Raw genomic sequence first — 72,089 nt, 5'->3', positions numbered from 1 at the left:
TTCTGAGCACCCGGCCTAGGGGAGAACAATGCCCCTCTGTTCCCCCAGCCATTCGTGTGGACTTTTATCTCAGCCTAAAATAACACCGCACTAGAGGGTATTTTCTTAACACCACCAAACCCTGTGGAAAACGTAGCAGGCTGTGGCTGCTTGGGGTCCCCCCGGCTGATAACGATGTCATGATGTCTAGGTGAACTCTGCTCCTCCAGGGTCGGGGTGACCCTGGGATTAGGGCCGCACTTATCTCCCAAGACATCTCGGAGCATCTGGGATTCCATTTCACCTCGGAGGCCCTGGGGGCTGAAGTTATGTTCTGTGCCTTATGAACAAAGTGGCCTATTCCCAGGCAGGGCTGGAGCGGATTAGGGCTGATCACCCGGCCTAAACCGGGGACATCTGAGAATGTTGAAGAAAGGAAGGGGATTCCACAAACCCAAACAAACACGGACTTCAAGCGAAGACGTGAGCAACTCCACTTCTTTAAAGGCTGCCGGAGAGAACACGGGTCCCGGGAGGCCTGGGCTCCCAGAGTCAGAACCTTGGTCACAGCCTGGCCAGCCTGCTGGGAAGGGCTCTCAGCACTAGCTCCCCGCAGCCCCATAAATCATACTCCGGCAGCTTTCTGCCAAAAGGTGCTATTAAAAAAAAATTAAAAATTGACTTGTCCAAAGGACCTTAAAAAAAAAAAAAAAAAGTCCCCAACCCCACCACTTTCTTTATTAAAGTTCACAGAAAATAAATATCAGATTTCTTTCGACCGGAATTTTCTCTCCAAGTACAATCGCAGAAACTAGAGATGAAGGGGACCAATGTGGCGGGGGCGGGGGGTGGCAGGGAGGACCCTACTGGGTAATTTTTTCCATAATCTGGCTAGTGATATTGTTGCCGCGGACTCCGCAAATCAGCCTTCCCATCTGCTGTCCAGAAAACTCACCCAGAACCCCATAAACCGATTCTGGAGAGCAACCCCGGGTGCTAGATATTTCTAAAAATATCACAGGGGGAAAAAAATTGTTTTTAAGCTTCCCTTTAATTACAGAAGAGCTTTCCCCCTTCTATTTAGTTCAGCTCGGTCCTGAAATGGAATTGAACTTCCTTTCTGATTCATTCTTCCAAACCTCAACGTGGATTTTATCAGAAACAGATCTGACACTCTTGACGCCGTGCCTCCCGGGTCAGCCTCCACCCCAGACCCGCGTCCTCATTAAAGCGCTCTCTGTTTGGTTTGCTTAAGGAGAAATCATAACAGAGAGGGTTCGATTTCTTCTGTGCTCACGAAGAGAAAAATGTACTGACCTTTCCCTCGCCTTATTAGGGTAACTGGAGGTGACGAAAGTCACAGAACACAGTATTTTCCTAAGAGGGCCTCAGACCCGCAGCGGAAACTCATGGCCCTGAAACCTCTCTGTTTTCTGGATCACAGAGCCCTGGCCCCTGACCGATGAGGCTGACTACCACCAAAGTTTGCTCCTTGCCATTGGGAGACACTCGGGCGGCGGCTGATGTCCCCAAGAGTCGATGCAAACAATTCAGCTCCCTTCTCTCTACCCCAGGAGCCTAGGCAGGGTCGTCATCTTTTCTTACTAACCTTAACGAAGCCACTTAAAAAGAAAATGGGGGGGGGGGACCCGGGGAGATCTTTACAGATCGCAGTCCAAACCTGACCACAAATGGTTCCAATTTGCTGCAGTGATTAAATCTATGTGAGTTTAAGGGTTTTCATTGGGGTCATTTGCTACTTTGGAATTCTGCTTGCTGTCTTGCTGGGAAAATGAACTCGGGAGTCGCCAGCAAGCGTGAAGAAGAAAGAGGGTTCCTAAGCAAACTCCCAGCAGCACCAAAGGGACACAGAGAGACAGACTCCGAATTCTAAACATGGCTGGGAGAGGAAAGGAGGGGAACATAGCAAGGATTAGGTCTGTCATTGTGCCTGCTGAGGCAGCCTTTCAGAACTGGCTGACGGGGATCAAAGTCACAGCCACCAGTTTGTCAAATATGCTAAGCTGGGTGTTTACACAAAAGTGTCAACACCAGCTTTGCACCACAAAGGGGCTCATACAGTTGAAGATTAATTACTTCCAAAACAGAGATTATGGGTAAATACTGGTTTCTTGGGGGTATTTGCTTCAAGGGGGTATCTGCTTGGCCCTAGGCTAAGATGCCCTGCCAGAGGCAGAGAGTGGGGGACCAGCAGAAGCTAAGGTCCATCCTGACCCCAGGCCTCTCATTTTAGCACACACGGTTTCTTGGTACTTCACCCTTCTGTGTGACATTCCTCTCCTCTTCGTCTGTTGATCTTTTCTTTCTCCTATACTTCTTCATTGCGAGGCAAATTTTCTGAGTTGCTCCCTTCCTGCTCCTTCCCCAGCTCTCTCACCAGCAGAAGTCTAGGATAAATTGGTGGATACAAAGTCCATAGCGAAACGATCCTAACCTCAGAACTCAGCGTCCTCCTGTGTTGAACAGGGAAACATGTCTACTGCACAACCCTGTTGGAAGATGTAAAGGACAGGAAAGCCGTCATGACTGAAAGTGATAAGGTGAGTCAAAGATGGCAGATTTATAGACCAGGGTTCTGATAGAATCTTGTTTGTCACATTGAAAATCTGCCTGAATATAGACTGGATGTGTGTGTGTGTGCGCACACACACACACACACACACACACACACACACATTCTCACACCAAAAAACCAAGCCAGAATAATGTCCTTAGAGTAGGGTCCTCAGACCAAGTACGGTTAAAGCCACTTGGAATACTTGTTCTAAAGGCAGGTGCCTATCCCTCCCCAGCTTATACCAAATCCCCAGCTTTGTGTTGGCTAAATGACACACACTTCTATCGCAGTTGGTACAAGGTCAGCATTGAGGGGGCAGCAAGGACTGACCTTGTTAACGTCTTTCTGTGCATTTTAAAGAATATTAGAACAAATGGTGGCAGCAGCAAACAGGTGACTTCCACAACAGGTGTGTGCAAAACTAGGCATGTCAGAAACCATGAGCTGTTTTTTTAAAATTAATTTAGATTGGGGGAGGGCAAACACCATAAAAGGGATCCATGGGTGTTTGGGTCAAAGAGCGCCCTCTCTGGAGGAAAGAGAATCTGTCTGCCTCAAAGTTCTCCAGGTTGACACAGCTGCGGGCTCTAGAAGCAGGTGGTTTCCTGCTTATTCCTTCATTTGTTCAAAGGAAAGACGGCTGGGCTGAGGGTGGGGTGTGGCAGGGAATTCTTCAGCGTGCCTAATCTTGCCGGGTCTCCCAGGGCTACCCCCAGGGTTCTGGGATTTCCTGGCACTCGGGAGAAACTGCATAGAAGGGATTCTTGAAGGAGAGGTGGGGCAGGTTCAGGAGAAATCTTTGCCAAGCCTCCCTGGGATCCTTACAGCTCGGCCCTTCTCCCTGATGACAGCGGACATTGAGGAGGTTCCTCCCTTCAAGAAGCACCCCTAGGGGTCAGGGGGGACATACAGTAACTTGGCGGCCAAACATATAATCCAGGAAATGGGAAAGGATGTCAAGTATGGAGGAACGGGTGTGTGGTGTGGGGAAAGTGGGGTAGCAGCACAGATGAGGAGACAAGGGAGATGCTGTTTTTTGTCGTCTGGCTTAGAACTTGTGATCCTCTTGCCTCAGCCTCTCAAGTAGCTGGGATCATAGGTGTGCACCCCTGTGCCTGGCTCGCCAAGTCCTTCCTCTGGACCTCTTAAGGATTGGACTCTATTTCCTGGAGGGATTCTGACCAGTAGACTAATCATATCAATTAAAAGTTCAAAAAATAGCCATGCACATTAAATATAATACATATATGAACATATAGAGACGTATACACACATGTATGCACATTATTTTACACCTACTCCCCAACCTCTTCCTCCTAGTATTTGGAAATACTACCCCGGCTGAACTTGAGCCATGACTCTGAAGAGTCCATCTCCTTACCTGCAGCCCACCCTACAGCGTGCCCCCTCCCACCTCCCACCCACACTGCAGCCCCTAAGACTCTGTGGAAGGGCTGGCTGACCTCAGTTCGTGAAGAACACCCATATGCAGCACCTTGCAGAGTTTTCTGGAGACATCCACAGCCTGGTGTCCCCCATCCACAGCCGCAACTGTCCCCACACCCAGGGATCAAACCATTCAGTTCCCCGTTTACAGACGGCAACTTGTCCTTAGACCTGGGAAGAGAGGGAAAGCGAACTTGTGGAAGGAACTGTCAGCCCCTGCGGGGGGAATGGGAGGGCTAGGATGTGTCCGTTCCTCTGGGTTCATTCAATCAGCATTTGTCACAAGCCAAGAATTTGCTAGGCTCTGGGGACCCAGAGCTGAGTTGAACAGACACATGGAGTGTGGCTTTGAGAAGCTCTGTTGGGGAGAGAGAGAGACGGGCAAAAGCAAAATGCAAACCAGTTGGCCAGGCCCACGTTCGTTGGCAGGAAGAGAAATTGCTAGAAGGGGAACAGCAAGTTCTCTTCACTGCGGGATGTGCAAGTTCCATCCGTGGGAAGTTCTGCAACCTGGGGAAGGGCGGGGGATGGTCTCTAAGCCAGGACAGCTTCATCACCCCATGGGTTGCTCCTGCAGGGCTTTGTTCCTGAGGGGTCCGAGGAGCACACAGAGGACCCTCGAACGCTGTTAGCGCGGTTAATTACAGGAGGGCTGGCCAGACGGCACGTGGAGATTCACCACGTCCAACGAGAAGAATGGGTTGCCCGGCCTCGCTGGTGTCCAGAGAGCTGGTTCAAGGTTGCTCCACACTTCTTCTTGCCTTGTCCTGTTCATGTCCACAATTGCAAAACAGAGAAGGTATTATCAGCCTCATCTGCCCGTGGCACCTGATCACAGATAAAATGGAACAGATCGGTCGGCTGAGGGCAGCCCAGGGCCTGGAAGCTCACTTCTGGGTACAAGATGCCCAGTATCAGGGCGTCGCCCAAAAGACTCATCAGGGCAGTGATGGGGAAAGAAGATAAGAGGCTTGGATCTGTAGTCACAGTCTGTTCAGAAACTCCTGGGTGGTCACAGATTTCCGGAAAATTCTCACCCTCCCACATCAGTCAGGTCAATGCCTCCAGGCAGAGCTAGGGAGGAAAACTTTGAAATAAAAATTTAAAATGTGAAACAGGTACGGAGGTAGCCCGCCGGCAGCACCATGAGCTACGGGCTAAGCCGCGAGAAGAGAGGGACGCAGTGTTGGGCAGGAGCAAGCACCCTGGCCCGGGCGATGGCTCTCCTGCACTCTCCTGGCCTCTGCCATTGAATTCCGTGTGCAGAGGAAATTTAAAAGTTCACAAAGAGGGTCTGTCAGGTAGGTTCGGTGAAGCTGCTGGCTTTTTAAGCCAAGAGGCAGAAAGAGAGGAAGCAGAATGACACTGACCTAGACACCAAAGGCTGTCAGTCAACGCAGCCGGGGTAAATAAGGAAACCCAGAAAGAGTCACTCCACACCCAATGGTGGGCATCCCCAGGACTGCAATGGGGACAATAGGAGGCACATAACCTACTGAAAGAAACTGTCCCTTTCATACTCCATCTTAGGATATTTTAGCCTGGCACGAAGAGGGGAATGGAGACCATGGTTGAACTTCCCACCCCAAAATCAAATGCAAATTTTGTGCACACATCTGATTTTTGCAAGAGTCCATGACCCTCCTCACTAAGGTCCCCAAGATCCAGGCTTCAAGGGCCTTTTAAACATGAGCCATCCAGAACCAGGGAAAAGAGGCATTTTGGTCCGTGAAGGCTAGCAGTGTGTCGACCATGCAGCACAGAGCCTTGTTCAGAGGAGGGGCTCCCTGGATATGAGACGGAAAAGTGAACAGACAGACACTCACCCTGGCCTCGCTGTCCCCAGCAGCATCAAACAACATTTCTTAGGCACCTCCTGGGGACCAAACTCTTCACATTGACCTGTCCCACCCTCCCTGCAATGCTGCGAAGCAGGTCCTGGAGCGCCCACTCTCCAGATGAGGACACTGACCTGCCACAAGGCTTAATGACTAGCCCAGCCACCCCCCCTCCCTCCGGGTTAGGAGCAGCAGCAGGATTTGACCCAGAGCCACCTGCCCAAAAGATTATAATTATACACAGCAGAGGGTGGAGGCTAGTGTTGGGTCATTCTTGTAGTGGACCCACGAGACCAGGCTTCCAAGCACTCAGGGGCTGAGGCCCAGCCTGTTGGTCAGGTGGGTGACCAGGCGCCAAGCCTTGGAGGAGAGGCCCATTCTTTCTCCATCTGACCTGCGGCTTTCAGAAGAAGACTAAGCCCGTTCCAACGTGAGCTGAAGGTTAAGGAATTGGAATGGACCCCAGGTTTTCCCAAAGAGTGCCCAGTTCTCCCCCAAGCTGTCCCAAGGCTATTGTGGCCGTGTAGATAAGGTTGTAACTTCTAATTGAAACCACAAAACAAGCTGTAAATCTCTCTGCCTGGTGCTGAAGGCCACGCTCTCCACGCCCTGTGGGAGGCTTGGAAGCCGACCTTGAACTTGCTCTTGGCTGACTTGATGAAGAAGCAAGCCCTCTGCAGCAAACGGGACAAGGTGCTTCATGGATAGTCAGATGACAGCAAAGTGGCCCCGACAGAACTGATCCACTGTGCATCCCAAACCCCGGGCAGCGACCCCCTGGCACCTGCAGGGTTCTCTCCTGCCAGCCTCCTACCCAACAGGGTCACATCAAATCCTGCAGGGGCTTGGAGGTGGCACCTGGGTTTAAACATGACATTGAAGGTGTCAGGAGGAGGTGGTCTCAGTGGTCTCCACCATCCAGGGGAAGGAACGTGTTAGAGCTGGAGGGGTCAGGGTGCCCTCATTGAAGCTCCTGGCCCAGTCGTGCCTAAGTGAGTGTCCACAAAAGGTTTGCAGAAAGAACCAGGTGGCAGGTGGCACCCAGACAGATAGGTACTTTTACATACGTGTGAGTGTGTAAAAGTCTATATATATAATATATACATATATTACATACACACACATATATGCATATATACACACATACACATATATATGTATGATCAAATAACATATATGTATTATTTGGTATTTATTGATATGACTATAGGAAAATGTTCACATGAGCCCATGTTGACCTATTATTGACAGGCAGCCTGCGACAGGGACTGCAGCCAGACAGCCTGGGTTCCCATCAGGGTGACTCAGGGTAGGTGACGCGAGCTCTCTGTACCTCAGTTGCCTCCGGTGTCAAATGGGGAGAAATCGCAGCGTGAGACCACCCTCAAGGAGTTGGTTTTGACTTGGTGGATACACTGTAAATGCCTTCCATGGTGCCTGCCGGGTCCTACCTATTCCTCACCATTGCTTACTACATTACAGGTGTAGGATTGCTCATTAAGAAAGCTTAATTTAGGGGCTGGGGGTGGGGGTGGCTCCGTGGCAGAGTGCTGGCCAAGCATGCATGAGGCACTGGGTTCGATCCTCGGCACCGCGTAAAAACAAACTAATGTATCCACCTAAAAATCTAAAAGATACATAGATAAATAAATATTTTTTTAAAAGAAAGCTTAATTTATATGGAAAATGTGGTTTGAGTGCACATGCATGCTCAGATGTGTGCGTGTATGTAAAAAGTAGAAACCGAGGAGACAGGGAACATGCAAAGTGACAAATGAATGATGTGACTTGGGAAACGCTGACAGCCACCCTCCTGGGACTCTCTGCCCATAATCCCAGGGCGCTTCTCTTTGAACGGCAGGTCCCCCTATGACACACTGACCCCAAGGGCCTCTGCCAAACTGCCAGGTTCCCCAGGTGGCCTCCCTGTGACTTGGTGGCCTGCAGGGGCGGGGGAGGAAGCTGCCATGGCTCTCTAACAGGTGCCCAGCTTATCTCAGCTCCATCTGGGTCCACCTTATCTCTCCTGCTCCTACCAGAAACCTAGGGGGAGCTAGGTGACATGACTCATGTGACATCGGATGGCAAGAGCTTTGTGGAAACCTCAGCCCTTCCCGCCGGCCCACACCTCTGGCCCTGAGAGACAGCCTCAGACCCCAGGGGATTCCAGGCCCCTCGCTCAGCAGAGCATGGTCAGGCCACAGACCTGCCCACCAGCCTGCCCTGCTGATGCCTGCCATGTTCCCTCGGTGCCATGTCACAACCTTCTAGGGTGTGGGCAGATGTGGCTGCAGCCATGCCGCAGGCACCTTGTGTGATAAGACGGAGGGACTCTCCTCTACTGCCCTGGGGGGCTGGGGCAGGGGCTCCTGCTGAACCGAAGGAACAAACTTGGAGAGGATTCTGTTTTGTATGTCAGTACTAAATGTCCCTGGAGGGGGACCAAGATGAACTTGCCTTATCTTGAATCCTGCCTCACAGTCAACTGGGTGATGGCAAAGTTCCACGGCAGGCATAGAAGCTCAGACCGTCCAGAGCACCCCAGCTCCCACCAAAGCCTTTGGCAGAGAGGGCAGCCAAGGGACCTCCAAAAGCCCCAGCGAGGCCGCTGGAGGTGGGGTCTGCACCAGCTGCCCCCAGGCTGAGACACCTGCCTTCCCAGCTCCTGGCCCCTCCCACCCCTGACAAGGAGCCCCAGGGAGCTGACTGCCTGCAGGCTGCAGGACCTAGCTACAGAGCAACCTGGTGGAGCCGGCACAGGGCAGATGCGGGGGCCAGAGGAAAGGCCCCGTGCAGGACGGATCTATGTGTGGAGTGCAGCTGGGGACAGGGGGTTGGGGGACAGGGGGTTGGGGGACAGAGTTTCAGTTTTACAAGATATAAAGCTTCTGGAGATGGGGGGTGGAGATGGCTGCCTGCCCACCAAGGTGAACCAACTTAATGCCACCGAACTGTGCCCTGGAGAATGACAGCGATGGTGAATGTCAGGGTGTATGTATTTTACTACATATTAAAAATAATTGGAAAGACCTATTTTTTAAAAAATATATCAGTATTAGAGAATGATATGGTAATTTTCATAGTCTTCGGGTGGGGAATAGTTCTTCCTGGTTTTAAGCAAGGTAGGCAGTACAGAATCCACAGGAGAAAAAGTTGGTGGCGTCAAAGTCGCAGTTGCATTAAGAGGCAGAGCGTGTCCTGGAGTCTCTGCCGCTCAGGAGGCTGAGGCAGGAGGATCCCAAGAGGATCCCTTGAGCTGCAGAGATTCCGGCCAGCCTGGGCAACACAGCCCGCCTCACATCAAATAGGTTTGCTAAGAAAGACAAGAACAAGAGAATGAGGACAGGTGCCCGGCAGGGTGTTGTGGGTCTCCAGTCAAGCACTATGGACTCCATTCCATGGTTATTTCCTTGTTACCATCCCAGATTTTTGGCCTTGAATTCAACACCTATTTTATTTTTATATTTTCTGTTTAAATTCTTTAATCAACTTATTTGAGCTATACTTTACATGCAGGAAAATGTCACAAGTTTTTTTTTTTTTTAGGTACCAGGGATTAGACCCAGGATTGTTTAATCACTGAGCCACATCCCCACCCCTATTTGGTATTTTATTTAGAGACAGGGTCTCACTGAGTTGCTCAGAGCCTCGCTAAGTTGCTGAGGCTGGCTTGGAACTCGAGATCCTCCTGCCTCAGCCTCCCCAGTTGCTGACAGGGGAGCCACATGCCTTAAGTGTGCATGCCCAATCTTAAGTGTGCCTGCCCCTGAGTTTAGAGAAACCTATGCCATCAAGATACACGTCTTTCCTGTCATCCCCCAGAGGGCTTTGGGCTTTCTGCCACAATCCTCCGGCCTTGTCTCAGGTTCTAGCAACCTGTTTGCCATTGCTCCAATTTGCCTTTTTCAGGAAAGCCCCCTCAGTCGAATCACGGAGCCCACAGTCATTGGCTTCTGACTTCTCTCAATGGACCTGTGCTTTTGAAATTCATCTCTATCCTTGTGCATCTTATTTTCTGGTTTTCGTTCTCTAATAATTCTCCACCGTGTGACGGCCACCCTTTCTTTATCCAGCTGTGGATGGACCTTCAGGGAGGTTCCAACGCAGGGGTCTTGTAAGTAACCCTTCTGTGACCACGGGCATGTAAGTCTCCCTGGGGTCCTAGGTTTCCACTCAGTAGGCACCTAGGAGGGGCGTGGCCGGATCATGGGACACCTGTGTGTTTTGAACTAATTTTTCATTTAAAGAGATTTATTTGGAAAGAAAACATCATGGCCCTTGGAAGGCACTACCATTTGCCGTGAATAAAAATTCACCATCATAATGAAAACCATGGCTACTTAAATACCCACGAGGGCTCGGGTTCTGCCAGCCGGTGCTGTGGGCGTGGAGACCTGGGGTGAAGCAACCTTCTTACATGCCTGAGATGCTCCTGCCTGCCAGAGGCCTTGGGCCTTAGGTGAGTTCCAGGAACTCTGTCTCTCTGCTAAAAGGGGAGATAAGCAGGTGTCAGGGAGGTGTTAACAACTGGGTCCAACTCTTTGATGCAGAAGGAAACCTCTGAGTCAGTGTTACTCAATGTCAGCCCAGGTGCCACCTCTAATCAGCGAATCGATCCTCCTGGAGAGAGCAGGAAGAAAGGCCGACTCAAAGAAAGGTCCAGCTCAGCCACCTCCTTTCTTCTCTCTCAAGGAGAAAGCCCTTCCAGCCGAGATGAACTATGGAACCAAACAAAACAGAAAGATCATGGAGTCCTTGCCAGGAGCCAGTAAGCACCTTCCAAATATTAGCTCACCTATTAATAGAGAGGGCAGAGCCACTTTTTAGGAGAGGTGAGAGGCTGTAAAAAGCACTCTTGCTTGTTCCAAATGAGGACGAGGTTTACAAGCCGATGAAGCCCTATTCCAAGTTGGGTGCCCAGGAGAGAAGACAGCGCAGTGGGGGGTGAGTCCCGCCTGAGGCCGCCACCTGAGTGGACCCCCAGAGGCTCAGGTGCGGAGCCTCCTCCTAGCCAGAGGCCGGTGCTGCCCAGTCGTGGATCTGGCATCAGACCTGGCAGGTGTTCAGGCCCCACCACATTCCAGGTGTCCCTGTGGGCAAGCAGCTGGGCCTCCCAGGGTCTCAGCGTGACGGGCTGTCCAGTGGTGTCCCCCCCCAAAGTCTTGTGTCGAGGTCCTCACCCCTCAATGTGCTGGACCGAGGAGACGGAGCTTTGGGGGGGAGATGAGGCCGAGAAGGTGGAGGCCTTTGAATGGGATGAGGGCCCCCTTTGAAAGAGACCCCAGAGTCGTTTCCACTTGAAGGTGCTCTTTCTTGCCACATAGGACAATTCTTGTCTGTGTTAGCTTTTTGGTATTTTTGACCGAAATACTAGATGAGAAATGCTTAGAGGAGGAAAGACTCATTTGGAATCATGGTTTCTGAGACTTGAGTCGATGGTCATCCAGCTCCATTGCTTTGGGCCTGAGGTGAGCCCAACATGGCGGAAGGATGCGGGGAAGAAAAGCCGCTGGGGTCATGGCAGCCAGGAGGGAGGGCGGGGCAGTGAGGAGGTCAAACCCTTCCAGGGCACACACACGCTCAGGGGATCTACTTCCTCCCACTAAGTGCCTCCTCCCAGCAGTCCATTCAGCTACCAACAGAAGAATCCATGCTGTGGTCAGAGCCCGCCTGTGCCAGTCACGTGCTAAAGCCTCTCTCCTCTGGACACTGCTGCATTAGGGACCAGGTGTTCAACATTGGTGCTTCTGAGGACATTCCAGTTCCAAACCACCACATTGTCTATCAAAACAATAACTGCAGCTGGATGCAGTGGTGCAGGCCTGTCATCCCAGCATCTCAGGAGGCTGAGGCAGGAGGATCTCCAGTTTAAGGCCAGACTCAGTAACTTAGAGAAGCCCTAAGCAACTTTGACCCTGACTCAAAATAAAAAAACCAAAAAGGGCTGAAGATATAGTTCAGTGATAAAGCATCCCTGGGTTGAAATCCCCAGAACCCCAACCCCCACACACAAAAAAATTAAAAGTGCTACTACTAATAATAATTGTGATAAATTAGGACTCATTAAAAAGAGAGGGAGACTCCAGTGAGCTCCCTTCAACCACATGAGGACGCAGGGAGAAAACAGCCCTCTATGGACCAGGAGGCTGCTCTCCATAGCCAGCCAATCCCCTGCTACGTGGATCTTGAGCGTTGCAGCCCCCAGAACTGTAAGAAACCAACGTTTCTGGTTTACCCAGTGTGGGGTCACTTGTTACAGCAGCTTCCATGGGCTGAGACACTCAGTTTCCTCACCCATGTAATAGGAATAGAGTACCTGCCCATAGGCTCCACGGTTGGCTGGAAGAATTACCTGTGGCATTGAAGGAAAAGCACTTAGCAAGCTCCCGACAAGGAGTCCTCCGAGAAGGCCACGTGCTGCCCCCATGGCGATCACAACAAAGACTTACAGTGCAAGGACCCAGGATGCTTTGTGGACAGAGGAGCTAAGGAGTCGGCTGTCAACAAGTGGCTATTGTCAGAAAGCCCCTGTGTGCCTGGCCCCCGGGCTCCCAATGCCTGGTGGTGAAGAAGGCCTGGCCTTCCCCTCGGGAGGCTTGGACTCAGTGGGAGAGACACACAGGAGCATGAAAACAAGATGACCTCGGGTTTCAACAAGGTCGACAAGATGATTAAGCAGAATGATTTCATGCAAAGAAATCGGGTGTCCCAGGCTGGTCAGCGAGGGTGTCCCTGAGGTTTATGAAGAAGAGGTATAAATGATCACGAAAGGTCCTTGAAAAGAGGGGGTCAAGGGAAGGAGGACGGTATGACACTGAACTTTCCAAGGTAGAAAGATGAGCATGTGCAAAGGCCCAGGGCTGGTGGATACGAGGGGCAGAATAGGCCGGGGTGAGACGTACGTGAAGGCCTGAAAGCTACCCAGGAAGTCGGTTTTTATTCTGGTTGGAGTGGAAATATTTTCCTGAACTTGCTTGAAGCCAGAGTGCAATCGTTTAGCTCTAGAATTTTCCCCAAAGGCTCATGGGTTTTAAGGCTTGGTTCCAGCTGGTGGCGCTATTGGGAGGCGATGGGAACTCTAGGAGGTGTGGCCTGGTTGGAGGAAGTCAGTCCCAGGGGATGTGTCCTTGAAGGTCCCCTTTCCTTCCCTTTTCTCCACCCCCCCACCCCCCACCCCCCCCCACCCCCCCCCCCCGTCTCTCACCCTCTTTTCTAACTGCCATAGAGTGAGCAGCTTTTCATTGCCAGGTCCCTCTGCAGGGTGTTGTGCCTCATCACACGTCAGAACGACAGAGCCCAGAGGAATCTCTCCTCCTTCAGTTCATTTTCTCAGGCATTTTGTCACAGCAAGGGAAAGCTGGCGGTTAGGGTTTGAAGATGAGGCGTTCCCTAAAGGCTGCTGGTTCCTGCAGGGGTAGTCAGAGGTGAAATGATCACGTGGCGAGAGCTGTAACTAATCAAGCCATCCTAGTTTGAATGGAGGAATGGATGGTGACTGTAGGCCAAGGCTGGAGGAGGTGGGTCACTGGGGGCTGAGCCCTAAAGGATTCCTCTTCCCCGCAGCCCCTCCCCTCTCCCCTTCCCTCTCTCTGCTTCCTGGCCACCATGAACAGAGCCCACTCCCCCACCGTGTCCTACCACCATGATGTTCTGCCTCACCCTGGGCCCAGAGCAAGGAGTCGGCCAACCATGGACTGAACCTCTGACCCTGTGACCCCAAATAAACTTTCCCTCCTCTAAGTTGTTCTTGTCAGGTGTTTCAGTCACAGTGACGAAAAAGCTAACAGACTGACAAACACACAGAGAAAGATCCAGAAAGATCACCCCGGCTGCCACGCAGAGGCCGGGCGCAGTTGGGGGGGTGTCTCAGGGTCCAGGTCAGAGGCGCGTGGCTTACGGCGGGCTGAACAGCACAGATGGTGAGAGGCGGCTGATTGCAGGCAGAGAAGACAGACGCACGGACGGGTGGAAGACGGAGTAGAGGGGGTTAGACTAGGGGCATGGGGAAGTCAAGATGAGCGTTAGGTTTTTAATCCCAGCAACTGGAAAAGTCCTCCCCCTTCTCATCCTGGATCATGAGGGAAGAGGAGCAGGTGGGTGTGAAGCCTATTTGGTTTGAGATGTCTGCTAGAGGGTTGTAAAGAGAGGGGAGCACCCGGTGCCCAGGAGAGAATTCCAGGCTGGAAATTAAATTTGGGGATAAAAAAATGTCATGTCTGCCTAAGCAGTGACAGCAGATGACGCCGCCCAGAACAGGGGTAGGTAGTTAAATAAGAGGAGTCCTGTCCTCAACACTGGGGTCCAGCCGCGCCATGAATCTGAGGAACGTGCACATCACGATCCCCTGCTGGAGATTCTGGGCGTACAACAGCAGGTTAAATGCTCTGATAAGTCCTGCAGCCTGTTTAAAAAAAAACAAAATGATGAAGTTGGTTTCAATCAGGATTTCCCAAAGCTAATTGATCACAGAAACCCTTACATAGAACACTGATTAACACGGCATCGAGCGACAGGAACTCAAGTGGGACCTTCAAGAACGAGCAGAATCAGTGTAGCCCACGAGTGTGGAAGAACGTCTAGAACAGGGGTCGGCACACTCCCCCCTTAGAGAGTACGTCGTCAAGACTCTGGGACGCTGCGACAGGGTCTCTGCTACAGCTTTGCCGTTGTGGTATCAGAGCAGCTACTGAGGACGTGTGAATGAGCTGGCCAGGTGTGACCCGCAGGCCATAGCTCAGTGACATCATTTTCTTCCCAAAACAAGGGGTGGGCCAGATGTGACCCGTGGACTGTCGTGTGTTGGTGTCGTTCTCTGACGTCGTAGGATAAGGATATCTTCAAAAGGAACCCTTGCCTGACATACGAAGGTCCTGGGCTCCATCCCCAGCACTGAAAGAAAAAAAAAAGTTAAAAAAAAAAAAAGAAAAAAACCCCAAAGTCAGGGAAATCTGTGATGCAGAGAAAGGGCAGAAGGGGAAAGAGCAGCGCATGCCGGGGGCCATGGGGAGCCAGCCGGGTGGAAGGCCAGTGCTTGCTGGGTCATCTCAGTCACCCAGGAGGGAGGAAGGAAAGTTCTAGATCCTGCTTTACAGCGAGAGAAGCGGAGACTTAGAGGTTAGGCGACTTCCCCAACTAGGCCCCCAGCCCATGTCACCTGATGCTGAGCCCCGCCCTGTCACCTGCCGCGTGGGAGGAACGAGGGCACAGCCTCCCTCTGGCGGAGGGGACTCTACCCAGAGGCCACCTCCACCCTCTGTCCCTGGCGCAGCCTGGAGATGGATCACAGGCTGGCCCAGCCTCGCCCCTGCACCTGCCTCTCCTGACCTGTTAGATGAAAGGGGACGCGTCCCACCAAACAGGGCACATCCTGCAGGAACAATGCCAGCGCCTCCGGGGTGTGCCCAGGATCGCTAAGAGACATCCAAGGAAACACCGATATTTGTTTATCTCCTGTTTTCTCTCAGATCTAGCAATGTGACAATAACACGTGTCACCGTCAGCCCAGGCCCTGCTGGCAACACCTTGAAAACTACGCCGAGGTTCAGAAAATCAACAGCAGTCGCTCTGATTCCGGTGATAAAATACCAGTGTAAGAAGAGCCTCCTGGGATCCATAATCTGGAATTGTCAGGGGATAAGAATTGTCTGTCTTTTTGATAAAAGATGTCAGCTACCCTTCTGGCTTTTAAACAGAGAGAAACACTTCTGATTACGAGACGGTCGTGGATCACGGAGTCTGCTGAAAGAATCCACGAGGGCAGTGAATGTGCTTCTCTTGCCCATCAGTGTCCTTAAGATTTCTTTATCAGAATGAAATTCGGCTGAATCCGAGTCCCCAACAGTCCACAAATCCAGAGTGCCTTGTTATTCTCGGACAGCAGACTTGGCGAAAGGCTCAAGTTTCCTGATTGCTATTCAGTTCCAAAAGCCTGCAAAGACCCTTCCAGAATTGGCAATTATTATTATTTTCCTTAAGGCTCAGGGCTAATGAGCCTCCTGAAAGATCGTTTCGTTGTTTGTGGTCTGCGGTTGCTATATGATTTGTTTTGCCTTGAAAAATGCTGCAAGTGCTGTTTTCTTTCTCAATTGAAATTCAACAAGGGGAAAAAAAAATGGCCCAATTAGGAATCATCAGCAGACGCCTCACACATCATAAGTCCCGAATAAATAAATATTTATTGAATGAGTGAATGAGGATTTAACAGTTGCCCAGACTGGGACAGACTATATAAAGATCCAAAATAAGAACTGAAGTAGCCGTCAATAGCTGTTGGCCAAGGCAAGCTAGAGGACGAGTCCACCTCACAGGGATCAATCTCAATTGACCTCCATCGTGAAAGGTCATTCGTTCACTCAACAAACATTCATGGTGCGTCTACTAGGTTCCGGGCTTCCTGCTAAGTGCTGAGAGCACAGCAGGAAGCAGGATGCCGTGGCTCCTGACCATCCGGGTACCCATAATCCAAGGACAGGGGAGGTGACAAAATAGAAGGACATGAACTAAGGAAAGAATCTAGGTTTAACTAAGTGCAGCATTTGAGGTTCACAGGAGTTGACCTACGGCTAGGGGATCCTGGAGCCACTTCGAGGAGGGGTCGTTCAGTCTGAGACATCAAGAACAAGAAGGCAGCAGCCATGTGAGACCGTGGGCATCTGCAGAATGCGAAATAAACGTTGCTCACAACAGAGTCACTCTCTGTGACCTGACACACATGGATTCTTCCTCCGTGTGGGAAGCCAGAGTCTAAAGCTCGTACCACGAGGCTGCGATAAAGGTCGCACTTGCTGGAGGCTTTAGCTGGTGGCCGCCAGCCCGCCTCGGCTGGTGACCACATCATGCCAGACGCTGACCTCCGTTCGCCTCTCTTTCTCCTCCGCCTGCGTGTCTCCCCTCCTCCGAGCCTGCCCCAGAAGCACCCTGAATGTCATTATTCCTGCCACCAATCTGTTTAAGTCAACGTGGGCTTTGTCTTTCCTGGGCCTCAAGGTTCTCCCAGCCCTGCCCATTCCTCGTGTCCAAAGCCACCACGGCACACTTAGGTCTTGAACCCAAGAGCGCCCCACTTCCCCTGGCCAGGTAAAAAGCTCTCGAGTTGATGGAGACCATGTTCCTAGTACAGTCGGCCCTGCTGTCCGCATGCCCAGGGGCCGTGTCATCACGAATCGTGCTTTAGGAACCATGCGATGTGACATCCCTTGACCACCGATGGCGTTCTCGACTCCAGCCGTTTGGGAATACCCGTGCCATGTGTCCGGTCGTTCAGGGTCACCTAAAACTGATAACGTTCAGTGTCATCGTACCTTCTCTGGCCCTGGTCATTGGCATGAGCTTCTCCTGGTTAACAAAGCCCAACCCAAGGCGACTGGGGACCCCTCAGTAAGTGCCACCAGCCTGCTGGAGTTTGTGAGAAACGCTGAGCTCTCTCAAAACGGCTTGGATGACTGACCGTTTCTCCACTGGGATTTCCTTGCAGGCTCCCTGCCAGCCCGTAGCACTGAGTCTCATTCCCCAGGAGCCTGCATGCCGGAAGCATCCGGGCCTTGCTCAAGGTTTTACCATGAACAGATGAGGCTGGGCGGCCGTGATCTTTGCCAAACACAAATGGAATGTCACTGTCCCCCGCTCCCCCTGCCGTGTTCCCCCCCCCCACACACACACTCATACATGTCTACCCCCAGCCTGTCTGCATGCTGAATTAATTCATGGTTTCTCATGGCTTTGGGGATGATGCCTTGGCGAAGGACCTTCGAAAGATCTCAATTGCCACGGTACACGAAGCCCACCCAGAACATAGCGTTTATCTACGGCGAAAGAACGGAAGTCACCTTTCTTGGAGAAACTTCTTCATTTACAGGAAAAAAAATCAGGCCTCACCTCCTCTCTAGACCAGTCTTCCATACCCTGCACAACTAGCCCAGCCTGGGCAGGCCAGGCCTGTCACTCTGCAAGGAAATTGTCTGACTTTTGCCCACCGGTGGTCGGTCGACGTTGACATGCTATAAATAACAACTTCCTTTGAGCATCAGAATGGTGAATTAATTAATTAAGGCATAAGGTGAATTAATTAATCCAGTCTTCTGAGTCGGTGGGGACAATCGGTGCTCATACAAATTTTCAAGTAATGTGCGATTGCTATAAAGTAGTGTACAACCTGGATGTAATGGGTCATCATCTTTGGTATGTCTCAGGCTGTTTCAGACCCTAGGAGGCTCAGGGTTACCTTTAAGGGGCCTTAGAGTCCCGGGTAAGGTTAACATCGCAGGTTCTGGGACCAGGCTTTCCTGGGTTTAAATCCTTGTGTTACCATTTGCTAACTCCTCTGCACTCTTTCGTGGTCCCTTCTCTGTCTTCATCAGGAAAATGGGAATCCTGGCCCCTTTGTCATAGGGCCACAAGGATTTAATAAGATAATTGACTTAAAAGCCTTAGGTCGACCTCCCAGCACAAAAGCACATGATAAATGTCTGTTCTTAATAATGGACAGGAATCAGCCCTGGCAGCAGATCCTCGGTGGCTAAAGAGAGACAAGGTTGGATCTTAGAGGATTTTCAAACTAAAACCCTGATGCTCCCTGGTTTTCTTGCTAGGCGTCTTGCTCATCAAAACCAAGAACCAGAAAGCCTCAGGTGAGAAAAATCAGTCCCCCTGCCTGGACTCTGTGTGAACAGGAGTCGACCAAATTGGAACAAGTCCACACTCCAGGCCTGGGACCAAATGGCAGCCCTGCCTTGCCACTGTGAGGGGTTCGTCCTGGGTTTGGAACAGGGGGATGGTTTCCTGTGCCTCTGGACTTGCGTCTGATTCCGGGCAGAGTGTGTACCAGATGCCCCGCTCCGGACGGGGCCCAGCAGCCATCTATCTTGATGAGAAGCAATTTCATAAATTCAAACGGGGCACGTTTCCTAACGCCATTTATTTGGCTTAACAAGTTAATCAGAGTGCACGAGCCCAATTTGTCACTGGGCTGTTTTCTTTCGGTGGCTGCTTTAATTGTATAAATATGCCCAGAGGTTGGATGGGACTTTGAACACATCAAACAATACGTGGCCCACTTACCGCGGCGATTTTGAAGCAGCGCATTTCTCCACCCCTCTCTGGAAGCTGCCGGTTCCTGCTTCTCCAACAGCCTGGTGGCATTTGGTTGCTGATCTTTTGGATATACCTCCCCCCGCCCCCAAAACCTAGGGCCTGAGCCGCGGTGAACGGGATAGGTGAAGGGCAGAAAGGAGGAAGGATGCTATCAAATGCAGCTGTCACTGGCTTCTGGTGGAATTCCAGAAAGTGCCAGATCACATCTTCCCTTCTCTCTTGGGGATGATGCAGGATGGCAAATGGCCCCACTTGAGAGCTCGCTCCCTCTGCCACAGGGTCTCCTCTGCCAAGTTCTCATCTTGAATGGCTTTCAGCACCTGATTGATTGAGGGCGGGCCACGGGACCGTGAGGCCGTGAGGCTGGTCCCTGGAAACTGATAATAAATCTGAGGCACGTCGCACAGGTGGTGGGGTCCTTTGAGCTGGATGGGGGTGGGGGTGGGGGTGGGGGAGGGTAATAAACCGAAACGAATGCGCCTGCATTTGTTCTGGAAGTGTGACTTTTCGGGATTTCCTTTTTTTATTTGTTTTGAATTTCCTCCCCTCGGATTTAAACCTTCTGTCTCCTCTGTGTGCATGTTCACGTTTCAACCTATAAATTTCATTTTAATAAAGGAAATGTCTAGCCAGGAGATAAAAATGGGCTTTTTTTTAAAAAAAAAAAAAAAAAGAAAGAAAGAAACTTTCTGTCCCCACCCCGCCCCCATCTTTCACACATTTGGCCTCGCAGCCAGCCCCAGATGTTTCCTCTGCCTTATCGATGTGCAGGGAAGAAATGCAATCCGCCCAGGCTTTCAAATTTTCCGCCACAGGAACAAAAGACAACCAGGAGGACAGGAGGGAGGCCTTGCTGAACTTGGAGGCTCAGCCGGACATGGAAGAGGCCAGGGCTGCGGAGGAGCCCGGAGAGCTAAGACCACCAACCTGGGCTGCCCCGCTCACCCCTCTCGCCCCGTGAACCAGCCCAGTCACAATGCTCCCCCCACCTGTCGGGGTGAGGCTGCAGGAGTGGCCCGGATGTCACGTTCCTGATGATCTTCCGGGGCTCAGGCTCGGGTTACAGGCTCTGCCTGGATCTCGCACATGGCCCAGGGCACAGCGGCCTCCTTGGCCTCACTCGATGGGAATTTCCATTTCCCCGTGATGGTGACCCAGGCTTCCTCCTCTAGAGCCATCTGTTGGACCCAGGCCCTTCCTAGCACGCCCAGGAGTCCAGTGACCAAGTCCTCTGCCCCCAAACCACCCACCCTCCCAGAAGGAACTCACCCCTCAAAGCACAGAATTTGGGACTTTAACTTCAGTGCACACAAATGTCCTCCCCCAAGTGTGCAAAGGGTGTCACAAATCGCAGGGACCTCATTGTGCCCCAGTGGGCCCTCACCACGTGCCGAGTCAGGGCTGCAGCATGCTCTCTCCTGATATGGCCACAACCCCCCCATCTGGACCTCCTCTGCACCCCCAGGTATCTCTTAGGCACATGTCGATATTTTAACATAGATTTTTATTTTAATAGATAATAGAAATAAATCACTTTTTCTTCTAAAATAGTGGCATAAAGCTATCTTTTCAAACAAATGTATCTGCATACAGAGGTGAGTCCCTTTATATCTTAGGAAGGTCAATATAAAAGCCGGCTGATGGTGAGCAGTGAGGGCCAAGGAGAGTCTGGCATGGAGCCATGGTTGAGGGCACACATCTGAGTCTGAAACCCGGCTCTGGACTCTGCTAGCTGTGTGACCTTGGGTGAGTACCTTAACCTCTCTGTCCCTCCCAGGATTGCAGGGAGTGAATGCTTAAACAGCACAAGGTGAGTCAGGTGCAGTGTCGCTGCGCCACCATCGGGGAGCTCCAGACTCTTGTCCTGGGCTGCTCCTTGCAGCCTGGAGCGATGTTTCTAGAAACTGAATCAGATCTTGTCGTGTCCCTGCTGACAACTCTGCCTGTTGCCTACAGGATGAAATCTGAACCTCTCCCAGTGGCCCCCAAGGGCTTCTGGGAGCTGTCTCCACTCTGTTGCTACAACTTCCTTCCCAGCCATTTGCGGTCTGTGCTAGATGATACTGTAATGCCACACCGTTCCTGCCGCCCTCGCGCACCTCCCCGGTTCATACCTCTATGCATTTGCCCACCGTGTGCCCTCGGCCACAAGGGCCTCTCTCTCACCTTGTCCTGTGGGCAAATCACATTTCAAAGCTTGTTCAAATATCAGACCCTCAGAAGAACTTCCTGGATTCTTTGTCCAGCCCGGGCAGGGTGAGGCCCTCTGAGACCCCAGAAGATAGATCATTAGAAGTGACTCCGTTGAAGCACACAAAGCTAGATCATACAAAATTCAAGGATGCTTTTAAAGACCATGAACAAAAGCTCATGAGAATAGAGCAAAAGTGTTGATTTATATTTTTATATAGAAGTAAAATTATCTTAAAATACATTTATCTGATGTTTAACGACATGGAAGCTCTCACTCCCACTATGCACTTGTTTTAAGGAACAAGGGACAATTTCTGCTCTGAGCATTTAATTCCTATAAGGTGATGGGATGGATAAAACAGTATTCCCTCCGTATTTGACTTCAGCAGAAGGGTTATTTCGAAAGGCCATTTTGTGTACAAATCAGAGAGTTTCATTCATTTTCTCCAGAAAATCTCAATACCTTGATATTCAACTTACTTTTGGTGGAGCATGCACCATGCCATTTCCCCACTTGATGTCCCTTTTCTTGGCGACCAGCTCCAGGTAGGGCCTCTTTGAATACCAGCCTCGAGAGCTCTTGCAGGTGGTTCTCCAAACTCACTTTCATCAGCATCATGAAAGCGTGCATCTTTTGCAAAGCTGCAGATTTCAGTTTGTAATTGATTTGGGTTGTACAACCCTCGTGAGTTAAGACGCTTACTACACGGGACAGTCACAAACAGGCTGAAGACAAAGAGACCTGGAGCAGTGTTCTGAGCTACCCAACTCCAAAAATCAGGGACTTGACAGGAAGGGCTCTTGGTATCTACCAAGGACCCCTGTCTCTCTTGTACCTCCACCTACTGGGTTATGACTGGACATTGTACCTTAAGCTTGCACCCAAAATATGCCTTTAAGTCCTGAATTCCCCTTTGTGCATATTTCCTCTGGTTTTTTGCTTTGTTTTGTTTTTTGGTACCAGAAATTGAACTCAGGGACACTCACCCACTGAGACACATCCCAGCCCTATGTTGTATTTTATTTAGAGACAGGGTCCCACTGAACTGCTTAGCGCCCCGCTTTTGCTGAGGCTGGCTTTGAACTTGCGATCCTCCTGCCTCAGCCTCCTGAGCCGCTGGGATCGCAGGCGTGCACCACTGCCCCCAGCTGCTCCTCTCCTCTTTCTTCTAAGCTCACCCACCAGCCGCCAGTACACACAGTCAGCTACACACACCCTTCTTCCGTTTCCATTTGCAAACCCCAAATGTTGAGAAAGGTGGATTTCATCCCACAGGAAACGCAAACATATTTATATTACCATGCTAAACCTTGGCAATGAACACAGGAGACAAGACCAAGTAAGAGACCAAGTAAGGTCCCTGTGGGAAAGACCAGCACAGTGCACTCACATCCGCCCGAGCCCACGTGGAGAGCGGAAGAGAACAGGGAGTGGGATTCCTGGCCACAGTGGACGGTCGGCCCATGGGTCCCCCCAGGAGCCCTGCCTGTCAGGTCCCTTTCTCGGCCTGCTCGTCCTCTAGAAGTCATCCACGGGCCTGTTCTGATACCAGGATAAGGGCCAGCTTGGGCCCCTCTAAAGGAGCCTCACATTGCCAAAGTTTCCTGCTTTGTCAGAAATACCTACCACCCCAACACTCACCTCTCCCGACCCCAGGAAGAGTGTGAGCCTCACTTCCTGCTAAACCCACGTAGGTCACGGCCCCCCTAGAGCCTCCAGATACACCAGAAATGGGTCACCAAGGGACAAGTTCCCGCTCCCTTCCAGGGGACCAGCCCATCTGTCCCCTCACTCATTCCTTCCTTCCTTCATTCATGGAATAAGACCCTCAGTCAACACTTCCCATGATGCAAGGGGCCAAAGCCGGTCATGGTCAGAGTCCACCTGGGGCAGAAGTGGGCAACTCCTGTGGGTCTCCCGGAAGGAACAGGATCTCTGTGCACCCGCCGATCAATTTTACAGAGTTCAATAATATTTTAGTTCTTTAGTTCTTTTTATTTTGGAGACCGGTTTAATTTAGACAGATACACAAGTTGACCAAATAGAATACACCTCCAGATACCCTTCACCCAGTCCCACTGATAAGTTGACTTATTTCACAAAGAGCCCATCAACATTTTCATTTGTAAAATTATTTCCCAACACTGACATGAAGCTTGAGATCTCCTACAGCCACCTCCCCCAACTTCACGTCCCTTGCCCCAGCCAACTTTTATAGTTAATTTAGCGAGTTCCTTTCCTGTAGATAACCAGGCTCCTGTAGAAATACATGGAAAACAATTCTCTGTGTACCTTTGTGTTGAGAGCCACAACCAAGTCAAGATGGCACCTGGCATTTTGCCAGAAGGAGTGGTTGAGAAGTAACGCCAGCGAGCCATTAAGATGATGATGATTAAGTTAAGCTGTGTATAATTATTAAGATAATGACTGATTGCTGTAACTGGATGATGCTAAACTGAAACAAGCTGGGTATTCAGTTGTGTATAGAAACCTCTGCTGTCTGGCAATAAGGCGGCTCCTGCTACCTCGGGTGCCCGCTACTTTTGAGTTCTCACGGAGTTCCCGTTGAGTTCCCGGTGGTTCTCTCGGAGTTTTAGAGAGTTCCCGTTGGGTTCAGGCAGTAAAGTAGTTCCTGTTTGAACCTACAAGTGGCTCGTGACCTCCCGGTTATTTTGTGCCCAGCCAGACGGCGGCACCTATGGAAACATAAATTGTTTTGTTCTGGGTTTGTTCTAGAGTTTTATCTGCTTTTTAAAAAAAAAAAATTAAATATACCTTATTTTACACTGAGTCTGCCCACACATGGCTTTTTTTTTAACAAAGAGTTTTCCAAGCCTGTCCATTGAGGTCTACCCCTATTTGAGAATTCCTGCTGACCAGAAGGGACCAGGGACACAAAGTAAATCCTAGGGAGGTGACTGCTACCATAGCAAGCTGCACTACTTAGAGGTCTCTCTCTCTCTCTCTCTTTTATTTTTTTTTTATTCAGTAACCTTCTAAACAATGCTCTAATGAACATCTTTGTGCAAGGTGTCCTTGGTTCATGTACAAGTACCTTCCAGTGTGGATCTCTACAGGTGGATTGCTAGATCAAAGGACATGCCCACACTCATTTTTAATCTCAGCAACCTTGCCAAAGTTTCTTAACCAAGTTACTCTCCCATTTAAAAAAAAAATAAAGTCCAGAGCCTGGGGATGTAGCTCAGTGGTAGACATTGACCAGCATGGCAAAGTCCACAGTTCAATCCCCAGCACCACCAACAGGAAGGAAGGAAGGAAAGAAGGAAGGAAGCCAGGAATCCATTTTCCCACAATATACAATACTGAAATTATTAAACTTTAGAATCATTTGCAATCTGAAGGGTGAACAATTGCATGTACTATTTATTTGTTGCGTTGTCCTGATAACTGGTAGATCTGAGCTATCTTTTCTTTCTCATTTGACCGTCTCATGTTATGGAATGAAGACAAAGTTGTTTGAAGCAAAAAAAAAAAAAAAAAAAGTGACCTATGATAGCCATTGCTTTCTCGGGATGGATCCCATGTCCTTGTCCCCTTGGGTCACTGTAAATGCTCAGTGATGCTACGGTCCCATTTCTTGAGCGTCCAGAGTTCTGTGGCTGGGGGTGATGGTTCACAAGAATAATGGGCACGGAGCCTGACTCCCAGGATCTAAGGTGATTTCAAGAAAACTAAGGCTTCTCCCGTATCTGAAATCAGAAAAGGCTTTGAGGGCAAGAGTTGGGCTCCTGTGACAGGGCAGAGGGCTAGACTATTCTAGGAAGAGCAGCAGGTGGAGAGGTCTTGGCAGCCAAGGGTAGGTTTCCAGCTCTGGCCTCTTGCCACGTCTCCGAGGCCTTGCGCTGAGCTCTTGGGCCTGCTGACAGCCCACCCCATCAGGGCTGGGCTCCTGAGGACCCAGTGACCCCCGGAGAACTGGCACCAGCCCCAGAGAGGGCACAGCTGTGAGGAAGGCTAGTGTTACAGGTAATTTTGGCAATTAAGAGTCATGTTCAATTAAAGGGATTTGTATCGTGTTACTTAGGAAGCCTGACAGTCTAGGGTGGGTCTCCAGTCAAATTGAGCCCAGAGAACTTCAAGTTCCAATTCCTCCACTCTTCCCCTTCCAAAAATGTCTCTCCACTCCCCACCCAAGAGCTGGCAGCAAGAAACACTCACGGGGGGCCTCTCTGCCTCTTCCACCAGCCCTCTGCTTGGGGCCTGACAAACAGCACTGCCTGTCACCCCCTGTGCCTCTTTCCGGCCACCCTCCCATTTTAGAGATGAGCAAACTGAGTCCAAGAGCTGAAAACCTGACTCAAGTTGCATGATTCAAAAAATAACTCAAAGCCAAAGACTCCCAGGTAAGAGCAGCAGAGCTTCCCCTCTCATCTACAGGACAGTTTGTAAGAGTGTGTTTTGCTTTGCCCGTTTGCCAGTTGCACCTTTGTTGAGGTACACTTTTCTCTAAGTCGACTCACTTGCAAAAACTGACATTCCTTCCTCTAGCAGGAACACTCAGGAAATCATGGGATTGGTGTGCAAACTGCATATGTTTACTTATAAACCCACAGAAGGCATTCTTAGTACATTTTGTGTATCACCCCAAAGTGGCTTTTTATGTGGCCAGGATAAGAGAGATACAGATACTTTTGTATCCCACCTTGGAAACAGTACACACACACCCCTCCCCACCCTAGGCTGCCCTCCTTCTCCGGCCAGCTCAAGAGGGTTGGAGGGGAGATTGGGGGGATTTGCAAGCTCTGATATCACAGGACCCGTATTAAAATCCTGGCCTTGACACTTGTCAGCTCCTGCCTTGAACTTCAGTTTCCAGGTCTATAAAATGGTGTTCATGAGAGCACCCTCCCGGGTGGACTGCTGAGGTGACACAGAAGATAAACCCAGAGATGAACTTGGCCTGGAAAAGGTCAGAGTGGGGTTCAAGTGCCTGCAGGTCTGCAAGAGCTACTGTTCACACCTCTGGGCTGCTGGTCCCTCAAAGCTAAGGAAGACCTCCATCCATGCTGAGCTTCTGCCTCAGGTTCAAGTCTCTGCTTGGCTGAATCTCTGAGCTCATTACTTTAATGATCCAGATCAGTAGGTCAGCCCCTCCCACACTACCCCAATCCCTACCCAGCAACACGGGACAGGCAAGGCTGGGAAATGTGAGCCAGAGGGGCCTACGGTGCTCCTTCCTGCTAGACACCCTCTTAGACAATCCAGGGCACATCGTCTGGCTTTGGTGCTCAGCTACACCTGGGATCCTAGGAAGACGGCGTCTTCGTCTACACTGGGAGTGGGAAGTGTAGACAGGCCACATGATGGTGTTGTTGGTGGACTTTCAACACCTTTGATTTTGTGGGCCTCTTCCTTCGTTAAAAAATGATAATAATAATAATAATTAAAACCGTTTACAGGGCTGGAGTTGTGGCTCAGTGGTAGAGCTCTTGCCTAGCATGCATGTGTGAGGCACTGGGTTCCAACCTCAGCACCACAAATAAATAAATAAAATAAAGCTACATGTGTCCATCCATCTACAACTAAAAAAAAAATTTTTAAAGCAGTTTACAACAGTATGGGTATAAAGACAGATAGAATCCAGACTAGATTTCTTATTCCACAGGTACTGTTTTATATTCATTTATTCTTCTGATATGAAAAGAAATTAACATGAAGACCTCTGCACGGGCCTCTAGAAGTACCCCAGACCTAGACCCTGCGGCTACTGTGTCTAAAGGTGTTTCCTCCCTGCAGGGACTTCAGCTGACAGCACCCACTATCCCACGGGTGATCCCCAAGAGAGATCCCCAAGGAAAAAGTGTCAGTGGAGAAGATGGTCCCCCAAATTCTCAGGGATCCAGGATGAGCCTAAATTTCCAAAGCAGCCTGGAAGGAAAGACATTTTGTCACCCGGAGAGTGGGACCAGACCAGAGATTGGAGCAACTCCCCGCATCCCAGGCTGTGGGTGCAGACCTCAGACTCCAGCCATAGCCCGAATGTCCAGGGTGCGGGCGAAACCAAGCAAGGCGAGGAGTTCGGTGAATGCATGGCCACACCCGCCTAGGGATGAATCCCCCCACCACGGTCAGAACGACCGCCGACAGACTCCCACCCAAGAAGTCTGCATTTCCCCAAAATCCATGCACCTGATTCAACTTTCTAGTAGGATGGACCTTCAGTTCTGGCTGGTTCTGAGAAGAGCAGGACTTCGTGGCTTGAGGCAGAGCTCTTGAAGAAAAGGGTCAGGTCCAACTCCAAGGCTTGCATTAAAAGGAGGAATTTATCACAAGGTTTCCGTGTCTCAGAGAAGCCAAAGGAAGGGAGATGTTTTTTCTTGGGGAAACACTGGAACCAGGAAGTAGAGAACCTTCCGGAATAGCTCTCTCTGTTCTCCCTGCCTGTGCATCTCTGTACATCCCCCTGTTCTTCCCTCTGGGCAAGCTAGCCTCCTCGGAAATCTGCCCCCGGGGGGCAAACCATGGCTTCCAAGTCTATGAGTTACCCTAGTTACCAGGGGCACCAAACACACCTCTGTGCCATCTCTCCATCTTGAAATTCTCTCCTCCAGAACAGAGAAGTTGATTAGCCCAGCGTGGCTCAAAGGTCCCCCCAGGAAAACAGGGACACCCAACACCTCCCTCCAGCACTTCTGGGCACCTTTGCCCTGTGGGTGGAAGGGCAGTTCCCAAGGAAAGTTGGGGTGGGTAGTCACGAGGAGCTGGGAGGCCACCTGAAAGACAGTTTCCAGGATGACGGAGTCCATCCGAAGCAGAAGGAGCGGAAGCTGAGTGGGTGGGGATATCATCATTCTGCTGGTTGAGTCTAACCCTGAGGGTAGTGGGCAGCCATCACGGCCCAGCTGCCTTCATTGATGGTGGGCACAGTCCCTCAACCAGAGGGTGATATTTACCCAACCGCTGCCCCGAGGGCCCTGGTCACAAACACACAAGCAGGACCAGGCCGCACACAGCACTGGGGCCGAGGGGCTGCGACGGGGGCCTGGACTCCGCACAGTCCCTGAGCTGCGGGTGCCTGTCTTACAAACACCCCTTCTCTGTGTGCGCCCCCGGGCAAGGGTGGCAAGAGGAAAGCAGATCAGGACCGAGTGGGCCTCTGTGGCAGGCAGAGGGGATGGCGATTCCTGTCCAATAGCTCAGCGCCGGGCAGGGGCTGAGCCTTCAAGCCAAGAAAAGTTGCAGCCAACATACCAGCAACCCAGACGCCGAGCAGATGACGCGGCTCCTCTGCCCTCTCTCCCGGGGAGCCTGCCAAGTCCCCAGGCCCAGCTAGGGCTGACATTTAAAGCAAAGTGTGTGTCAACCATATTAAACAATATACCAAGCTGTGGGTTATTAAGTGCAGGGTAAATTGACCACAGCAATTAAACAGAGATTAGGGAGTGATAAAGCCGGAGTCCCAAGCTGCGAACATTGTAGCATACGGGCCCAACTCTCACCAAAGTCTCCACGCCACATCACCAAAGTCTCCACGCCACATCACCGGGCCCAGGGCCCCCAGCCTGCCCGCCGCACCCTGGTTTAACTTTCCTTCTTTTGACATTTGGACTTTGTCAAGGAGACTCCTCTCAAAAGTGGCACCTAGGAATTATTGGAGACGGGGGCAGGGCCCGGGGACATGCCCTCCAGGAAGTGGCTGATCCGTTGTGGCTGGATGGTCTCTGCCTCCGCTCAGCTACTTCCCAGTTTGGGAGGGTGTCACCCAGAGGTCTAGAGACAGGAAGAGCAGCTGCCAGGAGCCCCGTGGACACCCAGGGTAACAGCTAGAGGTTGTGCAGATAGAAAGCAGACGGGGAGATCCCAGCTAAGGATGACCTCGTCCCCACAGCAATATGGCAGGGGCCTTGCCATCGGCCTGTCTGTCCCCCAGGACTTGGGCAGGCCCTGGAGGTTCAGATGTGACTTGGTGCGTGGGTCGGGGGAAGGGGCATCCTGAGGCGGCTGCCTTTTCCGTCCCAGGATTCCCCAGGCCCAGGGTCTGGCTTAGCTCAAGAGCCCATTGTTCCAGGAGCCTAGAGGGTGGGGGCGAGGAGTTGAGCACACAGGATGTGCAGTCGGACTGATTGCATTCTGATTGCGGTCTTACCTCTTGCTCACTCCAGGACCTTGGGCAAGTCAGTTACCTTTCCTCCGTCTCCACTTCCTCACCTGTAAAATGATTGCCGAGAACACCCCCAAGAGCGCGTTTGCACACGCGCATGTTCCTAGCTGTAAAGGACTCGACAGAGAGAGAGGGAGGCACTCCCTGGTGGGGGTGAATGGGTCACTGCCGTCCATCGTTCTTATTCCAGGAGAACTGGCATGGGACAACTGCAGATCTCAGATTCCCACAAAAGCTGGCTTCTCAGCGGAGCTGGTGACGAGGGGCCCAGTGGGAAACTGGAGGATGAAGCAAGGAAGCAGCCATGACGTCTCTCTTAGCCTCTCCGTGGTTTCCAGAAGACATCGCTTCTCTGTGGCCCAGAATTCCCTGGGGCACCTAGCTGCAGCTTCCAACTGGGGACCCTGGTCCCTGGGCTCGGGAGACTCAGCCTCCACTCTTTATCATCCAGCTCCAGGGAGGAGAGTGGCTGCTGCGTGCAGCTGCTGCTAACCCCTGGGCTACTTCACACCCCCTGCCTGCAGTCTCAGCTCCTCGCCTACCTGCAGGCAATTCCTGTGTCAAGGTCCCTCCGTGGGAATAGCTGAAACCTTTGTGTGCTCCTGCCTGGACTCACCCACTTCCTCCCTCCCCAAAGCCCCTGCACTGAGAAGGGGTCCCCCCCCCCAAGCAGAGCATCTCAGCATTCAATGATGAAATGCAAACACACCCAGGGACTCCAGGAGCAAGGACCTGGGACAGCTTGCTTTTAATTTTAACCCTTGTATACCCAAAGCCCAGATGAGCAGGCATCCAACAAATGTGCACCAAATAAATAATCGTGATCACTGTGGAGTTGACGGAGGGAACGACTCTACCCCTTTATCCCAGCCGTGTCTTCATTAGTAATAATAATGATGATGATGTTGTCTGAAGGTTGGTTAAAGAAGCAGATCTCAGGGGTTGGGAGGGGGATCTTGGGAGGATTAGACCAGCTCTAGACAGGGCAAAGGGGGTGGGAGGGGAAAGGAGGGGCATGGGAGTAGAAAAGATGGTGGATCGAGATGGACATCAGTACCCTGAGTCCACGTATGACGACTCGAATGGTGTGAATAGACTTTTGTGTACAACCAGCGATAGGAAAAGTTGTGCTCCATAGGGGTGATATGGAGTGTGATGCATTCTGTTGTCATATATGACAAATCAGAACCAAAAAAATAGATTTTTTTAAAAAAGAAGCAGATTTCATCTGTGCTTCCAGAAAGGCCAAAGTGGACACTGAGATCAAGTAAGAGGCAGCCAGCCACATGAATCGACCCACTATGGTTCTCAGCCTTGGTCCTGGCTGAGCTGACCACGCCACCCCCATTTCTTCTCCTCTACTCCTTAACGCGGGCACTGGGCGAGGTCGAGACCATCTTGCTTCATTTAACACATATTCTTAGGAACCGCCCCCAAGCCCTTTCCGGTTGGAAGCGGATCTGAAGGAGTGCCTGCAATAACAACATGACCCAGAGATGTGGTGGGTTGGGGAAATGGCTTAACCCAGTGTATTGGGTCCGTTTGCAAATCGGCCTCTGAGGTTTGAGCTTCCACCAACCAAAATTTTGAAGCATTTTTTGGTTCTGAGTGGTCAGGAAGGATGAGCAATTTCTGCCCCAAACTGAGGACATTCCAACCTGTAGAAGCCCTGGCTGGACTGTAAGAGGTATGGATTTGGTGTCCCAGGGAAACGGGGATGGGGACACCCTGAGGCTGCCTTGTAGTTTCTCAGTTTTTCTACCCTCGCCCACCCTGGGGTTGATTCAGAAGGGCTCCGGGTTCTACCTCTCCACTAGGAAACCATTTGTCTGCTCCTGGAGCTCCCTAGCAGGACCCTGCTCTTAGCTAGCTGGTACCCACGAGGTCTTCTTACGAATTAATTCATACTAAAGAGTAAAGGGCCCTCTAGGGGCTTCATGTGTTTGCATGTCAATGAGAAAGATGACTTCATCCAAGTTCTTTGGAAAGAATTCTAGACGCCAACAATGGACTCTACTCAGAGATTTCTTGGAAGGAGGCCTTCCCACCTGAGTTCCTCTTCAAGGAGCCTTTCTTTTCTATAATTGAGCCACAGTGGGGACTTGAGAAAGCTACAGTCACTGCCTGAGCCCCTGATACTTGAGTAGGTTGAATGAAATGGCCTCTTAGGTCTCTTCAATTCAGATGCCAAACCCTTGAATCCAAATCTTTTAGCTCAATATTCAAGTCTTTCCATCACGGGAACCTAAACTCAAACCATTATCCATTTCTCCCCTTCAGAAACCGCATAGACCAGATTCACAAGGCCACAGTAACAGGAATGAAATCTCCAGGGTTTCTTGAGCACCTATTATGTGACAGGAGCCTCACCACATCCTTAACAATATCATTTCCACTTTATAGATGAGGAAACCAGGGCGCAAGTCACTTGTTCTTCCGCAGCACGTAAAGGCTGGAGCCAGGGTTCAGAGACAACGTGCCCATGCCCCAAATCACAGGTGGCACCATGATGGGTAGACCTGTCTTCCGGACAAGCCACGGGTGCCTTCTCACTGTAGAGATGTGGAAACCAGGCTCAGAGGGGGCAGGTAAGCTGCTCGGGGTCCTGCAAGCAGTAATGGACCTTCAAGCAGGGCTCTGCGCAGTTCCCACTGGACGTCAAGACCCTGGAGTTTCCTTACAAGTCTCTCTGCCTCTGGGTCCGTCGCGGACACCTCCCTCCCATCATGTGCTCAAAACAAAACAAAACAGAACAACGAAAATCAGCAGAAATCTTGGACAAGGAAGGGAGAAGGGATCTGGAGATTCAGCCGAAGCAGCAGCAAGTTGTCTCTCAGGCATGAAAATAAAAGTCAAGAAAGCCAAAGTCTTTCAAAGTGACCCCCCAAAATAAACTTCCTTTCTTCTGGGCTGGGGCCCGTAGACGCCAAGTTCCACCTCAGGTCTTTAAAAAACAAAATCAAACCAAACACTACTAAGCCTCCATGATTCCGTCTGTAATAAAAACACGCACTTCCCCTCTCCCCTGGTGGGTGAGCGGCCGCGGTGGAAGAGTCTGTTTTCATAGTCGGTTAATTATGCCCTGAAAGGAGGCCTGATGGTCCAACTTCCCGCCCTGGGCTTGGCTCCAGAGAACCAAATGGCAAAGAACCTGACCCTGGAGAGGTAAGGAAGGGCAGGAGGGAAGCTCTGTGGACCCTCCACCTCCCAGAGCCTCAGCCAAGAGCCCTGGGGTGGGAACATCTGGCCCCACACCTGCCCTTGCCAGCCCCTGGCCACGTGAGTCATTTTGCTTTCCCCAGGGCTCGGTTTGCTCACCTGTAAAATGGGGATGCCAAGGGCACGAGGAGGAAAACGCACGGAGAGCGCAGGCCCTGGCTTTGAAATGGCTGAGTGACTCACCTCTCATCCCCCTCTTCCTTCCCTTCCTGGATGACTCAACACTGAAGAGCCTGCCGAGGCAGTTGCCAGTTCCAGAATGTTCTTCCCCACTAACAGCCCTGATCACCATAGTGAGCACACAGCAGGCACTCTTTACTGTTATTGGATCCTAAGAACAACCCTCCAAGGCGAGTCTTATTATTTTGTCCATCTGATAGAAAAAGGTCATCAGGGCTCAGAAAATTGGCTCCATCTAGAAAGTACTGGGACTCAAAACTCAGTCCCTGTGCCATGGTGTGGATGTGCTGAAGTCGTGAGCTACATGCACTTTCCTTGTTTGTACACGTTATTTATTTTCCCTTCCTGGAATAAATTATGGTCATGCTTTTATCTGTTTGCTTTTGATTTTGTTTTGGTTTTTCGTTTTGGTTTTGGTACCAGGGATTGAACTCAGGGAAACTCGAACCACTGAGCCACATCCCCAGGGTCTTAGAGTCAGGGTCTCACTGAGTTGCTTAGAGTCTTGTTGTGGCTGAGGCTGGCTCTGAACGAGGGATCCTCCTGCTCAGCCTCCCAAGTTTCTGGGATCACATGCATGCACCACTGTGCCCAGCTACTATTGTGGGTTTCATCGGCTTTATCTTCTACACCCAATGCAAACTGGTCCTTCCTCCCCACGCTGCTCCCTGCCCTCACCAACCTCAACGCCCTCTCAATTTAAGTTTTCATTTTGAACACGTGTTTTTCTTGAATGCCTCCCCAGGGACAATCTGGGGGTCCAAGCTGGCCTGGGTGCTCTTCAGTTCTGCTATAAAACTGGGCGTTTCCTTGCCTCTCACTGTGACCTCCTGGATTTCTCTTCCTCCTTTCTGGATTTCATTCTTGTTCAAGTGTAAATGTTTTTCCCCTCAAAATCCATATGTTGATGCCCTCACATTGGGAATATATTTGGAGATGGAGCCTGTGAAGAGGTGATGAGGATTAATGAGGCCCTAAGAGGAGCCCTAATAAGGCTGAAGGAGGCCGTGCCCTTATAAGAAGGGAGAGGCCAGGGCTGGAGCTGTGCCCAGAGGCACAGCGCTTGCCTAGCAGACGTGAGGCACTGGGTTCAGTTCTCAGAAGTGCCTAGAAATAAGTAAAATAAAGGTCCATTGACAAACAACTACAATTTTTTTTTTAAATGCCCTCGCCCTCCACCATGAGAGATCACAGCACAAAGGCAACCATCTTCAATCCAGGAAATCAGAGCCCTCGCCCTCCACCATGAGAGATCACAGCACAAAGGCAACCATCTTCGATCCAGGAAGAGGGTCCTCACCAGAAACCAACCCTTTCTGAACTGGGAGAAAATGCTCTTTGGTTGTCCAGCCTGCACCATCTCTGAAATTCTGTCAGGAGAGCCCAAGCTGACCTACACAGCCTGCATTCTGTTAAAATGAATCTTTGAGTAACTGCCCAGCAGTTATTTTTTTTTTTTTACCTTTTCACTTCAAAAAACAAACAAACAAACAAACCAAAAAAAAAAAAGTTGATAAAGAATTTTCCAGATATGGAATTCTAGGGTAAGAAGAATCTCTTCTCAATCTTTTCTCAGGGTACTGCTTTGTTTTCTGACTTCCACCTTTGCAGCTGAGAAGTCATCTCCAATCTTTAAGTATGACATTTTATTTTTAAATCTCTGATAGTTTTTAGGATCTTGTCTTTACCCTTGATGTTCTGGAATTTCACCATTAGGAGCCCAGTGTCAACCCTTTTCTATTCATCAAGGCCAGCGGGTCACTGACTTTGAAGACATCTGGGCAGTTTTCTTGTATTTTTTCTTTGATTATTTCTTTGTCTTCATTTTCTGTATGAATTTTCCCTACACTTTCTGTTAGGTAAAGAACACACGGGTTTGGCCTTTTTGGTTTTTTTGTTGTTTTTTGTTGTTGTTGTGTTTAATATTTATTTATTTATTTATTTTAGTTTTAGGTGGACACAATACCTTTATTTTTATGTGGTGCTGAGGATCGAACCCAGTGCCTTACGCATGCTAGGCGAGCGCTACCACTTGAGCCACAACCCCAGCCCCAGCCTTTGTGTTTTTAAAACATTCTTTTCCTCCTAAGAGCCATCCTTTTTCATTATGGATTTCAGAAGGATTTCCTCAACTTGGATCCTCCAGTTCTCCCATTTAACATTTATTTGCAGTCCTATTTCAGTGCTCAAGAACTCTTAACATATACTTGTTGGTTTTCAATATTTTTTCATAGGTTTATTCTCATCACTCTGTAGCTGATATTTTAAAAGAAAAATTGTTTGGCTACTTTATTGTCTTATTTCTTGGTTTCATTTTGTTGTTGTTTGGTTGGTGGATGGAAGAGGAATTTTTTTTTTTTAATTTTCATATTGAAGACTTCTCAAATGTCTGCAGACCTCAGGCTGTTTATATCTCATAGAGATATTCCAAAAGGTGACTAAGAAATACTGTGTGTGTGGATGGTCAGAGATGGTGTTTTGCTTTGGAGGAGCCCCATAGGTGAATACTGTCCGTCTTTCCTTAGGGGATAACCTATGTTCCAGAAGAGACTCTTCTGATCCCTTAAAAGGTGGGAGTTGGGGAAAACAGAAGAATGATCACAAGACAAGCAGCTGGACTTCAAGGAGCAGGGGAGGGGATCAGCCATCCAACAGTCTGAGTGTGATGTGACCTCGGTCTGTTCAGGCAGCTATTACAAAATGCCATCGATGGGCAGGTTAAACATCAGACAGGTATTTCTCATGGTTCTGGAGCCCAGGAAGTTCAAGACTCAGGCAGCAGGAGGTCCGCTGCCTGCCCAGGGCAGGCTTCCTGGTTCACAGATTGCTGTCTTTTCACTGTGTCCTCACACGGCAGAGGGAAGGAGGGACTCTCTGGGGCTTCTTTTTATATAAGGCCACTAATGCCACTTCTGAAGGCTCAGCCCTCATGTCCTTATCACTTCCAAAAGAACCCACCTCCGAATACTCTCACAATGGGGATGGGGGTTCAGCTGTTGAATTTCCAGGAGACACAAACATTTGGTGTATAACAAACGTGTGGTGGTCATCCTCCTGGAAGTCATTAGGAACCAGGAGAAGGGAAATGGCCAGGCAGGGAAGATGGATCTTATCAGCATCTTTCTTGGTTCAAATTTAATTGTGTCTGAAAACTCCAACACTTCTACCTACACGTTCTCTGTGATGATTTCCATCTCAGAAAACATCTAGATTTCTGATAGATTTTTCACTTTAAAACTTCCCAGAAAAGTGTGAATATTCGAAATAAATGTTACTAAGTGACTGAAGAGGATTGATTTCTTCACATTTTCATCCTTAAAAAGCAACAGTTTTGAGAGCTGAACCTTATGGTTCATTATTTTCTGCTTTAAAATTAAGCTGTTTTATTATTCAAGGGAAACGTGTTCATTACATATAATCTTGACCAGGATTCTTCAAATGAAGAATTCTGTAAAGAGTCAGCTAGTAAATATTTTCAGTTTTGTGACCTTTTAGTCTCTGGTACACTGACTATGATTCTGGGGCCGTAGTGTAATTCATATACAATACACAAGTGACTAGGCCTGACTGTGTTCAAATAAAACTTTATTTATAAAAATGGATGTCCAGGTTTGGTCTGCAAGTCATATTTTTTTTAAGTGAAGAAAACAAAATTACTTGGAATCTTCCACCCAAAGATAACCAATGTTTATATTTGGGCGTGTATCTTTTCAATCACCTTCCATGCATATATAGTCTATTTTTAAAACAGAATCACTATCTATACACAGTTTTACTTTGCTTTTACCACATAATATTTGAAGAATAGTTATACTATTGAAGAGTCCTTTACCAGCATTACTATTGATAGTTAAGAAATACTTCATTACATACATGTAACACAACCTATGTAACTATTTCCAAATGTGAATTTTTTTTTTCGATTTTAACCTTTTTGATAAAGAATCAGTGATTAAATTTAGTTGTTATGTGTGGGTCCAACCCCACAAAGGCCCCATAGAAGATACCTGTTCTGGTTAGCTGATATCCTTGACATTCCAATCATTAAATTTCAAACATCAACCTTATAAGCCATATCAGAATATGGATGATCAAAATTAAAGTCTTGGTGCACTTTAATAATCATTTACTTAGGATAAGTTCCTAGAAAAGGAATTGCTACTTACTGTGTGTCAGCCCTTTCACATTTTCCACCAGCATTGTGAAATCAACTTCTAGAAAGGCTGTATTAATATTTAATCCCATCAGCGGAATAGGAGGGAATCTCCTTTTTACAAAGTATCCTTTTAATAAGTAAATTTCACAAGTTAGCATGAATTCTCGGCCTCACAAGTAATACCCATGACTAACGCCATCTACCTTCTTTCTGGAACAGTGAGCCCGCCCAGGAAACTCTCTTAATGAGACAACTTGGGGTTGGGGTGGGGCTCATCCTCCACTAAGGTTTCCCAGTGGAAAACCAACTGTTTTCCAAACTTTTGTTTCCACCAAAGACCCAGATTCAGGAGCTGCTGCCTCCTCCCACAAGCCTTCCCAGGACTCCTACAGGGGCAACAGTCCTGAATTTGACCACTGCATGACCTTCCTGGGCTGGCAGTACACATTTCACTGGCCAAGCTTGGAGGGCGCCAACGGGCTCCAGCAGGTCGCTGGGTCAAGGGCATTCCCGTCCCTGGGGCACCGAGAACTGACCAGGTGAGTGCAGCGATCCCGGGATCCTGCGCAACAGCCCACTGCGCCTGCGTGAGTCCATTGTTCTTCTGTACAAGCTTCTGGAGTCCTTTAGGTGCAGTCTGAGGACCCCCAATTATGCCCTATCTCCCTGATGTTGAGTTTAAGCCCACAAAAACCTTCTTCAGGGAATATTGCTTGACCCCTTTTGATTTCTATCTCAAATGAAGCAAAAAGAACCCTTGGAGGAACTGGTAACCTCAAAAAGAGCTACATCAGAGAAAACATGCGGCATTTGTTTTTTGGGTGGGGATTGGCTAACTTAGCTAATCTTCTCTAATGCCATCCATTTCCCTGAAAATGCCATAATCTTATTCTTTTTTTAGTGCTGAGTAATATTCTATGCACTCCACTATTGTCATGTATGTAAGAAATAAAATAAATAAATAGAGTTATATTTTGACTTTTCCTCATTTCTATCCCAAATTGGGCAAAACATCCTCAGGCTGGTTGGTAACATGACCACACTCCAAGCAGGTAGCCTTCAACTAAGCCTTTCCCCCAAATGTGCTCTGTGGACACTTGTCACTCGAGGTGTGTTGAGAGAAGAGGATTCTCTGGCCACCTAAACGTAGGAGATGCTGAGTACTGTCGTCCCCATCTCTGACACCCGCCGCTCACTGCTGTGTTAATAAAAGCTGGGGGTGGGGGTGGGGGGTGGGACCCTGCATTCAGCTGAACACTATATTTCACTCTTTAACCTAGAACTTTCCAAACACAATTTTTTTTCTCAAGTTTTGCCTATTAGAGATTTGATGAACTAGTTCATCCAAACAAGTTTGGAGACTGTTCTAGTGAGTGGCCAAAACACATAAACCTATCATGGTATATTTTTAGCCTCCCCACACCCAATCATCCTGCTATGAAAAGGGTGTGATAAACAGCAAAGGAAATAAGGTTATCTCACTGACAATTGTATAGGAGAACAAGCTTTAAGAAATGAAGACTGTTCATTCTGAAAAGAGGAAAAGCATGAAGAGAACATTCTCGGTGGGACAAGTCATGACCACACCATGCAGGCAGCGGGCAGAGCTTGAGGGACATGGCTCAGCCTTCACCAGGGGATAACAAAGCCAGGGAACTCATTACTCCGTTAAAGTCCAAAGAACATTTAGGCTAATTTGTGGATGTCAGGTTCGTGATGGATTATTCGAAGAAACCTAAGGATTGGGGGGAAGAGAACATGGGTGACCTTTCGGAAGCTGACATCGTAGGAGGAAATGACCTTGTTCTTTCTTTCTGGGCGAGTCCTCTTTTAGTCCATTTCTTAAAGGTCCCCAAAGAGACAGCTCCTAATAACCCTCCTCGTGCTTGTCCATCATTAACGGCTGAGAAAGATCATTCTCAGGCTCATGGAAACCCCTTTATCTCCTTTCCCAACTTGGAGCTGAAAAGTACCAACGTAGACCTTTCCCCTTCTCTGATTTATAAAGATAAAGGAGAGTAGGTAGGTAGAAGATCCTGGAAACTCGCTCCTGCCGTTGATTTCCCACCATCTCGCAGGGTCACGTTGAATTTGGAAACCTTTAGCAAGACATTCTGAGCCTCTGCACTTGAAGAAACAAGAGATCTCTGAAGGGAGAGCACTTCTTGCAATGATTCCTGGGTGATGTGAGCTCCATCGGAACAGTCTCCACCCCAGTGGATGGGGCCTCTCTCGAGAACCCTCTTCCGTAACAGGGAACCCCACAAGATCACCAAGGCTGAGCCACCCGGAGTCTCTGGGCACCATGGCTTGGCAACCAGGAAAGCAGGACGTGTCCCTGAAGGTCAGCATCCCCAGGCCTCCGCTGCACTTGCTGACTTTCTTGACCTTGGCAGAGAAGATGGAGCATGTGGAAGGCCTCACATTCTGGCAAGGAGAAGAGCGCATCTTGCCCCATCTCGCTTCATTTTACAGATGACAGAAATGCGCCAGAGACAGGGAGGGATTTGCTTCACGTGGTAAGCCGTTGAGTCGCATGGGTTAGCATCCACACATCAGAGAGAACGCCCCACCTTTGGGTTTGGGGGACTGGCTTATCTCACTTAGCATGATATGCTCTGGTCCGTCCATTGACATTTTATTTTTTCCAACTCTGTCAGGAGTAGTTGATGGGTTAGAAGGTTCTAGAAAGATTCTTCTTGTGAAGATGGAACTCCTGGATTTTGAGTCTGACGCAACATCTACTGCATTCTGGGTTTTCAGGCCTTTGTTTTATTTAAGAGTGAAGTCTCTCGCCGGATGTAAACCCTGCCAGGACACTGTCTCCAAATGCCTACCGCGACCCTTCCAGAAATGTCGTTCTTAATTATGCAGAAAGCATCTTTCTCGCTAGGCTGCCAAATAGTGTTACAGGGACTAAAGGAGAACTGGGATTTGCTTTCCTCTCTTGCACGGACTGCACATCTTTGGTTTTGGTTTTAAATTTCCCCATTCTCCGTGGGTATTGGCATGGCTGGATTAGTAATGCTAAAAAATTTATCTTTACAACCTATTGTCTTAGGTAAGATTGTATCAACAGCTCCAGATGGACCAATCTCTAAGAATAATTTCACTTCCCCTTATCATTGACAGGAATCACATTTACATATTCCACTGGTGAGCGAGATAATGCAGAAATGATTAATGTCCCTCGATGTACAGATACCTGTAGACTGTTTGATCAATGTCTCCCCAAGAAAGTGTCTTTCATTCTGGATGCTCAAAGTCCAAAAACGCTCTGTGATTAATGTAACTAAATGTTTGGGGTCGGCGGAAGCTGCAGGCTCCGTTGCTGCGTCCCCATCCCACTAAAGAGAGGTCACAGGAGACTGGATTAGTCATGTGGAGAAAAAGTCTATGGGATGCATGTGTGCTTGGGATTTCCAATGTCCCTTTAGAGAAAGAAGTAAAATCTGCCCTGGATTCTCTCCTCCAGAGTCTCTGGAAGGAGAACAAAAACGCTCTTTGGATACAATTCCCATTTAGAAAGTCACAAGGGTCTGATTCTTCGAGTTGGGTTGGAGCTGGGTTGAGTTCTGATTTATTTCACACACTTGGTTAACCAGAAATACCTGGCTTCTTCCAGTTATCCCTGAGAGTGAACTGCAAACAGTTGGGGTGATACAGCCACAGGTATGAAGAGCAGCATACACATGCCCTCTGAGTGGAATTTGAAGATGACTGAAAGTTGGTGTGCCCGGAGCCAGAATGACAGAGTTTGGAAGGCAGGAACTGCAGGCTCATCCTGAACCATGTTAGGTACCCCTGCTGCATCCATCTGGGTAACCTTGGTAACCACCTCCTTGCCTCAGTTTACTCATCTGTGACCTGGGGATGATCCTAAAAAGGACTTTTATGGTTGTTCGGAAGCATAACGGAGGAAACATTTTAATGGGATTAGTTCAGTGTTCAGGCACTCAGCAAGTATCAAATTGAATTCTAGCTATTTTTATTATCATTATTAATTCTGAAAATTGCTCCCTGACATGCCTCCTGCCTGCTTTGTGCAAACAATGAGGCTTTCTTCAGCTACTGCTGGGCTAGTTTCCTCCTGCAAGAAGAAGAACTATTTTCCCCTGGAAAAAAATATTTTTAAGGAAATTATATTCAATTCCAGTGCATTTACATAATAATATGCATATCTAAAACCTGGCTAAGCCAGGCTGCCCCTAGCTGTGGGAAATGAGGAGGCCATATTTAAGAATACAAATTACTCCAGGAATATGTCTCTGTGCCCTGGACTATTCCCAAGGAAGACATGTGGGTCCTGATTAAGCGGTAATAAGGCCTGATGCTAGATGAAGTGAGAAATAAAATCCAGAACCCCAGACAGCGGTCAAAACCAAAAGATAAGAGTTAGGGAAAGATGAACTTGAGATGAATCCTGGGGATTTTGCAAAGGAGAGCCGAGGTCCTGGGGAAATTTCTAGAACCATCCATCCTACTTTCACTGCTTCATTCGACAAACGTTGGCTGCATGTCAGGCACAGCTCTAGAGGTGTCAGGATAGTCCAGCACACAGGTCAGGCCAAGGTCATGCTCTCCAGATGTGGGCACCAACAGGACAAGCAGACAGTGGATAGGGTTCTTTCGGCCAGGCATGCGCCATGGGAGGAAGACGGCACCAGCCTTGCTTCTCTCTCTCTCTCTCTCTCTCTCTCTCTCTCTCTCTCTCTCTCTCTCTCTCTCTCTCTCTCTCTCTCTCTCTTTCTCGGGGCCATGAGGACTTGCTCATGGAGAAGCAGCTTAAAGGCGTTGGAGAAGCCTGTACTCTGCTCTCCTCTTTGGGGTCTTGGGTGGTCTTACAAAACTCCGCACCCCCTTTGCTGGAATCTTTTTCTTTTCCGAATGTGAGAATCACATGAGTCCAAGTTCCCAGCACGGACCCTCTGTCGGTCAGGTGGCCCAGCCTTCACGGGATCCAGCTCAGGAACAGCCAACAGCCCCTGTGCTCACTGCCAAGTTCCCCTCTGTGCCCGCGGGAGCTGTTCTTCCTTGATGTGGTTTGAATGTCCCCCGAGGGTCTACTAGGACTGGAGGCTCGGAGCTCAGAGTGGCCATATTGCAGGTGGTAGAACCCTTGACAGGAGATGCCCAGTGAGAGATCCCGAGGTCCCTGGGGGCTGAGCACTCAAGGGGGACTCCTAGAAGGAGGCCTCAAGTCTTTACCATGAAAGGACCAAGCCTGGCCCCACCCAGCTGTCTGCTTCTTGGTTTGAGACATCATCTTCTCACTCTCTCTGCCTCCCTGCTGTTATTCAGCCGAGGACTGGCACCCAACACCAAGCGTGCAGTGTGCCATTTGGACTTTGAACCTCCAGAACTGTGAGCTAAAAAACCTCTTTTCTGCATAAGTAGCCTGCTTCAAGGACTCTGTCATGGTAATGGAAACTCACTAATGCAGAAGGGATCACCGATCGATGGTGATGTGGCCTGCGACTCTCCAACCCCAGGCAGACCCTGTCAGTCAATCCATGTGCCACAGCTGGACCAGCCCCTGGTCTCCACCCAGGATTCCTTGCTCACTGGTGTGATGAAATGAAGCTACTGAACAGCACAACCAAGGGACAGGGTGCACTGCTGCAGTGGGTCACACCCAAGCTGTCCTTCCAACCGTCACATCAGCCTCCTGTGGACAGCTTGCCCACCGAGGCAGGCCGGACTCCCCTGAGCAGGGTTGCTCAGGGACACGCAGGACCAGACTCTGTGGCCTTTCCCTTTCCTCCACATCACAGCCTGTCCCCAACATGCATCTCAGACATGTTTTCCATGGGCTCTCGGGGATTTTGAATTACACCAGCCTGAGGTTAAATCCTGACTCTCACCTCTCCAAGACTTTGATTCCTCACAGGCAAAGGAGTCCAGTGGACGGGGTGAGCGTCAGGGAGAAAGTGCCTCTGCAGCCTGGCGCACGGTTCTCCATGAATGTCAGCCATTATCATTACCGTTATCATAACCCTAACCCCAACCCTTACCCTCACCCTCACCCTTACCCTTACCCTCACCCTAACCCTTACCCTAACCCCAACCCTAACCCTAACCCTAACCCCAACCCTTACCCTCACCCTAACCCTAACCCTAACCCCAACCCTAACCCTAACCCTAACCCTAACCCTAACCCTAACCCTAACCCTAACCCTAACTCTAGGCTGCAGATCTGACATGCTTCAAAATCCAAACCTTTCTGAGCACCTGACATGATGCTACACTGTGAAATTTTTGTTACAGGCACAAAATTAACAAAAATATTCTATGAACTTACCTTCTGGCTATATGTATCTGGTGCATATGAACTCCAATGAATTCTGATTTTAGACTTGGGTCCCTTCTCCAAGGTGTATGTGCGGGTAGATGTGTGTGTGTGTGTGTGTGTGTGTGTGTGTCTCACACACTGAGTCCCACCAGATCAGGTCTTTGTAGAGTTCTGAGTTCACTGGCCATGTCTCATGCCTGGCCTATTGCAGTGGGAAGGAAAAGCTCCTATCACATCCTTGCCCAACAGCTCCAGCCTGGGTGCCTTAAGATTTTGTGTGTGTGTGCGTGTGTATGTATAGAGAGAAACATACACACACACATACACACACACACACACACACACACACACACACACACATACACATTATGTTAATATCCCAAAATCCGAGAAAATCCAAGATCCCAAATTCCTCTGGTCCCAAGAATTTTGGATGAAGTGTCCTTAACTTGCATTATTGTTGCTATCTATTTAAATAAGAATAATCCCACCTGCCTTGATGTGCTGGCACCCAGTAGATAGTCAATAACTGTTATTTTTGTCTTTCTGCTGCCATCTCCAGTCCTAAGTAGGCAAAGTTGGGACCAAGGGGGTGTCCGTTTAAGAAAACTGGAGAGGGGACAGAGGCCAGGGTCAGCGCTGCGTGGTGGGTGCTGTGTTCCAGGAGGGTGCGGCTCCCATGGGGCCAGCAATGTTCGCCCTCTATGCGCCCCTCTGCCATGGGCTCCATCCACCATAGAGGAGCTTTAGCTGGTGCAACCCCTGGGACGGAAATGCCTATTGCCTACTAAATCATGCAGATCGTTTGCCCTTTCAGACTGAGGTTTAGAGGAAGGTTTATGTGATTTTGCATTTTTTTTCCAACAGAGAAAAAGAACCAAGAGGGAGGTTGGCATCAGGGGCACTTGTGTCTGGTTAAAACCACACACACACACACACACACACACACACACACACACACATACTCACGCATTTAATAAATGAGAAAATTATTTAAATAAGCAATCCCGAGGACAAAAAAAAATGGGAGCCAATTTTATTCATAAAACAACTGATTTACAGCATCCTAGCTAAGAGCAGCTTTTAACTCGAGCCTCTGAGATCCTATTTATTATTCAGCAAAATATTCAAGATTAATAAAGGTATCTTTAATACTAATATAGCAGCAAGAGCTAATATATGTAAAATAATTATTATGAAAAGTATTATCAATATTTGGGGGAAATAATGTACATGCATAATGAATGAATTTTGCCCCTGGGTTTCGGCTTATATCTTGGCCTGATTTTGCATGGAGAAATTCTGCATTATAATGAAAGGCAAAATGATCACACATTATAACTGCGAGGGTTTTTTTTTTATCATTGCTCAGAAGGATCCTAAAACTGTCACCTAAACAGGAAAAAAATATATATATTTCATACAAGTGTGCATATGGCAACATTGATCATTTCTCTGAGTGGTGGAAAATACCCAAGTCCCCCCACCACTTTCGAAATGACAAGGCTTGGCCCCGAAGATGTATGTAACAAATATCTGATTGACAAATATCATACAAAAAAAATACTATCACATTTTAGGCAAAGAAAAAGTGGCTCGGACTTCCTTTGTGCATAAACCTTCCTGAGGTTGAAATCCTCTGGTGTTTCTCAAAGGACAGATACAAAGTAAATCAAATAAAGAACTGTTTTTATTGTCGTGAGCCATTGAAGAACATTCCAGATTTAAAGAAGAGTCCTCCCTTACCTTCATCATTACTCTAAATTTCTGATGGGGAAAGAAAAAAAAAAAAAGCAAATTCTCTTTAGCCAACACAGGGACCCTGCTCCTTATACCCAACCCTGTAAAAATACAAACAAAAATCAGGATAGATATCTTCCCTTGCAGAGCATTGAATCAAAAAGTAGAATATGAAAGATCTCAGCAGTGCTCATCAGTCCCTCGTTCTATAGATCAGGAGACTGAGGCTTTATTTGCAAACTTGTTCAAAGCTCAATGTGGGATCATCTCCTTATTTCCAAGGTAGGGAACTTGCTAGCGCTCCACCTTCCACCCCACCCATCAACTTTTCCAGGGAAACCCAAACGTAGACACAGAGTCCTCTGGTGATGTCAGCTATCTCCACAGAAAGTCTCCTCCAAGGCCAAGGGAGAGCCTTGGGGTCCAAGGTGAAGTTCCGCTTCGCCACTCTCTGCTCGGACCCCAGCATAAACGACCAATCGACTTTGTACCTGAGAAGCGCACAGTGTGAGTCCCATCAGCTCCACAGCCTGGGTACTTGTAGGAACATTTCAGGAGTGAAAGTTCCCAACCTCGGTGATCCTTAAGATGAGGGAGGCATGTTCAATGTCATCCAAAGAAAACACGAGTTTCCAAACATTTGCTAGCTCTGGAATTTATGTGAGAGAACTCATGTTTGAGAGGTCTTTATATATATATATATGTTAAATGACTACACCATAAATCTCACAAACTGTATAAATCAGACTTCACTCCAGGCCCATGAGTGAGGCTGGGACTGATTTATGGCCAGGCATGAGAGAGGAACAGTGGGTTTTATTTGTTTTACCACCTGGCATTTACACACGGAGCAGCCAAGGGGCGCTGGCCTGTAGGGTCCAGGGGACAGCCCAGCAGACTACGATAAATCCACGTGTGAGTGGCAACTCACCTAAGAACTGGACCTTGACCACAAAGGCATGCTACGCGTCTGGTGGCAGCAGAGATGGTGTTGGACGGGAAGTCCAACGGGAGAATGCCTGTCTCTTCCTTAGCTCTGCTAAACACTGCTAATTATTAATGGATAGAGAGAATCCTCTTTGGACCTGGCGGGTATTTGAAGATTTGAGATGAGTAGGCGATATTTTAAGGGATATCTTATAAATTTTGAAATCGTGAGACTTTTCTTTCGGGAGGCCCCTGGTCATTCATGGCCTCCTGGTGAATCTCATCACTGCCACAACAGTCGTCGGTTAAACAGATATTTAAAGAGCGCGTCTTCCGTGACAAGCTTCTCATGGAACTTACCGTCCAGTAGAGGGGACGGGAAATAAACAGATGATGGATCAGATGACAGCAAGTGCCAAGAGGACAGGTAAGTCAAGTGACCAGGGTACTCCGTTAGATAGGGAAGTCAGCGAATGTCTCTTGGACAAAGTGACACTCAACGAGAGATCTAAAGGGAGCAAGGGAACGAGTCGTGCAGGATAGGGAACAGCCCGTGGAAAGGCTGGAGGGGACAACATGGTGGACACCTTTGAGGAACACCTTTGGAGTCGGTGGGCAGAGTGGATGAGTGACCGAAAAGAATACAAGATCAGAGAGGCAGCTGGGGGCCCAAGTCTGCAGAGCCTTGTAGGCCCCAGGGAGGATCTGGGCTTTAACCCTCAGTAAAATGCTCAAGTTCAAGGCCAGCCTCAGCAACTTAGCCAAACCCTGTCTCAAAATTTAAAAAAAAAAAATAAGAAGGGCCGGGGCTGGGGCTCAGTGGTGAAGCCTCCCCTGGGTTCCCTCCACAAGCTGGAACCTTCTGAGACGTGTCAAGGATTCCGTAGTCCCATTTCTTTTTTTAATTTATTTATTTGTTCTAATTAGGTATAGGTGAATGCAGAAGGCATTTCGAGTTCCTGGTACACCAACGGAGCCCAACTTTTCATTTCTCTGGTTGGACACGATGTAGCGTCAACCTGTATGTGCAGTCCTACATGGTTCACCTCACACCAGTCGGTTTCCCAGTAGTTCCAGCTCCTGGGGACAGGTGGCCGGAAACCTGTTCACCAATGTGTAAAGCAGATAGTACCAGAGACCTCCCTGCACTTCATGAAAGCCAAACTAGACTTCATAGGAAGAAGAGAGAGCGAGCCCACCAGAGAGAGAGAGAGAGAGAGAGGAGAGAGGAGAGAGAGAGACAGGACAGAGAGAGTGTGGAGGGGGCGGGGGATGCTTTGCTGTGTCCTTTCCAGCAAATTGTTTGCTGGCCCCGGGAACCGATTGGGAACAACACTTAGGAGTGATTACTAAGGGGGGTGGGGAGCAGGAGCAAGACAGTGAAGAATGAAGCCAAATGGGAGGGAATGGACAAATTAATGATTAAGGAAGACTTTTTTCTTCTAGGAGTCCTGTCCAGCCTGGCCTCCCAGATTTGAGCCATCTTTCACTGTCACGAGAGCCTGGGAGATTGATTCAATTAAGATTAGCAGAGTCGGGGAAACGGCGTGGGTCGGCTGGGCTGCCTTCTGTCTTGGCTCTCATCTCGTGGTGCTGGTGGCCTGAACACAGGTGGGGTCCCGCTGCGCTGGGTGGCAGGGAGCGCCACGCAGGCTTCCAGAGCGGGGCTCATTGGGCCAGGCACCAAGCTGGAGAGGTGGCCCTTCTCTTATTATTTTCTTCTGAGGTCCCTTCCATGTGTCCTTCTTGGGGATGATTTTTCTTATAATTAGCTACTTCTTCCGAAAGAATACTAAGGAGGTGGAGAAACTCTGATCTATGGGGGTCAGCGCCCCCGTACAGTTCCTTGAAGCAAATATATGTAATTGGAGGTCTCATTAATTCTGAGACGATGCCCAGGTGCCCACTGTGATCCATCAGCAGGGCGGCAGGATCTCGGGAGCTGGGAGCGTGTCTCAGACAAAGAGGCCCCTGCCACCCCCGGCATCTGCTGGCAACGGATCTCACAAGGCCTGAGGTCCCCAGGTGAAGAGGAGGGAGGAATAAATCAGTCCCACCCCGTCCCATGGCGGCACGGGAGACCAGAGTGAAGTAGCACCGTGCCGGGTGCCTGGTGGGACTTGGTATTCTAGGAACCACCTGTCGTCTCTGCCTCCCATGGATGTGCCTTGAGAATCGCCACCACCTCTGAATTGATATTCAGACCCTGTTGCTGGAGAAGTTTAATGAAAGTGGTACTTTCCGCGAGGTCCCTGGTGGCATTAGTTCACATTACAAAATCATTATACATAATTTGACACTATTGTGCACCGTTAGCTCAGAAAAAAAAAAAGCTTGTTTTACAGCTCTGGGGACAGAGGTCCCTCCAGATAAGGTTGGGCTTTGGAGAGAGGGAGCGGGGAGAGAGAAGTACCTCCCTCTGGTTAGTAATGAGGACTTTGATGTTCAAGGCAGCAACTCCCTTTAGACTCAGACAGAAGAATATAACCAAGTTGCTCTTTCAAAAAGCAACCACAGACCCGGTGCTGAGCCCTGATACTCTGAAAAGCAAACATCTCATCTGCATTCTAAAGATTTCTGCCGACATCACCAACCTCTAATGGATGTTTTGTTCTAAAACTTCCCGCTCCTGGTGGCTGGGCATAACTTGCCACCTGTTGTTCCATGCCATTCCACGCTGTTCCATGCAGTCTATGCGGCTGTTATTTCTGTGGCCTGAAAGAATGAAGCCTTACCAGTTGTGAAAAAATTAAAACATTCTGATGCCAGTTGGTGAGTACCCTAGGCCTCTGTGTTCTTCTGCACATTGACTCACACCCTAAACTTTGCCGATCTCTGCAGATGTCCTTGGGACCCATAGCTAAAAAAAAAAAAAGAAAGAAAGGAAAGACAATATCTGGCATTCCAGAGGGCAGGCAAGATAGTGTGGACCAAACTGTGGGCTCCTAAAATCCATATGCTGCAATCCTAATTGCCCATGGTGACCCTATGTGGATATAGGGACTTCGAAGGGTGATTAAGGTTAAATAAGGTCATGGGATCATAAGTTAGTCCTATTGGGACAATGATAGGACTGTGCTCTAATAAAGAAGAAGAGACACCCTGGATCTCACCTTCTCGGCACCCACACACACAGAAAGGGCAGAGCAAGGAAATGCCATCTGCAGACTGGGAGAGGGGCCTCACCAGAAACCAACCCTGGATGTTCACTTAGGACTTCGAGCCTCCAGAACTGTAAGAAAGTCAATCCCTGTTATTCAAGCCAGTCTGTGTGATGGCAGCCTAAGCAGACTAAGACACTGGCTGTCCCAAAGGGTCATTTCCATACCTCACACCAGTTGGCAAAAACCAGTCATCCTTGGTATCCCCAGGGGACTGGTTCTGGGACCCCTGTGGGTGCCATGATTCCCAGATGCTCAGGGTCCTTACGGAAAATGGCATAGCATTTTATGTAACCGACATGCAACCCTTCTGTGCACTCTAAATCGTCTCTAGATGACTAACAATGCCTAATTCAATGTACATGTTATATAAGTAGTTGTTACGCTGTATCATTTAGGGAATAAAGTATTGCAAGGGGAAAGATCTGTGCATGCTCAGAACAGTATGATTTTTAAAAAATGTGTCCAGGTTTGTTGGATGGACTGATGTGGAACCCATAGCTCCGGAGGACTGGCTGTTCTTTGATTATCACCTGGCTGGCGTGCTTTCCTAGAAAAAGAACTCTCCTGCTTCCTGGGACTAACTCCCAACGATGCCCAGGACAAACCTGAAATAAATCCCCAGTGATCTACCTGTGTGAGCTTGGGGTCTCCAGTGTTGTCCTTGACTCTTCTCTCTTCTTTGGTCCCTTTGGTCACCCGTCTTGAGCCCAACTCCTCCTGGTGCCTAGCTCCCGTCTCTTCCCTCCACTCAAATGGGTATCCCCTTGGCTCAGGGAGTGACACCTGTCAGCTTGAGCTCCCTGGCAGCCTAAAGACCAGCCTTCCTGCCCCACGCCTTCTCCCTCCCATCCACCCACCTCTGCAGGGCACGTGTCTTTCCCAGAGCTCTGAACATTTCTCTGTCCTACTTGAATCTTCTCCGTGGATGAGACCTGACCACTCAGGGTGTAGCTTCTGCCTTCCGGCTTTCTCGCCTGCCACTCCTTACGCCTAAAACCGCCCTTCTGAGCCTTTCCTCCGTCAGCTCTGCAGAGCCTCTCTGGGGGGGAGTTACTTGGACAAGTCTGACAGAGGGTCGTTCTGACATCTCTCAGTGCAGGGGACTGACCCCCCCACACACCATGTGGCGCCTCAGCTCGCTGGTCCAGCTCTGAGAGCATGTCCCTCCTAGGCTGGATCTGAAATCTACCTCCTTAGCAACTCTCCTCACTCTTCCTTTCTCTTCTTCCTCTCCTTGCCCCCAAATCCCCCTCCAGCCGCCCAGAGTTCCTTGTGCCATGGAAGCTGAGAAAAGAATATTCTTATTCACTGCCAGACACATGGTGACCAACACATGGTCGTGACCAACACATGGTCGGCTTCGAGTGTGGAGTAAGTGAAGGAAGGAATATTTAAAAGAGCCTGTTAGAGGTGGCCTCAGAAGGCTCCGCTTCCTCTTTCTACAGTTGAACAAGCTTGAACTCAGTCAAGGACAGGGGATGGCCCAGGGTCACACAGCAAGAGTGGACAGGATAGCCCAGAATCTAATCTTCACCTCTTTGAAAGAACTAAGAGCAAACTGGAAAACCCTGTCCATTTTCAGATGGTGAGTAGGAAATTGATGGGTCCTTTCCCCAAAGCACTCACTGGGACAATGCAGACTTAAGCCAATGTCCGTGCCGGGCTCCATCCCCGTGTATTCGAGGGAGTAGGATGCAAGATTGATGAGATTTTAAACAGTGCCGTGTTCTGGGCATTTGTGGGTTGGAGTGGAGCGCAGGAAATCCTGCTTGTCTCACAGGAGGAGACAAATGTGCTTGGAAAATTCCCGGAGGGGAGGAGGGCATGGCCGGGAATCTCCATCCACACAGGCAGGAGAATGAGGGTCCAGGATGGTTCTGTCGTGTTCCAGAAGTTTCCTAAGGACAAGCCATTGTGGGGTGTAATGGACATTTCAAATGTTAGCGAGGGTGCAGGCTCTCACCCAGCAGAGAATAACTTTACCCCAAACCCCCTCCCCACTCTGGAGGCCCCACCCCTTCCAACCAAGAGGAGGAAAGGTTGCTCTCAGAATCCCAAAGGAAATCACCCACACTCCCCAACCAAGAGAGGGAAAGAGGGAGATTCCCGGAGACCAAGAGAGATGGATTTTTTAAAACTGATTTAAAACAAAAATGACAGCCAAATGCATTACAATTCTTATTACACATATATACCACCATTTTTCATATCTCTGTTTGTTTATAAAGTAGGTTGACACCCAATTTGTGTCTTCATACATGTACTTTGGATAATGATGTCCATCACATTCCACCATCCTTGCTGATCCCCTGCCCCCTCCCTTTCCCCTCGACCCCTCTTTCCTATCTAGAACTCATCTAATCCTCCCATGCTCCCCATCCCTACCCCACTATGAGTCAGCCTCTTATATTAGAGAAAACATTCGGTATTCATTTTGTGGGGACTGGCTGACTTCACTTAGCATTATCCTCTCCAACGCCATCCATTTACCTGAAAATGCCATGATTTTATTCTTTTTATTGCTGAGTAAAATTCCATTGTGTATATATGTCACATATTTTTTACCCATTCATCCACTGAAGGGCATCTAGGTTGGCTCCACAGTTTAGCTATTGGGCATTGTGCTGCTATAAACATTGGTGTGGTGGTGTCCCTGTAGTATGCTGTTTTTAAGTCCTTTGGGTATAGACCAAGGAGAGGGAGAGCTGGGTCAAATGGTGGCTCCATTCCCAGATTTCCAAGGAATCTCCATACTGCTTTCCATATTGGTGGTACCAATTTGCAGTCCCACCAGTGGTGTATGAGTGTGCCTTTTTCCCCACATCCTCGCCGACACTTATTGTTGTTTGTCTTTGTAATAGCTGCCATTCTGACTGGAGTGAGAATGGTATCTTAGTTTTGATTTGCATTTCTCTAATTGCTAGAGATGATGAGCATTTTTTCATATATTTGTTGATTAGTTGTATATCCTCTTCTGAGAAGTGTCTGTTCAGGTTCTTGGCCCGCTTGTTGATTGTTTTTTTGTTTTTGTTTTTGTTTTTTTTAATTTGTGTGTTTGTTTTTGTTTTGGTGCTTAGCTTTTTGAGTTCTTTATATACCCTAGAGATTAGTGCTATATCTGATGTGTGAGGGGTAAAAATTTTCTCCTGGGATGTAGGCTCTCTGTTCACCTCACAGTTTTTTTCTTTTGCTGAGAAGAAACTTTTTAGTTTGATTCCATCCCATTTATTGATTCTTGGTTTTAATTCTTGCACTATAGAAGTTGTATTAAGGAAGTTGGGGCCTAATCCCACATGATAAAGATAGTAACAAAAACAACATGGTATTGACTCTAAAACAGACTGGTAGACCAATGGTACAGAATAGAGGACACAGAGACTAACCCACAAAATTACAACTATCTTATATTAGACAAAGATGCCAAAAATATGCACTGGAGAAAAGATAGCCTCTTCAACAAATGGCGCTGGGAAAACTGGAAATCCATATGCAACAAAATAAAATTAAACCCCTATCTCTCACCATGCACAAAACTCAATTCAAAATGGATCAAGGACCTAGGAATCGAACTCTGTGTCTAATAGAAGAAAAAGTAGGTCCTAATCTTCATCAAGAGAGATGGATTCTGAGGCAGATGGACAGAGAGTCAAAATGACCCCAACTCAAAGAGACAGTGAGACAGAGTCTCGACGGCTTTCAACCCCACAGAGAAGGAAGAATTCATTCCAGGAGACTCTTGAGCGAGGGAAAGACGGCAAAGGCGCATACACCTTTTTCTCTTTTTCTTCCTCTTTTCCTTCCCTCTTTCTCTTTTTTCTTTTCCAAATAGAGACCAGACCCCACAAGGACCTCAGCAGAGGAGAACCACTCAGCTCCACAACGTAAGGGATTTAGCCTCGGTAACCAAGCACAGGGAGGTATCTGCTGAGAGTCTGCAACCCAAGCTGGGCTCCAGGTGTTTCTCATGCATTTTTCCCCCACAGAACGTTCCTATCCCTGGACGGTGAGCACTCTGATGGCCCTCACCCTCCCCACAGGTGAGGACACAGAGGTTCAGAGTGGTCTTCTTCTGCCAGAGCCTCAGAGCGAGTCCCATGTGGAGCCCAGAAGCCTCACAGAGGTCCCTCTCCTGGTCTCCAGGACGGCTCCTAGCCCCAGGCAGAGCTTGGAGCTGCAGCCTTGGGAACCCCCAGCATCTCAGCATGGGCCACCTCCCACCCACTGGCACCTACACTGACCACGTAGGCTACATTTTCTCTCCAGGCTCTCAGCTGACTCCCCCAGCAGGGCTCGGGGGATAATGCAGACTTCAGCCAATGTCCATGTCCGTACCTACAAGAGGGCACCCTCCTGGCTGCCCCTGAGCCAGGCCATGTGGGGGATCCTGTCACTTTCTTCCTGAACTCTCCATAGGCAAAGGAGAGAGAATAGATAGTCCAGAGACACCTGGGAGTTGTGCCCAGAGCCCAGAGGATGCAAAGCAAGCTCCCAACTTCCATAAAGGCTCATTTTTTTTTTAAATCTGAAAACTTCACAGAGGCTTTGCATCCTAGTGCAGAATATATCAAAGAAAATAGTGTTTTTAGTTACTTGCCTTGGAATGAAATAGATGACCTCCAAAGATGACCTATGTGTATTCTTCTGGCTTTATTCCAAGCCAGAAAAGGAGCCCAGTTTGAAAAGCTCAGGACTCGTCCAGTTCCTGCTCACCGTTACCAGATTACAGCTAAGAAGACTGAGACACAGAGAGATAAAGTGAGGTGCCCAAGGCTGCCCAGCAGAGCAGGATCTAGGACTCACCTCTGCTGAAGCCTCATTCAGGATCCCTACTCTCCATCCAGCCCTGCGGTTGACAGTGGGGCCGGAGCACTAGGCACGGAGAGCTGCACAAGATGGGGTACATTAGGATGCAATAGATGTGTTTGGAAACCCTTGGGGTCAAGAAGTGCCATCTACACATGAATTCTTTGTGCTTCCGTTTCCATATTGTGAAACAGGAAATGGGACAGTTAGCATTTCATGGTTCCGAGAGAGGATTGCGAGATACTGCATGCTCCTGGCACATTTTACTGACTCCATAAAACATTATGTTAATGATACCATCACTTTTACCGAAGAGAGAGGACTCTCCCCACCTAGTCCACGGTTCCTTTCCACGGCAGGTGATCTGGGTGCGTGTTCTCAGGACGCCCCTCACAGCTATGGTAATGTCAACCCGCCTCCCTGATTGGCGGGAGGCTGGAGCAGGTGGAAAGGGAGCTTTCATCAAGGGTATATAGAGATGCAGATGCACGTGCCTCCATCCAGCACACCTACGCGTCTACAGAGGACTTTCACCTTCTATGGAGAGACCCAACCCCACAGCCTGCGCTTCACAAAGCCTTCCTGGTCGCTGCTCCAAGTGAATCTCTTCTAAGTATGGAGGAACCAGCCCGGGGGGGACGTCACTTGTTTCCAGTGTCAATGGGGAGAAACTTCTTAATCCAGACCACACTGACTTTTCCCCTCCTGGCTCAGCTCAGGGCCCCTCTCCTTGAAGGCCGCTCCCAGAGCTCTCTGGCTCCATTCACAATCCCCTTTTCAAAGCGGTGGCAGTTTTGTGGCCTTTAATGGCCTTTAATGACCTCCTATTGTACCCTGATTGCCAATCAGGGCACACGTAATGACCAAGCAGCATCACTTACCCCTTATTTCGATGACAATGGCCAGAGCGGCCAGCTCGCTGTTTTGACATGAGCGGGGTCACAGGGAAAGTTTTCAGGCCGGTGACTTAAAGAGCCCTGACCAGCCGGCACCCTGGACTCCTCAGTTGCTGGGGCCCGACAAAGGATGAACTCTGAACTTTTCCTTTGACGGATGGAGGTCATTAAAACCGTGGTGGGGGCCCCTTCAAAGGCAGGTGTAGACCGGGCTGTCCCTCAAAGCACCTAATAAAGAGAGAACAGGCGATTGTGTGGGATTCAGAGGAGGGGAACTTCTGGGAGATTCACTCAAGTGCTTCAAAGGAAACAATGAGCTGCTGCAGCCGATTGACGGGGCCCAGAAGTGCTGTGGCCATCCCTCTACCACCCATTGAATGGGTGGCTGCGCCAATTGTTCCCAAACAGGGGGCCACCACAATAAATGCTTTGGGTCCTTTCATAGGTACCCTGGGCTCGCTTCATGGCCTTAGACGAGCAAGAGGAATCTAGAGAAAGCATCCGCCACCGACTTTTGCCTTTTAAATTCCATCCATTTTAATAAAGTGCCGGGAGACCTCCAAGCAGCTTAAAATATTAAAGGTTTCTTTTAAACATCTGGAAGATAACATCTAATTACTCGATAGCGCTCTAGGTTATTAATATGTAATCATATGAATCCCACCAAAAAACAAACAGCAAATAAAAAGCCCTCCTCCAAGAAGCACCATCTCTGCAGAACAGAGGCCCGTGCAAAGGAGTCCCCGACGGGACTTCCAGACATCACCCCCCACCCCCCACCCCCAACCAACCCCCAGCTCCAGCCCCATTCCCACCACAGCACAGCCAGCTGGGGCCACATGCTGCCCCTGGAGGGGGCAGATTCAGAAGGGCTGACCTCCTGGCAGTCGGCAGGACCAGTCAGCTAAATAGATTGGCTGCCAACGACTCGAGTCATGGAAGTTCAACCATGAAGGGAGAGGAAAGCTTGGGGGATTTCACCTCCCTCTTCTCTTGTTTTCAAAAGGTGTTTTTGCTCTTCACAAAAGGGTCAGGAATTTTGATCCCAAAGGTCTGGGCGGGAATATAAATGGATTTGGATAAGCTGGAAGCCGGGCCTTGGGGGAGTGGCGGGCTGAATGCATCATTAGGAGCCGGGCTGGCAGGACTCACGCACATGCGCACGGGACTCGGAATTCGGCGCCCCTCTCCCGCCAGGGCGACGGTGATTAAGGGTAACGCGATCGGATGAGAAGGCGGTGAGCGGGCGACCACAAAGCCCAGAGGAAGGTCCCACCTCCCTCCGAGGTGCCCACCAGGCAGACCCACGTCCTTCCCATCCTCCCAGGGCAGATCCGTTGCGGGTTCTTGGCCAGCTAGTGGTGTGCACCCCGCTGAAGGAAAAGGTGATGACTCCCAGACCCCAGAAAGGGACCTTGGAGCCCTCCCACTCCTGGCCACCGAGGACATCCAGACAGAGGAGCAGCGGCTTGTCCCTGAGCCCAGATAAAGGAAAGACGCACAGGCTTTAGCAATAAGAAGGACTTTCCCCCAAGGAACGTGGTCCGACTCCTGCCAATGATTCACTACAGAACCATAAGCACCTTTTGCACATGCACAAGCAGGGTGCTAGGTGTGGGGCTTTATGATTGCAGGGAAAAGCAAACCTTCTCTGTACCCTCTGCAGGCTCCTAATGGAGTCCATCAAACCCACCAGCAGCAGTCAGATTAACAGGAGAAAAACCATTTCAATTGCACGCACATGAAAAAGAGTCCCACCAACTAGGAGACCCTCAAATAGTCAGCCAACGGGAGCAAATACAGTAGTCCCCCTCCAACTTCCACATATCCATGGGGAGGTGTTCCAAAATTTCCAGTCAATGCCTGAAGCAGCAACTGTTTTCTTTCTTTCTTTTTTTTCCTAGATATATGCACCTATAGTAAAGTTTAACTTATAAATTAGGCACAGGAAAACATTAAAAACAATAACCAATAATAAAGTGGGGCAATTATAACAATTGATTATAATAAAAATTAGTTAAAATTTTCTCATTATTTGCCAGGCATGGTGGCTCACACACGTAATCCCAGTGGCTCAGGAGGCTGAGGCAGGAGGATCACAAATTCAAAGCCAGCCTAAGCCACTTATGGAGGCCTTAAGCAACTCAGTGAGACCCTGTCTCTAAATAAGATATTAAAAAAAGGTTGTGGGTGTTGTGGATGCTCAGTGGTTAAGCACCCCTGAGTTGAATTCCCAGTACCAAGAAGATTTTTTTTTTTTGTTAATTGTTCATTTCTGGAATTTTCCATTTAATATTTTTAGGTGATGATTGACTTCTGATAACTGAAACCGCTTGAAAAGCAACGCCATAGATAAGGAGGGACAACTGTGATTCCCCTAAGCTATGGGAAATGGGGCCTGAGGTCTGGGGTTGGCGGGTAGTCACTGAACGAGGCTGTTCAGTGACCCTCAGAAGTGACCCCCAAGCAGTCCTCTTCCTGGTCCGGATGCCTTCCTAAGGTCGATTTCCTTTAAGGCTGTCAATGTCTCCTACAAGACAGCTTTTCAGAGCTACTGCCATGTCTAGAGCTTTTTAAAATAATCGCCTCAAAACATGCCAAAGAAGAGTATTTTGGGGTGGCACATTCTGATATCCTGCAGTCATATTCTGGGATGTCATGTCCGGAGCCCCAGCAGGTGAACCAGACAGACACAGCCCCGCGTCTTCATAGGGAAGGTGGGAATTAAACAGATAGTTGCTCAAATAATGAAGACTTTCAGTGACTCCACAGAGGGGTAAAAACGTCATAAAGACCTAAAACAGAGAGATGGGCCCAGTCAGGTGGGTGGGAAAGACCAAGGCAGGGCCTGGTGTGGGATGCTGGGAGGGGTGCCCGTCTAGGAAAGGAAACTGGAAACTCGTGACAAGACGAATGGGCCCGGACTTTGCCACTGAGGACAAAATACACAGCACTGAGTGACAGGGGACTTCTGCTCCCGCTGCCTCAGTTTCTCTGCTTGGTTTCAACCTCAGGGTCTGAACTCAGTGTGAGTGGCAGGAACACACTGGGGGCAGGGAATGGAGGGGTCAGGCTACCCTGCGCTGGTAAATGGGGGATTTTCCTGCCAAGCCAAAGAAAGAAGAAGGAGGTGGAAGGAAAGGCGGAGGAAGAGGGGGAAGAAGAGGAGAAGGAACTTGAAATGTCAATCATGTTGTTTGGCAGTTTCGATCCTATCAGGACTTGGGGCAGAAATATCTGGAAGGTGGAGCTCTGTCCAAGTCCTGGGCCTTCTGAATATGTCTGAGGGCAAAACGCTCACCCACGGCTTTTGGAATCATCCCATGCCACCACCTCAGGTCTGTGGAGGAGGGAACATTGCCATCAACCCTTGGCATGACATTCCTCAGTTTACAGTACAGTTACCTATAACTCTTCCCCCTAACCCTCTACCTCAAAGCAAGTGAGCTTATCAAAAGGGAAATGCAACATCAGCTAACTTGACGATTAGAAATGTCTAACATTTTCTCCCCGTCTCCCACAGGTCATCGATCGTGACACAAACAAAGACTCATTTAGTCTTCACGACAACAGAGTGTGTGTTATTATTTTTATTAATTATTATTTCGTAGAGGAGGAAACTGAGGCTCACAGAAGCTACTTGTGCAATCACACGGCTTTGAGAGGATCTGCATATTTGCTCCCAGGTAATCTGGTTCCGGAATCCTTTCTTTTCAGAAAGGACACAAAAGAGGTCACTTTTTTCCAGATCACACTAAACCCTGATGTTGGACTGGGTCAAGATGGAGAGCAGACGCAGGAACTGTTTCTGAGCCACGGGGGAGCGGACAGCCTCTGGGTCACAGGACGCTGCTGCTGGTCTTGGGAAGGGGCCACTGCATGCAGAGTACTCAGGGTGGCTTTGCCTTTTTTTTTTTTTTCCAGGAAACATCTCAGTTAAATATGCAAGCATGTTTAATTGCAGGGGCTCAGGCAACTTGTTTATCTCCCTTAAACACGGCCAGGGTGGCTCTCGTTTGTTATCTGGGGTGTGAAATGGAGGCTGACAACAATTAATACCTCCTCCCAGGCAGCTTGGCGGCGCTCTGACGGGAAGCTGTGTACTTCCGAGCAGGCGGCTGAGGAGGTGGCGGGCCTGGCTGTCACTCATGATCCGAGGGGGAGAAGAGTGACAGCGGCAGCTGACGGCCCCTCCTGCGGCCTCCGGAGAGGCCCCCATGATAAAGCATCCTGCTTTGTGGTGTAATCAACTTGCTATACATGCATTACCTCCTAATGAGCGCCGTGTTTAAACAAGTGTATAGAACACATCTGTCCGGGCCTTGGGACTCTAGGCTGTGTGACCAATTTCAGCATCTGAAAGTTAAATTAATGGTAAAGGGTTTAATTGTGAGTAAACAATACCGCATTAAGGAGCAGTAAACACAGCAGTGGGGACCCGCGACCAGCTCTGGCATCACAGATGTGGCAGTCTCCATGTGACCGTTAATAGTCCTCCCCGCCTGGACTTTTCTGACAGTGTCTGCAAGCCCATTTGTCATCTAAATGGACCATCCCCTTCTCAAACATAATTTTGGCCCACGGTCCATTCCCAGGGCCGGCAGGGTCTATGTTCCTTGAAAGATGGGAAAAAAAAATAAAAATAAAAATAAAATAAAATAAAAAATCCCAAGGCCAGTAGGAAGGATCTGGAAAAGCTCCAGCTTCTACACTGAGACGTGGAGGGGAGGGGAGCATGTCCCCCCCCCACCCCATATCCAGGCAACGGGCCTGGTCCCGAGGAGCGAGTCTGCCTGAGACACAGGCTTCGATGGTAACGATTCCAAAACCTGGTTTTAAAACACCCCGGGGTGTCTCCCACGAACAAAGGAAGCCTCAAAACCAAATTAAGTTCCCTTTAATTAAAGATCATAACATACGCCACGGAGCATTCTGTCACGGTAGGGGGAAGAAAGCGACTGTCACATAAAATAAATAGGGTTCTGCAACTCAAAAAAAATTAAGAAGCTCACTGCGAGGGGCTCTGGACCTTTCTGTGTGTTAGCAGTTATCCTCCCGGCCCCCTGGGAAACAGCCTGGCCATCGTCCATGACGTGGGCAGGGCGGGGCCAGGACAGGAGAGAGGATGGGTTCCCCCCCCCAAGGTGCAGGCTGTAAGGAGAGTCGTTGGCTTCTGGGGAAGGAGATGGGGGGCGTACATTGTCCCCGTCTTCCTCTCCATCATCCAGCGAGGGACCTGGTCCTCACAGGGGCACAGGACTGGCATCTCTCTCGGTGTCTTTAAGGGCCTGTAGCAGGAGTCTCAGTCACCTTTCTGTAACCATGCCTGTTGGGTGCAGAAGACTGGGCAGAGGAGGGTCGTCTGTGGCCTGTTTCAGCCAAAGGCTGATTGAGGTCTGCTGGGACGGAGGCTCCCCCATGAACAGAGAAGCGTTTCTCAAGGACCCCATGGAAAGGGGGGTCAAGAAATGGCCAAGATCAAGTATCAAGGTCCCAGGCTTTTCTCCCTTGCTCCCTTTAACTGTAGAAATCTGTGGTTTCAAAGACCCGTCATTTCATAGCCACACACCCCCCCAGACTTCGGATTCAGTCTCCCCACTGACTCGGTCATTTTCACCTCTCTGAACCTCAGTGTCCACACCCGTGAAATAGTGACACCCCTGCGTCACTGAGAGGGTCAGATCCATTACTGCACAGAGAAGGCGTCAAAACGATGGGTGGCACCGACTTAGCATTCAATGTGACAAGCTATGACGGGTGGCCCCTTTTGCCAAGACCTACTCAAACTGACAAGCAGGACCAGCTCAAGGAATATGGGGGCCACCATGGTGTCTGGAGAACCCCAATGCACCAGATGGCCGAGCGAGGCCAGATTCTGGGCTGGTGCTGCTTGACCCACCCGCGTGCTCACAGCAGCTCCAGACCCTGGGGACGTCAGGGCTGGGTGTGAAACAGACCCAGCACCATGCCTGTTGGGTGCAGAAGACCGTCTGCACTGCTCAGAGTTCCAGGACTCGGTTCCTGCCCACAGAGAAAGTCAACTCCTGCATTACAAAATCAGCTCCCAGTCAAAACCAGCGCTCCAGTTCTGCGTCAAGTTGTCTACTAAATTTCTTAGAAACATGCCCCAAAGTGGTTGCTCATTTTGTATGTTACAAATAGCAGGTGAGCTCACGTTGCTATTTCCAACAGCTCTCCTGCTAGTGACTTCATTTTCATAACCCTTAGTGGCTTTCTGTGTGTGGCCTGAGCAAATCCACGTGATTCCCAAAGATTCCAGACTTTCAAAGCAGCAAAGGATCTGCGGTAGCAGACTGGCCCGAAGATGATGCCAAGGGGGTGGCCAGGTCTGTGACAATGACAAGGGCTAGGGTCAATGATGAAGCCTCTTCCTCCCCTTTTCTTCTAGGTTGTCGTATTGATGCCAGGAGGGCAGAGAGGGTCTAGCTCCTTTAAAAGAGGCACATGGAATTATTCCCTAGCTCCGCTACCCTGACTGAAGTTTTACCACCACCGAATGGTGTCATCTTTTGGCTGTCACTTGGTTTGTCACTGTGCCTGGACTGACTTGCAGCTCCCTTGGCTTCACCTTGGACTTCCAAGTGCCTGAGATGGAGAAGAATCAGGCCGAGCATTCTCGATGATCCCAGAGTCCTTCAGCGTGTCCAGGAACACCTCGGATCTGCACCCCGTCACCTACCTGGGCCAGTTCTAGGTGAGTCACGGGAAGAGGGGGGAATTAGCCCATGTTGGCTTTTTACCTGTCACTGGTAGACGTGCAACAGGTGTTTGTGGCCCTTCCGAAGCAGAAGGAAACTTGGAAATTCTCTCCTTCAGTAATCTGTTTCAAAACATTTGTCTCTGCTGTGAAAATCTGACTTCAAATGAAATCTTTGGCAGGAGCCCAGAGCTGCTCTGCCCAGGCGTGGCTGCAGGACCTCAGCCCTCATCACCTGACCTGTTTCTACTCTGGTGCTCACTGGGGCACATCTGCTGTGATTTCTCACCAGAAAACAGTCTGGAAAGTCATTGTGCCTCTTCTGACTCTATTGTCCAATTGAGAAGATGATGGTTCAGAGAAGATTTGCAGAAAGTAATCCAGCAACAGACAGGTATCCCAAAACACACTTTCTGTGGTCCTGGGGGAAAACACAGATCCATCCCAAATACCATCCCCCTCAATGTTCTCTGTGGTCCACTCAAAGGACGGCCTGGTCCTGAGGCCTTGTCTGCTGAATGGACACAGTAGGTCTTTAAAAGAGAAACTCACTTGTCTTGCCTTCTCTCCCCTTTTTTCTCAGACACAGAACCCAGATCCGGCTGTTGTAAGTAGCCAGGAGAAACACAGCCCACCCAGGGCGTCCACTCTTTTCACAACACAGGGCGTCCTTCCTCCTCTGTGACTTGAGTTTGCCTTGAGAGCCCATTTTCACCATTTATTGATTTCAGTTTTCTGCAGGTCTATGAATGACAACTTGAATTAAGACAACACAGGCTGAGAAGCCACCCGGCGGTGCTAAGTGGGCGCCAGGGCCGTTAGCTAAATGTCCGCCAACTGTGCAGCATCCGGCCCCTTCCAGCCTCCTGAGGATCTGGGGCAGACAGACCCCTGCCTAGGTGCCTACAACAGGGTCTGCCTGCCTGCGTCAGGACGGAGCTGTCAGGGTGACCTGTTCCGCTGAAATGGCTGTGTATTTAAACAGTGGTTCCAGCCAGGCGTGGTGGCCTGAGGCAGGAGGCTCACAAGTTCAAAGCCAGCCTCAGCAATTAGTGAGGCCCTATGCAACTTAGGGAGACCCTGTCTCTAAATAAAATATTTAAAGGGCTGGGGATGGGGCTCAGTGGTTTAAGTGCCCCTGGGTCTAATCCCTGGTACCAAAAGCAAACAAACAAAAAAACCCAATGGTTCTAACAGATGATGCCAAAATGGTCTTTACCTGGCCTCCACTGCCAGGAAAACTGAGCCCAGTTGTTCTAGATCCTTGAGACTAACTCAGGCTTGCAGAAAGAAGACTCACCGGGTCCGCCCATAAGTCTCTCGACTCTTCTCTCTTCCAAAGCTTCTGGCCTGGGACAAACCTTTGACAAAAAAAAAAAAACTTTTTAACAACACCTTAAAAGTTGCCTTAATGATGTATCTTATCCCTTAATCTGTACTGTAAATAAAAAAAAAAATTAACACAAACCTCTTAACCTAGAAATTCTACTTTTACAAATCCATCTTAAGAACATAATCAGGTAAGTGCATAATGTTTATATAAGGACACTCATCTCAGTACTGTTTATAATAGACAAAACCGGAAACGACTGGGAAACCGAGCAAGAGGGGATTGGCAGAGAGCTTACAGGAATTCAACTCAGTTAGCTACGAGTCAACCAGTTTAACATGATGGTGCTGAATAGGTACTCAAGTGGGAAGATGTTTCTAATGTATGTCAACAGGCAAGTAAAAAACAATTAAAAGCTAGGGCTGTGGCTGTGGCTGTGGCTCAGTGGAAGAGCACTTGCCTAGAATGTGTGAGGCACTGGGTTCGATTCTCAGCACCACATAAAAATAAATAAATAAAAGTCCATCAACAACTAAAATATATATATATATATATATATATATATATTGTGTCCATCTTTTTTAAAAGTCTTTAAAAAATGAGTATATATATAATCAGGAAAAAAAAGAATGATAATTCTCTTCCCGTGGCAGGGAGATAGATTGCATGAGCTACAAAGATGACCTTGAAGAGTATTCCAGGCTTTCAAGGTCACTCAAAGAGAACTCCTACCATGTCAAATTTGGAGATATCTTCTCTCAAACAGCAGCACCACACCAGGCCCTTCTTATTTCTCCTTACTTCCCAAACCTGGGATCTTTAGAAAGTCCTTTTGCACTGCCACTCTGGGAAGAGGAGGTAACAGAGAGTTTTTTCTTTTGACATAATGGAAAGAAAAAACAAAGACAGGAGTGGGGGAAGAGAATGAGGGAGCCCCCCCCCTCAGCCCCCTGCAACATCAGACAACAGAGCTCAGTTGTTTTCACCACGTATCCCAAGCCAGAGACCCCTCAGACCAATAGGAAACCTCCCTCCTTTGAGAAATTCCTTGAGAAGACAATTCTAACCATCTCTAGGGGCACAGAGAAATCTGGGAATCTGATGGAAGCTCTAACGCCTCCCCCCAGAAAAACACATGTAAACGCAATATTGCGGAAGTTTCTGGGCCATGATGGGCCATCCCTGGGCTGGTCCCAGTTGGAGACCAGCACCAGTCACTACTTAGAATAAGGGTTCTCCTCCACCCTTCCCACACCCTCATGTGCACCACCAAGGTCCAAGCTCCTCCGAGACAGGACTGGGACTCCCTGAAACAGGTCACACAGAGGTTCCCAGGAGGGAGGCGGTGAAGACACCCTCGGTTCCAGATGAGGAGGGCGCCATCTCGTCACTCTGGGCTTCCTGGCAGGACTTTCTCAAAAGCGAGAACATGTACTCGTGTTTTGCAAGGGCGTTAAAGGGTGTAATTAAAGGGTACCACAAGTCAGACCTGGCCCTGCCTGTCTGATCCTCTCCGCTGGCACAGGACTGGGGCTAACAACAAAAGGTGTTAACAGCCTGATGAGGAGGCCATGCTGATAGATGACCCATTATGGTGATGGCTCTTGTGCGGATGGCAACTAGGTTTGATCAATTCGATTTTAATGTAAAGTGGGGCCTGGGGGGAAAACACAGCAACCAGGAGAGGGAAGACCCTTTGTTACTAATGTGTCTGAAAAAAGCACTTAATTGAGGTCACAATAATATTAGCGGCTCTCATCATCAATAATTCAGCCTTATTTATTACTACCCGATAAAGTCCGTCAGGTGGGGAGAGCAGGGCGCTTTTGTTGAGGGTAGGATCCGTAGCTCCTCTCTCACCCCACCCCCAGTTTTGGGGCCCCAGCATATCAAAAATGCTTTCCAAGTACACTCAGTAGAAACAGGGGGACTGAAGATACAAGTTTGCAAAAAAGGTGTCATTAACCCTCTCTGATTCTTCTCCATTCCAAAAAAAAAAAAAAAGAAATTTTTTTAAATCATTTTTTTTTTTTCTAACAGTGACTCATTTTGCTTAAGCAATCTGGCAGGAGGGAAAAAAAAAATAAACAAACCGATTCTTCAACTTGCATGGATTTACCACCCTAAAGAACGACGGAAATTGTGCCTCTTCGCGTGCTTTTGGTCACCTGCGGTCTGTTATCTTTTAAGGCAAAGAGAGAGAGCACGGCGAGCGCGGGAGCTAAATGAATGTATAATTGTACAATTAAAGATGCAAGCTCCAGTGTTAAAATTTAAAATGTATTAGTCTCATAAAACCGCCTCATTAGTCTCTGTGTCTTAAAGGACATACTTGTCCATAATGAGGCGCGTGCAGGAAATGGCGCAGGGGTGAGAGCGAGGGGACGGAGGGGACGTTGGAGCTGGCTGCCATTTCATTTTTCAGAAAGGGGGAGGAAAAACACTTAATAAAGATAATTGGGCTGGTTGTGCCTGTTCCCATCTGGAATGGAAACACAGACAGACCCCAGGGCAGACGATCGGTCATTAACCAGGAAAATAACCTATTTGGAAGGGATCCGTTTGTTTTATAAATGATGCTCCACTTTAGAACAGCTTAACCGCAATCATAATAAAAGTTCCTCAAAAACCCCAGCCAGGGGATGGTGCTGAATTATCGATCCGGCTGCTGCCCACGATGGCTGGACTCTGCCTCTGCTCGGCTGGCAGGAAACGGCTTTTGAAGTTTTTGCTTTTTGTTTTTTTTTTCTCCCAACACTAAATAGAATTTAAACTGCCCCTCGGTGATCAGTAGCTATTAGCGTGTTGGTTAGGAAACACCCAAGTCAGGGGGTCAGGAGAGGTGGCCCAGGTGGAGGATGGAAGGGAGAGAGAGGAGGCCCTGAGCCGAGGGGAAGACAGAGGTCAGCTCTGAGCTCGGCTCAGTGGGAAACGCAGTGGCCCTGGCCTGTGAGGGACAAGGACTTAGAAGAATTAATACCCACCCCCCAGCCCCGGGCTGGCCTTCATGCTCACCCTCACCCCCACCCCCCAACACAGGCAGCAGAGCATTTGGAAACGTCATTCATCAATTGCAGTTGGAATTGTATAGATTACGGCAAAGAGAAGCCCAGCGCCTTATCCCACCGCCCTTATGGTGAAGACAAGGGGGAGTAATTACTGTAATTAGAAATGAGGGCTCTGCGGCAAAGCTCCTCTGATCCACCTATTTCCAGTGAAGGATGCTTAGCTGCTTAGGAGGGCGTGTGAAAGTGGGATCTTCTGAGACAAAGGGAGATGGGCGGAGGCGACCTCAGGCACACACGTAACCTGCCTTTGCAGGAAAATGTTGGATCCAGGATCTGGAGGATCCAAGGGGCCATTTTGTCTCCCGTGGGACACTAGAGCAATGTCAGGGGGTGTGTTTGGTTGTCACAACTGGGGGAGATAGACATGAGCAGAGGCCTGGGATGGGAAGCTCCACCTCCTAGGGTGCACGGGACAGCCCCCCTTGGGCTCCACCACCTTCGTCACACACATGACAAAGAACCATGGGGCCCGAAATGTCATCGGTGCCCAGGTGGAGGAAGCTGGTCTTCTCAGATCCTGCTCACTGAGTAAGAACCGGAGCCAGTTCACTCTGTCCCCAGAGTGGCCTCTCTGCACTCACAACCAAGTCCCCTCCTCCCTGGTTCACAGATTCCAGAAAAAATGGCTTCCTCCACGGCCGTGTTCCAAACCTCTTTGTCCCTTGAGGAGTCAGTCAATCTCAGCCTGGCAGATGAAGGGAAAGAGGGTCAATGTTTGCAGTTTCTTCGGGGCCCATTTGACCCCCATCTGGGTGTCATTTGACCCAGGTGTCCTCCTTGGATCCTCTCAAGGCAAATCCCAATGGAACCTTGCACAGGTGTCTAGACCCAAACTTAGCCTCCTCGCCCACCTCCATAAAATGGACACGCTAGTCATTCTGCTTTGCAGGGTTTCGAGGAGGTGAGAATGTTTAGTCCAGGACCAGACATATATTAAGTGCTCAAAAAAGAATCAAGCTGGGGTGGGGGAGAGAAAGCAAAAGAGGTTTTCCAACTGGAATCAGGCACCATGCTCAGCAAAGATGGCAGCCACACCAAACCCCAAGAGGGGAGGAAACTGTCCATCACTGGCCAAGAGATGGCTGCCATTTCTAATCATTAAAAAAAAAAAAAAAAAAAAAGACGAAGCTAATGCCATCATCTGCAAAGCTTAAGTGTCCCTGGAAGCCAAGCCCCCTTTACCTTTCCCCTCCTTTCTCTACCTCAGTTCTAGAAAGAGGGGGGCGGGGCGCGGCCTTTCCAAATTTCTCCCTGCATGCTCCACTATTTCCTCCCGACAGCGTTTGACTGTGCTTATTATTTCCAGCAAAGCCCTTATCATTTTCAATGTGAATTTCAAATCACACTGATCCAGCCCTTCTTAGCTAAAGTCAGCTTTATCAACCACAAGAGATGTGGGATTTGAGAGAGATCTGAGTAAATTCACATTGTTTGGATAAACTCATTCCGGGAGCTCAACAAATCAAAGCCGAAATGGATATGTATTCCAAAGAGACTGAGAACTGCTGGGGGAAAAAAAAAAAAAGTTACCATTAACATTTTTATTTATTTTTTTTTAAAAAAATACAAAACATAGCAATCCCTTTTTAATGAGCGTGTTCTCAACAGTCTTTTTGAACCTTTACGGGGGCTTCTTAGGACACACCAGGCAAAGTGGCAGGAGCCTCGAGATTGTTGACAAGCAAGTCGTTGAAGAAAATCACAACGCCTGCAGCCCCCAATCCCAGCCTTGGTCAGTGAGACCCGCTATCAAATATGGTAATGGGTGAATTTATGCATTATCTCATAATTTAAGGAACTGTGTGTATCATGTATATTTAAAACTATTTCTCTGTAGTTTTAATTATCTCAGTCTGCAGGGGCAAAAAGGAAAAAAATGCAAGTAGCTCCCTTGCCTGAGACCAAAATGAAAGCACTTTGCCTGCTGACAGCTAAGACGTCGGTCCTCGCTGGTTGAGATTTTCTATAAAATTTGCATTGGAAAGGCAGCTTTAAGTATACTTAAAATAAAAAAAAAGGGGGCATTTGCATCTAATTTGCTACACTTGCAGTATTAGAGTTTTATCTGAATAAAGACACGTCAAATGGATTTATATAGTTAAAGCTGATAGCTAGGGAAGTCGACATCGAAAACACCAGCTAAATGCAACAAAGTTGGAGCAGCTGATGGTATTTACAAGTTGTTGTCCCCCCTCCAATGATGATTTTAAAACTGTAGCAAATTATCTGCTTTTTACACAAGTCTGGTAATTACAAGGTTTTAACGCAGGGCATCTTTATGGATGGATTGCTCTTCCTTTTCCCCCCTGACCCCCAGCACACCCAAGCATGCCTATAAAATGGTGTGGTTATAAAAAAAAAAATGTGTTATCCCAGTGAATCTCATCGACTCCGGACTCAGGCAGGTCTTGGGTAGAGTCCTGACTCAGTTACTTACTGGCTGTGTGATCGGCAGCTGGCACCTCCTTAAACTCAGTTTCAACATCTGTAAAATGGGGCATCCTGGTAGCTGTTATGCAGTCAGGGATGTGGCCCTCTGCCTTTTCCGGAAGGGGTCACCTCATTGTCGTTCACAAGCAGATACTGAACAGTTAGCCTACTGATCCCACCTGTGGAGGCTGTGAGTTCCCACACGGGTTGATCCAGGATCGGCACCCAGCAGCATCTGGTATATACCTAGTAAGAACAGCTCAGGAGAAGGAGGAGGATCATGAAACGTCACATTGCAAAGGTGTTTCCTATTCTGGAGGGGAAAACCTCCCCATTCTCCTCACTTGAGAGACCCCCATCATCGGGTTCTGTCCCAGGAGAGTCTGGTTCTGGTACCATCTGGTCCCAGGCAATGCTCTCTGATTCCACAGCCTAAGCAAGCGAGGAGCTTGGGTGGGCGGTGGCTGCCCAGATCTGGAATGCCCTTCCCCGCACCCAGTCCCCAGATGGCTAGAGTACAGTAAATCCCCAGCTCTAGGCACAGCCTGGCACAGCTGGGGACAGATTCCTGCCTGCGTGCTTGGAGGCTCTCTGGGGACCACCTTGCTTTCCCCTCTCCCAGCTTGGAAGGAGCTAGCCGCACAGGAAGGGGGCACTACGCCCCCCAGTGTTGGCTTTCCTGCCTTGCTATTCCCTGGGAAGCCCATGGCTGCTGCCCTCAAGGTCAAGTTCCCGGGGGCCCGATTGCCTTTGCTCCAAGGGAGCTGGACAGATAGGTCCTGCCATCTGGGAACCCCAAGCCTGCAGTGACATCCCTTAAGCTCCACCCAGGACCCTCATCTCCTCCCTGGTCTCACAACTACCCTGGCTTTCAACCAACCCAGACTCACAACCCGCCACCAGGGTGCGCTGCAGCAGGCCACTCCTGCCCAGAACCTCACTTCCTCATCTGTAAAATGGGAATAGCAAGAACTCCCTCTTCTCCGGATTGTTGTGATGGTGCTTAGCACAGGGAGAGCCAATGAGAGGCAGTAGCCGGGGCAGATCACGAAGAAGACGGCAAGGCCACCAGTTACCAAGCCTCAGCTGTGCAGAGCTGGCTCCCGCTGCCCGGCCACAGACCCGCGGCCAAAGTCCTGACCAAGGCTCGCTGAGCCAGGTCCATCTGCAGTATTTCAAGGGCAAGCCAGAGAGCCACTGCCCAGCTTAGATGTCTAACAGGAAGCAAAAGGCCTCTGCGCCACACCTGCCAGCCACCACCTGCCATCTGGGAACACTGCACCCTGAGTACAGGTTTTAATGTCTTTAATGCAATAAAAAACCTTAAAATCCTTTTGCCATTTCACAGAGCAAGATCCACAGGTCAAGAACGCAGGGCTGCCCAGCTGGAAACCTCATCACGCACAGGGGAGGAGTCTGCTATTTAAGAACAATAAGTGGTATGATCCCAATTCCACGTCCTTTATCCCCCCTCCCCCAAAAAACTAGAGTCTCTGATCCCTGAGCCACAAAATGGCATCTCAGAACAGAGCTTGGCTCATCCCCAGGATGATGGGCAAACGCAAGCAGCCAGAAGAGCAGGACAGGCAGCCAGCAGCACCTCATTCCACTTCCGATGCTAGGGTGTCTCCTGTCTGTGCAGACGGGACACAAGAATCTGAGTGCATATGTGTATCTGAAAGGTGACCCCAGGAAGCACAGGAGGAGGCGGGAAGCCAGGGAAGGAGGATGTTGGATCTTTGCAGGGGACATTTATGGGCAGGTTACCCATGTGGCCAGCTGGGGCTCAGTCTCACTGACCCTCTGAGCGACTGTTGACCAGCACACATGGTCCCACTGAAGATGAAGGACCAACGGTATTTCCCACCATCCCCTAGCTCACTGGTTGAGGGACTTTCTTAGGACTTGAACTTTCTAGACCATTGCTCTTTTCTCACGCAGAGTCTGAGGTGCAGAGCCGTTGGCAAAAAATGGGAGCTGACTGCACTTGACCCCTGGTGAGCAGAGAGGATATGGTCAGGGCCCTGGTGTTACAGAGAGAAAGCAGCTCTCTGGAGAAGGTATCGCCATCTTGCAGGTGGAGAAACTGAGGCTCCAAGAGCCTCACCAGCACCTAAGTAGAGAGTATTAAAGCTGAGGGCTGAGCCTGGTCATGACTGACTCCAGAGCCCAGCTCCGACCATCAGGCAACCCTGCCTGGCTTGGGTCCCAGTCTCCATACACAGTGCCATGAAAAGACGTGGAATAAATGTGAACTCTGCCAGCATCCAACAGAAGGAAAAGTCTCTCAAAGAACTGTGGCCTCAAACTCTGGAGAAAGTGCAAGTCAACAGCAGAGGCTCAAAGGAGCTGGTTTCTCCGCTTCCAACCCTTTGAACCTCTTTTCTAACCAATATGCAAACTACCACCCCTGGGAGGAAAGGCAGTAGCTCTGAGAAGCGAGAGCCTGGCACACTCCTGCCCAGCAATTGGCACACACGCCAAAGAGATGAAGGCACCCAGCTACGGTGCCACCCCGTCCACCGGGTCTGGCACTCAAGAATTCAGATCCAAGGCCAGGGGAAGGTTGGGGAGGGCTGCATGCTGGGGTCCACGGAACCAGACGAGGGTGGAGAAGGGGACTGGGAGAGAGGGGCCAGTCACAAGACGCTCAGAAAAAGGGAGGCAGGCCCTGGGAACGTTCGCTGGGTGACTCCGGAAGCTGCCTATGGAGCTACACTCAAAGGACCTTCCTTTGTAAGAGCCTAATGGCCTGGAATGCCCCATCTGCCAAGTTTGCGTCCCCTGGGATATTTCCTAAGTCTGAACTGGCACATGGATGGTGTCTGAAGATGCTCAATTCAGCAAATGCCACTTTCCATGTGGCCATTTCCACCTCCCCCAAATGCCAAAAATACTGTCTGACTCCGTGTCCAGCCTGGATGCTAGAAGCAGAGGCTGGCAGTCACTGTACACTGCAGTCATCATCCTTGGCAACCAACCTGGGCCTCTCATTAACGTGATTGCTCCTCTGGCCCAGAGATCTGCAGTAAAAGCAATGACATCCTCCACGCTGACTTCAGCAAGTTCCAGTGCTAGACATGGGCTCTAGGGTCACACAGACCTGGGTTTCAAATTCTGCCTCTGCCATGTACCAGCAGGGCAACATATCTTCTGAGTCTCGGTTTCCTCATCTGTAAAATGGGGTTATTCCTGGTCACCGCTCTTCGGGGTTTGTTTCCAGAATTAAATGAGATGTTGTACCTAAAGAGTTTTCTTACTTGGTTCAGTCTTGTAGCAGAATAGAAGTTAGGCAAAGCCTTCCTGCTACTTAACACATCTACACACACAAAAATATTGGATAAAATAATTTTAGAAGGCTTTTTATAATGCATGGGTGATTTGGCAGGAAAGCAAGTGAAATCCTTGGAGGCCAGAAGCAATGAGAAAGCATAAAAGCAGAAAATAAAGAATGAACTAGTGTTCACTTGGGGACAGCTGCTCACACCTGGCGGCTTAAGCCTTTGTTTTAAAGGTCTCTGAAATGTGGAGGGGTAAAGACGAGACTTGGGACCTAAGCAAGGTGGCTATTAGATTGGACCCCCTACATAAAGCTGGAAATACAACCCCCTCGAATCAGGATTTTTTTTTTAAATCCCATATCTCAATAAAACTGTCACCGGAAAAAGAAACAAAAGCAAGTAGCCATGATGTTGCAGAGGAGGAGAGACCATGGGATTTTTGCCACTTCTCTCTGAAAAACTAGTCACAAGTCTAGCTTGATTTTGGAGTCGGAATCCACTCACTATACTTCTGTACTTGGCACAAAAACTCTAAGATTACTACTTATGGTGGTTTCATGTTAGGATCTAATCAGGAGGCTGGAAGAAGCAAACGCAAATTTTCTCTAGAGTAATGCCCAGCAAACTAGACCCCAACAG

The sequence above is a fragment of the Ictidomys tridecemlineatus genome, chromosome 15 (genome assembly GCF_052094955.1).
Source record: "Ictidomys tridecemlineatus isolate mIctTri1 chromosome 15, mIctTri1.hap1, whole genome shotgun sequence".
NCBI classification, from domain to species: Eukaryota; Metazoa; Chordata; class Mammalia; order Rodentia; family Sciuridae; genus Ictidomys; species Ictidomys tridecemlineatus.
This window is presented reverse-complemented; position numbering follows the sequence as displayed.